At 35.4% G+C, this 60,948-nt stretch overlaps 3 protein-coding genes across 4 annotated transcripts; 2 read left to right on the plus strand and 1 right to left on the minus strand.

Moving 5' to 3' along the window:
* The first annotated feature begins 8,739 nt into the window (after positions 1-8,739).
* Positions 8,740-48,156, plus strand: LOC105214829 (uncharacterized). Its single transcript, XM_054227564.1, has 12 exons — positions 8,740-9,351; positions 24,982-26,058; positions 30,670-30,813; positions 33,981-34,256; positions 36,586-36,846; positions 38,842-39,198; positions 39,333-39,634; positions 39,871-40,009; positions 41,715-41,990; positions 43,471-43,789; positions 44,034-44,269; positions 44,390-48,156. Exons 2-12 carry the CDS (start codon positions 25,159-25,161, stop codon positions 45,485-45,487), a joined length of 4,308 nt encoding a protein of 1,435 aa, XP_054083539.1. The 5' UTR covers positions 8,740-9,351; positions 24,982-25,158; the 3' UTR covers positions 45,488-48,156.
* A 4,183-nt stretch (positions 48,157-52,339) lies between these two features.
* LOC128920293 (putative nuclease HARBI1) lies at positions 52,340-53,889 on the plus strand. Of its 2 annotated transcripts, XM_054227357.1 has the most exons (3): positions 52,340-52,575; positions 52,645-53,018; positions 53,084-53,889. In XM_054227357.1, the coding sequence occupies exons 1-3, from the start codon at positions 52,401-52,403 to the stop codon at positions 53,840-53,842; spliced, it is 1,308 nt and encodes a 435-aa protein (XP_054083332.1). In that variant the 5' UTR covers positions 52,340-52,400; the 3' UTR covers positions 53,843-53,889. The 2 variants fall into 2 exon arrangements, with proteins under 2 accessions (XP_054083332.1, XP_054083333.1); XM_054227358.1 differs by having other exon boundaries at positions 52,340-53,018.
* LOC128920294 (uncharacterized) lies at positions 53,871-55,257 on the minus strand. Its single transcript, XM_054227359.1, has 3 exons — positions 55,042-55,257; positions 54,859-54,981; positions 53,871-54,784 (listed from the first exon to the last, which is right to left on the minus strand). Exons 1-3 carry the CDS (start codon positions 55,072-55,074, stop codon positions 54,032-54,034), a joined length of 909 nt encoding a protein of 302 aa, XP_054083334.1. The 5' UTR covers positions 55,075-55,257; the 3' UTR covers positions 53,871-54,031.
* Between the last annotated feature and the right edge of the window lie 5,691 nt (positions 55,258-60,948).

Here is a 60,948-nt window from a genome sequence, read left to right on the forward strand (position 1 = left end):
GATAAGCAACACAAATCTTTTAATGAGTATTGGTTTCAAATTAATAATTTTTCATTTAAGTAGTACTTGTGGAAGAACTGACACGGACACTATGCAGTCTAGAGGAACGTATAATTCGAAATAATTCACACACTGTATTTCAATTTACGTGTGCGATTAATGTTCGATTTAACACTTCTATCTTGTTGGTTTCGATTTTGGTGAAGTATTTAAATTATCATACAGTTATGTGAAAAATAATAAGACAGCGATATTCATCGTATAAGAAAATCGAAAACTTTAGTTTAAAACTTTAAATATGGTGGCGGAATAGTTATGCTTTGGGGCTCGTTTTCATACAACGGTCTAGGGCCATGCCATAGCTTACAGGGTACTATAAAGGCAACCAATTATGTTGTGATACTCTAAAAATGTATGAGGCAGTATTCTGAAGATAATATAGTACTTAGGCGGATAATTCATTAAGACAACGACCCAAAAATCACAGCTAAGTATATAAAAGAGCAGTTTGAGGTCAACAACTTCAATGAGAGGAAAGTTCCCTATGAATAATGATGAGCTTTGGCAATTATTCAGAATTTTGGAATGCATTTCAGGTTTTAATCTGCCAAAACCTAGTTTACTTCATGCAGAAGCGATATGGATCAAATTTAAACAACCATGGATATTAAAAAAACGTATTGAACTAATTTGAAATTTATATTAACACAATTGCAGAAAATTTAATTTAATTTTTTCATTTAATATTGTATTTTTTCTAGTAAAACTGGAGGTGTCCTTAAAATACAAAGCTTTGCTAAATCTTCTTAAAACTAAAGAAACATTTAATTTGAACATGTTGCCAATAAATTTGCTTCATTAGTTGTCTTTGATTCCCTCAAATTTCTAGATGGACATTGACTTCATCTACTCTAAGGCACTGTCCTTATTATTTTTCACATAACTGCAGTAGATATTGTCAAAGTACAAAGGTCTAGTCGACGTAAAGATTTTATTACTTTTTCAAGCTTAAAACACAACTGCATACCTATTTTGCTTAGAACATGAAATACGAAGATACAAATGTTACGTATACGCAGTGTACATCCAGTGAACGAATAGTAAATAATATTAGTATTAGGAATTCTACTGTAAAAATCTATTAAAATCTAGACCAGTAGTAATGATGACATATTATACAAGTATTGGCATATATTGGACATGAATTTACAGTTATTTTCCATACCAAGTGTGGTGGTAGTAGTATTTGAAAAACCTAATGCATTTAAAAGACAATTTATATTCGGTTAACTAACTTTTAAAAACCTTTAACTTTTTTCAACATGTAAAGCAATTTAATGCAATAATAAAGTATACAATTGAAGAGCAGAGATAAATATAAACATACCCACCCACTTCGGAAATTTATGGTTTGGGCTTAAAAGCCCAGTCTTTGTATCTGAATCTAAAACTACACATGGTTTTTCTATGTATGCATAACAAGCACAGAGGAGTCGTCTAACATAATAGCATTGAATATTTTATGAATAGGCATTTGCATGTTCACATATCAACAGAAAAGACATGTGAAGTAAAGGAAAAGTAGATTGCAGTCAGCAAAATCATTTTCCATTGATTAAAGTTTATACTACAATTTTAATTTAGTATGCAATTATTTTAGGAAAAAAATTATAGAAATTCATAGGAGAGCTTTTAATAAAAATGTTTCGTTTACAATACTAAGAAAGATTAAAACGTTATAAAATTTAAATAGAATCTTAATTCTTAAAACTCTTCATAATTGTTAGCTCCCAACTCCATCTGAATTATTTATTCTGAAAAAGTTGTCTAGACAACCTGCAGTTGCATATCATTTCCACGTTTGCTTTAATTAACTTTATTTCTTTCCTTCTTCTGCACTTTGCTGCATCTTAAATTTCACAGCGACCTAAGCTGCTAGAAAGTATTCAGAAGTGAAGAGAGGAAAATAATTACGCATTTGTTGGAGGACAAACCGCATGGCAGTCAGTCATAAATGCAATTGTTTGGATTACTGTGTAAACATTGCCATATGTACACTTTCCATATGCAAGCCACACAACAAGCATTTGTGGACAGAAATAATGGCACGTACGTTAGTTTAATGATGCATTTGTCAATCAAGCTAAATATTGACATTGGCAGCAAGGGCATTGGCCTTGCAAGTGAGCGTGGTACGGGAACAACTTAGTGAAGCAATTCGCAGAAGTTGTTTATGTGTATTTCCATAGAGAAAATAAATATATTTTCTAATTTACGTAAAAAAGTATGTACATGAGTAGGCACAAATAGCCACGAGAGACATTTGGAGATCAATATTTGCTTACGGATATGTCTTCAGAATGGAAATGTAAAGAAAATATTAAAATTCCTAAAAACTACTACATTGTACACCGTTAGCTCACAAAAGAACACAATTAGACTCGACAACAACCAGCAAAGGCATAAATGCATTTTGCATTAGACACATTTGAGTGTTTTTTTAGATAAATGAATCGGAAAAGAAGCTGATCGAATTTTTTTTTTGTTAAGGGTGGACTTCACATAGGAAATATTAAATGAATTAATAAATTAATATTAAAATTACTTATTCGATTATTATAATGAGTGTGTGTACATTTTTATGAATCTCAATAGTAGTGAGTCCTCTTCAGTTAATCTTTTCTGGGATCAAACATAATACAAAAGCCATAACCTAATGAAGTGCAGTAGATACGAGATATATATTTCAAGAGATCTATAGAAACACTTCAAAGTGAGATAACTTAAGAAAAGTTGAAATCGAAAATATCCTTGGAAGAGGGTTGCCTTCTGTCCATAAATTGTATTTAAATTAAACTAAAATTATTAAAACGTTCAGATGAAAATATTAAAACAAGAGTACTTCCTAACATGTAAGAACGGCTAAGTTCGGGTATAGCCGAATATTTAATACTTATTTATGGTTTAATTTTTATATCTAAGAGATTTACCAATATCAATCAGTCACAAGCACTTAGAAGGATGTTGAGTATCTGACATTAAAAAGTTATAGTCCGATTTCGGTCTACGGGTGACGTCACACTATAAATGCAGTATTTGTGCAAATTCTTGTTCCGTTAACGAACGTATCAGATGGACTTGTGGTATGCAGAAAGAAGGAGTGGTTGCCAATTTTCAATCAATACCATTGGGATGGCAAACATATGTTTGATTGATATAACTTTAGTAGTTTGCGAGATATATACCAAAAAACTTAATAGAGGGCAATGTCACGACCACTTCATTTCATTCAAAACTGCCCCCTTTGTATTAAAATTTGCTTGAATAGCTTTATTGGCTTAGTTATAGCTCATTATAGGTTTTCGGTTATTGGCATTTTGTGGGCGTGGCAGTTCATTAAGATATATCACGTTATAGCTTCCATGGTCGGACGGACGGATAGACAGGCATTCGCATTTCAAATCTACTCGTTTCCCTTATCACTTTGGTATACATAACACTCTATTTAGTTTTAGGAGTTACAAACAACCATTATCTGAACAAAACTACAATATTACAATGGAAGTATAATAATCTCTTAAAATCTACATACAATCTTTAATTGATATTGTTTCTAAAATTGAACAAGTCTTCATATGAAGTTTTGCAAATTTCAAACAGTCGTTTATATCATAATTTTGAGGAATCCAACTGTTAGACTAAAAAATTTTACAAATTGCAGTTTGATAATATTTGTTATGAATCCCCATATTAAAATTTCATAAATGGAAAACTATATAAAATAACTTATGGAAATATTTTAAGAAGCTTTTTTATTAGATAATTCTGAGAAAATATTCCGAATTGGATTTATTGGTATAACATAAAATATGTTTTTGAAATACTTCCACTGCAGTTATAGTATTGCAATCATATTACTACTAGAATAAATAAAGAAAACAATTAATTGCAATATAGCACTAATACATTCCCCTCGCCGTACTAAATTCAATAGTTCATTCACACAAGCTTAATTTCCCATTAACACATTTCATAAAAATTGCACAAAAAAAACATTCATTCAAATCGGTTCAACACTCTAATTCGTTTAACAAAATTATCTGAAACACACTCAATGTGGGAAACAATGTTATCATTAACCCATTAACAGCCCTAACAGCAATTAAATTAACAGAAACAAGTTGCAACAAAACTAAACGACACCTCTTCGCATTCCGCATGACAACTGGATTCTGCAAATCGATGAATCAAATTGCTGTAATTGAAAAACCAAATGAATAAAACTAAAATATCCAGCGGGTATGACGAGAAGCTATACAGAAACCAAGCGAATAATTGCAGAATAGGTTAGCAACAACAAATGTGTTTAGTGTGGCACGTGGATAGCAAGCAACCGCACATCTATATACATATATGAAATAGAAGTAAGTATTTATGTAATTATGTACATCGGAGCAATATTGAAATGCGCAATTATGCAGATTACACCGACGACTGTTGAAAGCACAGCAAACTGCTTGACCATTGATGTCTGATGATGGTGAGTAATTGCATCAGCTTAAGCCACGTTACCAGAGATTTCCATTTCGCAAATATATATGTATGTGCACTTATACACATTGATATCCAGTAAACGCATAAGAATCCCACTCCCCGCCTCCGACTCTCAACAAGTTGTGGCCATCCGACTGTCTGTCTCTTGCAATTTTCCACGTGTTAAAGTTCACTGTGGCAGTTACCTGCGGCAGTCAGTAACACATTTATAACACTAATAACATTAATCACACCATTCTGTAAAGAGTTTATCTTTTATCAGCTGTCAGTGGAGGAGCAGTAAGCTGCCAATTGCCAATGGCCAACTTTACACTGCCAGCAATTTCATCTTCACAATCCAGATGCCGGTTAAGTAGCAGGCAATGTGCGGTGTAGTTTGCTTTCGCTCTCGTTGCGTTACTTATTTGTGTAAGTACGCTCTTTTATATATAAATATGTTAGGGTGTTACTTCGAAGTAAAAAAATTATTTCTGATTTGGTCCGTGACCAGGCTTAGAACTAATTTTTATTTTTTTAAGGAAATATTTTTTTTCAACTGCCTTTCTCCTCTGTGAGCTTTCAAAACACAATCAAAAGATAATTTGGAAAAATAAGTATCACCCTAGTACACACTCTTACTTTTGCCCATCTTCCCTGTGGCTCTTTGCCAATTGCGCCAACTTGCGTATTGCAAACAATTTTAATTGACTTTTCCATTTACTATTTAAATATTTAATGTAGCAAGACGTTGCAGGTTTGGTTTTCTTGTTGTTTTTGCTGTGCCCTCTTACTTTCGTTGTTGCAGAAATAGAAGTTTTAATGTATTTTTGTATAAGTTAGAGTTGAAACGTGAAAATGCATGATTGCACAGAGAGGTATGGTTTTCTGTTATTATTGTTGTTGTGGCAATTGAAATTGTTTGTGCGCGCTATTATTGTCATTGGCCTTGTCGGAAAATAGTTACAACAACAAAGCAAAGTAAAAGTCGAATTCAATAATGGATGGATGGATGCTGAATTGAAGGCACGCAATTACTGATGAGACATTGCCTGAAATCAAAAGTGATAGTACATAATACTGCATGCAAGGAGTTTTCTCATTATTTTAACTTTTCAATAAAATTGATATTTTGTTTTCAAGTATTGATGTAGTAAAGGTAAAACATTTTTTAGATAGGATAGAACATACTCCAAGATCTCAGAGTAAACAAAAATAATTTTGAAACTACAAGTCAATGTTTCAGTAAATTGAAATTCGAAAAATTTCGGCAGTATTGAAAATAAGTTGTTCGTTCGTTCCTAGAAGGAAAGATCTGTGGTTTTATGGAATTCCTAAGATATAATCTAAAATATGTTGGGTACATGGCATAGTCACATACCTACACTGTAACAAATACGAGTTGTGTAGAAAAAATAACCGTTAATTGTTAATAAAATAATAATAAATAAAATAATAATGACCTTAAAAAAGTATTCATTTGTCTCTTTTAAGGGCTTACATGGGTTCAAAAAATCGTTTTTTGTTTTGTTTTTTAGTTTATTAATTTCTCCAACATCTCAAAAATATTATCCTAAATATTCAAGTCGATTCAAATAATAGTTTCGGAGATAAAGCCTTTGGAAGGTGTGCGCTCCAAATTAGGTATTATTGTTACTCAAAATTTTAAACGCGTTTTTCTCAGAACAATGTTTTCAAAGTCGGTTGTCAAATTTTCTCAAAAACTACTCAACCGATCTTGATGAAATTTTGCATTTTGTGATACAATTTACTCGTGCTTGAACGAAGGATTTTATTTTTTTTTCCAATTACAACTATTTAAAAAAAAAATGTCAAGCAAATTTGACCGAAATTTTAATATTTTTTGGAAAAATATCTGCCAAAATTCCAATTTTTACTTTTTTTGTCTTTCCTTCGTTCAACCACGAATTTATGGTCTTACCTAAAACCCTTATTTTTGTTTTTTCATTTTGAATGATCCTGTCAGGAGTTATGCTGACAACGCGGACGCACTTTTTTCCGAGCGGTCACCGGAAATGACGTCACAATGGAGGAATTTTAATTTTTTCCTTTGACAATTTCAGAAATTATTCTTTAAATAAATTTCTATAAGACAGAAGAAAGTTTGAATTAAATAAATTATTTTTTTTACATAGAAAAAAATATTGAAAATAGGCCATTTTTTACGCGAGCATGTACCCTTAATGTTGTCGCCATTAATGCAGACCCCATTCGATATTATGCACGTATACCAGAGCTTCCTCCAATCGTTGAAACACTTCTCAAACTTTTGGATTTTCGGGTTAGCCTTTGGCTCTTTCAGCTGTTCCTCGTTCTTGTTTGTTTTCCTGTGGTTGGGTTTAAAATTAAAAAAAAAAATGTATTGTGTTATTAAATAGTGCAATGTTTAAAATATTATCCAAAAATATCAAATCAATCCAACTAATATTCTAAGAGATATACCAAGTGTAAGTATGGCCACGTCAGTATGAATGTAAAACTTTAAACGCGTTTATCTCAAAACTGAATTTTGTAAGTCGGTGGACATGATTTTTTATCGAAAAGTTATGAAGCGATTTTGTTCAAATTTTGCACACACCTTTGGAATAATATTATCCAGTTAATGACGAAGGATTTTTTCCAACTTTTTTTTCGAGCCAATACCGAATATTTTATATACCGAAAATTTTACCAAAGAAGTAAGTTTTTGGTTAATATTCTGTAAAAAATTAAAATAAAAATTTTTTCTTCTTTTGCTTTTGCTTTTAGATGAACCAATCATGAGTTATGATGTCCACCACAAGACGTTTAGTTTGAACACGTCATGGGAGATGAGGTGCCAACTGCTAGGTTTTTCAGAATTTGCAAATAAAAATTTCCGAAAATACTGTTTAAATATGTATCTTTGATTTGCTAAATTCTTTAAATGAAATATATGATTACATGTATTTAAAAAAAATGTAAAAATACCCTTGTTTTTAGCCTCTGAAACCCACCTAACTCTTTAATTTTGGAAAGTTACACTCGTGTTTTTTACTAGGCCCAACAAATAATTAACCTCAGGTCCCCACGGAAGATAACGTTGCAAAAGTTCACGATCTTGTATTGGCATACCTCGAACAAAGTTGCTACGAAAAATGCGAAACTTTCTGATAGGACTGAATTGCCTGATCGGACTGAATTTTCTGGGATTCGCAAGGTACGATCTATAACGGGTACCTGGAAAGGCCGCAGAACTACACTACTATACCGATTCGATGTCAATTGTAAAAAAATTGCTTGCTTAGAATAGAAAATGTGCTCTTTTCTCTTTTGTTCCATACTTGATGAAATCCCTCGCAGAGCATTTCAGTCCAGGTTATCGCCGCCACGATGGCTTACTTAAAGGACCTCCAAAAAACGTATCTTTCAGAGTGTTAAAAGAAGTAGGAGCATGGCTGGGTCAAGTGTATCGAGCTTACAGGAGACACACACAGATCACAAAGAGTAACTAAAAAACCTTTAAAAACTGCAATAATGTTTTCTTCATTCTGTGAGGCTTAAAGTGTCGTTCATATATATTGATTACATCGATAATCCAAGTACCCATCCATAATAACCTTTTGAAATTCAATAGAAAGAGCACTCAAATCCAATGTTAAAGTCAATGCCATGCTTGACAAATCCTCAAAAACAACAAACAAATCTCATATGCGCCCACTACCAATGACATTAGAAAAATTCTTTTGTAATTTTCCTTCAACATAACTGGAACAGGGTCAATGCAATTCAATAAACATTTTTGATATGAAAATCACAAACATGAAAATATATGTTTGTAGGCACTTTGAGTCTTCAAGTCTGCAACTAACAAGCATTTGGTCACAAAGCAATAACGAAAAACAAAAATCAAATTCGCTTAAATGCCTACAAATTGTTTGTTAGAATGTTAAACGACAACAACATAACTGATTGCAAAACAATGAGCAGTCTGCAAACGATAACGGCAGACTGCTACAATTTATGAATGAAATTGCACTACACAGCGCAACGCATGCGCCGCCGATGAAGCAACACGAACAACGAAAGCAACAGCACAACATCTCGGCAAAGGATGTACGCAACGAACAACGCAACTGTGCAGCATCCATTTGACTTGACTTTTGCACGCATATAAAGCATGGATCTGTGGCGGCGAACTTCAGTTGCGGCGGAGAACTCAACCAGTGTGGCACACTGGCCGAAAAACCCGAAACGGAGCGGTGGTGTTGGTAATAGCAATAAAGAAATATAATAAGTGTAAAATAAAATTAATTAAAATAATTTAAAATTATAAATCAGATTAGCAAAAATAAAATAAAAAATATTTAAATAAAATATTTCAAAAAATTTGAATTTTGAAGTGAAATCATAAAAGTGTTTTTTCGTGAGACGTGTATAATAACGGTTTATTTCGCTTATAATTAAGCTGTTTGTATGTCAACAGACAGACAGCAACATAATATATGTATATATATTATCAATCTCAGCAACAGCAAAACCGACCGTAAAATACGAAAGCCACCATAAAATATCAATTAAATGCGTTTGAGCATATGTGTGTGTGTTTGTGCGTGTTTGCCGTTATGTTTGCAGCATAAATTTCACATGAATACAGTAAGGATAACATTAAAACAGCGTCTTCGTCACAATCAGTGTCAACAACGATGAATCTACAACGATAATAAAAAGACAACGCTTGTACAACAACAACAACAATATATACAAGGAGCGACTTAAAGGTCCCAACAACAACAACAACAGCAATCTGCAGGTGTGCAACTGAGACATTAAAAAGAAAACGTACGTGCTTTGGTGTTAGTTTAAATTTTACAACGGCTAAAGCATTTATGCCATGCCACCTACTCACATACATATAAATATATTGTGCAATATAACTGAGTAGAAAGGTAGAAAATGTATAGTGCTGTTATATGTTTTTGTATATCTAATATTAAATTATTAATCTGAGATCGTGCATTCAAATTATATTATAATAAAGCACAAACACATATGCCTTGTATATTCTATACAGATGTATGTTGAATGGTGCGACATGGCGTATGAGTAACTAAATAAAATATGCACAAGCAAATCTGCTCACAAAACAGTGCAATGTTTTTGTTGTTGTCACGTGATGTCTGTGTTGCCTAAAAATGCTTTAAACTAAATATTTAAAGATTAAAGTTTCAGTGAAATTTTATTAAATGTGTAAATAAATTGAAAGATATTAAATTGTTCAATTAGTGAGTTCGCGCAATGTAGAGGCATATTTACTATACAAATTCCATTTTAATTGCTGTTAGCTTTAAAGCACAAATAATTTACTTCAATTTTGTTAATATAATAGAATTTACTTCTATCTGTGACAAATTCTTATTTGTGATAGATGGCAGAGACTTCATATATTTTTTCTGTTTGAGCAACGCAGGTTCATTGCTGAAAAAAGGATGTCTGAACCTATTTGACATCAGCTTCGATATTAGTATAGCTAAAAGACTATTAAGTCCTGTCGAAAGATATGTTTAATATCTTAAATTAATACTTGAAAATATAGCAAATTACTCGCCGTTGAATAACTAATTTAACCAATACAACTTAGTTCTTCAATTGAATGGCTTCAAAATAATTACTTACGCAGTTATTGAAAACTATTGAAAGTCATTATATTCAACATATGGAGGCAGTTTTGAACAGATTTCATAATATCTAAAATAATCACTATAAAGGGAAATAAATGTTCATCATTAAATCTGGTATATGCAAAATATAGTAGAGCTTTTTAAAATTTTTGGTACGGATGGCAATATTCTAAACAAGACATTATCACTAAACTTTACTAAGTGTCTTTCATATATGCAGCTATATGAGGTCTAGCAAAAATTTATCCATACAATAAATATGGTTTAAATTTTTTTTGTAAATTTAAGGCTTTATTGTATAAAAACGGTTACAAAAATGTTATTCAAAATATTGGCAGTCACTAGCTGCTACTTTTGACCATCTTTATGGCAGCATGCGTATTCCGTGACGAAAGAACTTCTCATCTTTCGAGTCGATCCAAGTATCAATTCAACTTTTGACTTCTTCATAAGAACTGAAGTGCTCGTTAGATCGATCGTGTGGGTTAGCTAGACCGTGTGTATTGATCTCTTGTGATGGTTTCACTTGGCTTTAGCAGCTCATAATATATCACCCCCAGCTGGTCCCACCAAATGCAGAACATGACCTTGGCGCCGTGAATGTTCGGTTTTGCCGTCAACGTGGAGGCATGTCCAGGCTTTCCCCATGACTTTCTTCACTTAGGATTATCATAGTGGACCCATTTTTCGTCGCCAGTTCAGAAGTCAGTTGAGAATAAGTTTGGGATGCAAACAGTTCTCTAGAAATATTTTATTGGGTTAATGTTGACACAAATGTCCAAGATCGATATAAAACTATTTAATCGGCCAGTGCTGGACCCTAGAGACATCTATTGGAAAACGGCGGAAGCAAATATTATATTAACTACATGAATTCTTGTGGAAATTTTGAACCGATTTTAACCAATTTATTTTTTCAGCTCTACAACAAATTATTTTAAATTAAAAAAACTTCCAAAATATGATTGATATATTTCACATATTAACTGGTACATGTGTGTAGTATCCATTGAAAATTTCCGTCAGTTCGTTATACGATAATTCTTCCAACATTGTGCTCATAAAAGTCTCTCTCAATTTTTGTTGAAACCTATGTTGTAACCAAATTTAGAAATAATCCTTTCATTCACTGAATTCTTCCCCTTAAAATATATAATAATCTAAGAAGAATAACATGAAAGTTCTTTGAAGAAAATGCTGAAGGCTCAGCACGTCAACAATTCGCGAAAACAATGATTTCCACGGCATAAAATCATCCTCTATGGTTGTATGGGATTATAATTCTATAATATAAAAATATATGGGGAGGACCATGTGTAGAAGTTCACTTAAGTGAGAAAAGGCAGGAAAGATTATGTATTTTGAATGGCGCTCAAGCAGCTCACGACTTCCATGCTTAAATCAAGCATCGCCTTGGTCGCCAACATACAGACATGCGTTTGGATAGGAGCTAAAGTGATAAGATAGGGTTCGGGACCTACCACATAAAAAAATTTCGCGTAAGCGTTGTCTACGCCAGTAAAGAAGTATGTATGTATGTGATTGGCGTTGCAACCGTTTAGCCGGTTATAGCCGAATCGACGATAGTGCGCCACCTGTCTCTCTCCTTCGCAGTTCGGCGCCAGTTGGAGATCCCAAGTGTAACCAGGTCGCTCTCCACCTGGTCCCTCCAACGGAGTGGAGGCCTTCCCCTTCCTCGGCTTCCTCCGGCGGGTACTGCATCGAACACTTTCAGGGCTGGAGTGTTTTCGTCCATTCGGACAACATGACCTAGCCAGCGTAGCCGCTGTCTTTTTATTCGCTGAACTATGTCAATGTCGTCGTATAACTCGTACAGCTCATCGTTCCATCGTCTGCGGTATTCGCCGTTGCCAATGTTCTGAGGACCATAAATCTTGCGCAAAATTTTCCTCTCGAAAACTCCTAGTGTCGTCTCATCTGATGTTGACATCGTCCAAGCTTCTGCACCGTAAAGCAGGACGGGAATGATAAGCGACTTGTAGAGCTTGATTTTGGTTCGTCGAGAGAGGACTTTACTGTTCAATTGCCTACTCAGTCCAAAGTAGCACCTGTTGGCAAGAGTTATTCTGCGCTGGATTTCGAGGCTGACATTGTTCGTGTTGTTGATGCTGGTTCCCAGGTATACGAAATTATCTACGACCTCGAAGTTATGACTGTCAACAGTGACGTGGGAGCCAAGACGCGAATGCGCCGACTGTTTGTTTGATGACAGGAGATATTTCGTCTTGTCCTCATTCACCTCCAGACCCATTCGCTTCGCCTCCTTATCCATGCGGGAAAAAGCAGAACAAACGGCGCGGTTGTTGCTTCCGATGATATCAATATCATCGGCGTACGCCAGGAGCTGTACACTCTTGTAGAAGATTGTACCTTCTCGGTTTAGCTCTGCAGCTCTTATAATTTTTTCCAGCATCAGGTTAAAGAAGTCGCACGATAGTGAGTCACCCTGTCTGAAACCTCGTTTGGTATCGAACGGCTCGGAGAGGTCCTTCCCAATCATGACGGAGCTTTTGGTGTTGCTCAACGTCAATTTACACAGCCGTATTAGTTTTGCGGGGATACCAAATTCAGACATCGCGGCGTAAAGGCAACTCCTTTTCGTGCTGTCGAAAGCAGCTTTAAAATCGACAAAAAGGTGGTGTGTGTCGATCCTCTTTTCTCGGGTCTTTTCCAAGATTTGGCGCATGGTGAATATCTGGTCAGTTGTCGATTTTCCAGGTCTAAAGCCACACTGATAAGGTCCAATCAGTTTGTTGACAGTGGGCTTTAGTCTTTCACACAATACGCTCGATAGAACCTTGTATGCGATATTTAGGAGGCTGATCCCACGGTAATTGGCGCAGATTGTGGGATCTCCCTTTTTATGGATTGGGCAGAGCACACTGAGATTCCAATCGTCAGGCATGCTTTCTTCCGACCATATTCTGCAAAGAAGCTGATGCATGCACCTTATCAGTTCTTCGCCGCCGTATTTGAATAGTTCTGCCGGTAATCTATCGGCCCCCGCTGCTTTGTTGTTCTTCAAGCGGGTAATTGCTATTCGAATTTCTTCATGGTCGGGTAATGGAACATCTGTTCCATCGTCATCGATTGGGGGATCAGGTTCGCCATCTCCTGGTGTTGTACTCTCACTGCCATTCAGCAGGTCGGAGAAGTGTTCCCTCCATAATCCCAGTATGCCCTGGACATCGGTTACCAGATTACCACCTTGGTCTCTACATGAGGATGCTCCGGTCTTGAAACCTTCGTTAAGTCGCTTCATTTTTTCATAAAATTTTCGAGCATTCCCTCTGTCTGCCAGCTTCTCAAGCTCTTCGTACTCACGCATTTCGGCCTCTTTCTTTTTTTGTCTGCAAATGCGTCTCGCTTCCCTCTTCAGCTCTCGGTATCTATCCCATCCCGCACGTGTTGTGGTCGTTTGCAATGTTGCGAGGTAGGCAGTCTGTTTTCTCTCCGCTGCGAGACGGCACTCCTCATCGTACCAGCTTGTTTTTTGTCGTTGCCGAAAACCAATTGTTTCGGCTGCAGCGGTACGCAGTGAGTTTGAGATGCCGTTCCACAGTTCCCTTATACCGAGATGCTGATGAGTGCTCTCAGAGAGCAGGAGTGCAAGTCGAGTAGAGTATTTCGTGGCTGTCTGTTGCGATTGCAGCTTTTCGACGTCGAACCTTCCTTGTGTTTGTTGACGGGCATTCTTTGCTGCACAGAGGCGGGTGCGTATCTTCGCTGCGACCAGATAATGGTCCGAGTCTATATTTGGTCCTCGGAGCGTACGCACGTCTAAAACACAGGAGACATGTCTTCCGTCTATCACAACGTGATCGATTTGGTTCCGCGTGTTTCGATCAGGAGACAGCCAAGTAGCTTGATGTATTTTCTTATGCTGGAATCTGGTACTACAGACGACCATATTTCGGGCCCCAGCGAAGTCGATCAGCCTCAGGCCGTTTGGCGATGTTTCGTCATGGAGGCTGAATTTTCCGACTGTTGTGCCAAAGACACCTTCTTTACCCACCCTGGCGTTAAAATCACCAAGCACGACTTTTACATCGTGGCGGGGGCAGCGCTCATAGGTGCGTTCTAGGCGCTCATAGAAAGCATCTTTGGTCACATCGTCCTTCTCTTCCGTTGGGGCGTGGGCGCAAATCAGCGATATGTTGAAGAACCTCGCTTTGATGCGGATTGTGGCTAGACGTTCATCCACCGGGGTGAATGCCAGGACTCTGCGACGGAGTCTCTCTCCCACCACAAATCCAACACCAAATTTGCGCTCCTTTATATGGCCGCTGTAGTAGATGTCACAAGGACCCACCTTCTTCCGTCCTTGTCCCGTCCATCGCACTTCTTGGATGGCGGTGATGTCAGCCTTAAGTCGTATGAGGACATCAACCAGCTGGGCAGAGGCACCTTCCCAATTAAGGGTCCGGACATTCCAGGTGCATGCCCTTATATCATTATCCTTAAAACGTTTGCAGGGGTCGTCATCAAAAGGGGGGTGTCTCATCCGAGGCTTTCGTAGATTTTTCATTGGGGGGTGTTTTTATGTAGTGGGTCCCAAACCCTACGCACAACCGCATAAGCGGGCTTCGCCTTCTCACTTTAGCTCGCCTTCAAACGGATGTCTGTTGGCTACCCAGAGGATACTTGGTCTAAAACCGGAAGTCGTGAGCTGCTTGAACCATGTGGAGAAGAATCGTTTCTGGCCACTCCCAAGTGAGTGACAATCAAAAACTTTCCTCACTTGCGTGAACTTCTACACATGATCCCATCCTCCATCCAGAAGTAAATAATAAATATATGGAAGATTATACATTGCAAAAATGATGCTACTCATTTTACTCATAACCAAAATTCCACTCTTCGTTCAGTGTGCATACTAATTAAATATTAACGTTATCCACATGCTATTCTGTCTACGAACAAATAAAAGTATAATGTAAAAAAAAACTTTAAGCAATGCCATTTATACAATCAATCTGAAAAAATACCTTAAAATAAATACCGTGAAATTTAAATACAATAGCAAAAATAAAATAAACTAAATGTTTTACAAAACTGTTTAAAGCAACTGAGAGCTAGTGTATGATATTTATGAATAATAAGAAGTATTATATAAAATATAAATTTTTTTTTATATGAAGTGGTTCGCAATGCTTTTGAAGTATGTAATTAATTTTGGGAGAATATTCGGATATTCTGTAAAAATATTCAAATATGGACAAATTAGGTCCTTATGTAAACCAAATATTAAATAAATGAGAAACGGAAATTTTAAGCGACGATATTTCGGGAAGCCAACTAATTTTTTCATTATTTAAGATGAAATATAATTTGACTTCGAAATTTGTTTCGAACTCTGACTAGTATTGAATATTGGTTAAAATATATAAATAAATTAAGTTGTAAAATACGACGTTTTTACTATGGCTTATAGTTCAGTTCACTGTCGTGTCTGTTTAGTATTGTCTGGCTTTAGTATTTTTGTATAAAACTTTTGTCCTGTTCTACGCATTTACGACCGCAGTCTTAGCAGTTTACTAGTTGTAACTGAATCCCTTCAGTTATATTCAGATATTTAAATTCAAGTTCAAGTGAACCATTGTCTGGATAGCTGTAAGGTCGGACAGCCTGATATCGTGTAGTCAAATTCTCTACATTCCAATTAATCTCTAATAAATAGACAAAAAATATTGTTATAAAACTACACAATTAAAAATATTCGAAGTAAAAAAAATCCGAACCTTCTTCGAAGAGCTATGACTAATGTATGATAATATTAATTCACCTTCGTAAAGTTGGTTTCACAATATGTAGAGTAATAAAAGGCTTAACATTTTTTTAGTTTCATTAATCATTTCGTTTTTCTTGTTTTCTAATTTAAATCCTTTGAAATTTTTCTCAGATTCTCTTTAACTCACAACTTCTCTCCCTCCCTCTCTTTCTCTGATGTTAAATCAAGAAAGTTTCATTTGTTTGTTTGATAAGTGTAGAACATATTGCTAAATACAAAATGTCTTAAACTATCATTAGACTTATTACGTAACTAAATTAATTATTTGTTTGTTTAGTTATACCAAATGTCACACTACAATCAAACTACGACTGTTGCACACATTCCCAATTAAATGGCAATTTTAACTTTTCAACTTTTTTAATTGGAAATTCGGCATTTGGCTGCTGCTACAGTGCTTTAGCTTTTTGAGTAAATCGATGAAAGTCACCAAAGTATCTGAGTAAGTAAATACGAGTTTGACAAACTTTTCGCCAGAAGCACTAACCTAAAGGGCTTTTAAATGTACATTTGTATATTATATATTGTCTTATAAGTGATTGCTTGCTTCGAAACAAGAAACAAAATAGAAATATAATATATATACATATATATGTGACCTACTAAATATAATATTGTCAACTTCTCGTGGACATACTGCAAAAATAAAATAAAATAAGAAATGAATGAAATATAGTGTCTAAAACTTTGCCATTGCATTTAATTGATTAAATTGCACAAATTCAATAAAGGTATAAAAAAATTAAAAAAAAAATTTAGTTAACATTTGAAAAATATTCCTGGAAAATCAACAATGGTCTCTAGAAATTTCTCTTCCATATTATTTCCTCTCGCATTCTTAATTCTACATTTATGTCTACATTTTCGCACCAAAGCCAATATTTTAACAATTTCGAAGTTTCGTGTATTTATTTTCCATACTTAAATATTTAATGCCGCTGTGAAATGTGTAAACAGAGGTGATATTTACTTGCTTAAATATTTATTTTAAAAAAGCGTGGCAACAATAACTCCACTTTATGTGCGAGGGGAGCAAAGTACGAGTTGAAATGTTGCCATGTTAAATGAGTCATCACAAATTTATTTACATTCGATTTATGTGGGAAATGGTTGCCCGTCAAGTAAACATCATGTGAACAACAAGGAGAAAGGGGAGTAATTTTACAAGAGTCACGTCTGCAGTTTATTCACTTTATGATTCAATTGTGTTGTATACAAACAAAAGCAAAAGCATTGCTGTTGGATTTTCAATTTAAAACCTTAATTTAAGGTTAACATTGTGTTGCGTTCATTTGTGGCACACTCAGGTGTAACTCGAAGTTTGTAGAGACCAGCAGTGCCAGTGTACTCATTGTAATTCACTGGAGGTACTTTAGCTCACGAAATTCACTATCAGTTTAGATTACTTTTGTGATCCATTCTAATATTTCCAAATTAAGTTCAGATTTTAAGTACGAATAGAAGATATACGATATAGCGTATCTCTTATGCACTTCCTCCTTTTTGTCTTTTGAATTTCGCGGCTATGTATAAATTGCTACAGAGCTCGTATCTGGCAACAGACATCAGACTTACATCTTCATCATCTACAAAACGGCACAATGCACGATTAGTTTGGATATTGCGTTCAACAGTTATAGACGTGTAAACATGGTGTTCACTAACGCCGAAATTCGTGCTATTTTAAAGTTTTCATCTCGTTACATCGCCCAGAAGATGGGAGTTAGTCCCCAAACCATTTTAAACCATCTGCAGAAGGCTGGATACACAAAAAAGCTTGATGTTTGGGTGCCGCATGATTTGACGCAAAAAAACCTTCTGGACCGAATCAACGCCTGCAATATGCTGCTGAAACGGAACGAACTCGACCCATTTTTGAAGCGGATGGTAACTGGTAACGAAAAATGGATCACATACGACAATAAGAAGCGAAAACGGTCGTGGTTGAAGGCCGATGAATCGTCCCAAACAGTGGCCAAGCCGGGATTGACGGTCAGGAAGATTTTGCTGTGTGTTTGGTGGAATTAGAAGTGAATCATCCACTATGAGCTGCTCCCGTATGGCCAGACGCTTAATTTTACCATCTACTGCGAACAACTGGACCGCTTGCAGCATGCGATCGACCAGAAGCATCCAGAATTCGCCAACAGGAAGGGTGTAGTATTAAACCAGAACAACATCAGACTACACACTTCGTTAATGACTCGTCAGAAGCTACTGGAGCTCGGATGGGGGGTTTTATCGCAACCACCGTATAGCCAGGACACAGCGCCAAGTGATTACCACCTCTTCCTGTCCATGGCGAACGCCCTTGGTGGTGTAAAATTGAACTCAAAAGAGAAAAGTGGCTGTCCGAGTTCTTGGGAAAAGTGGCTGTCCATTTAGAAGGAAACTGATTATCGAACGAAACGGCGCACATATGAACTAAATCCGATCACTGTAACACTTTTTATAAAGCTTTGAAAAAAGAAGAAAAAGGCGGAATGGAGATATATGAAATACGCCTTACCTCTAGTAGATATTTTTCCTCTAATTTACTTTTATAATGTTCAAACCTAGGGAAGACCCAACTGAAAAGTTAATATTTTATATTTTATGATAATTTTTTTTTTAATAAATGCAGAATACTCGGTTTTCCGAGGAGCGAGGAACGACAGCTAATACACTGACGGATGTTGGAAAATTGATCGGAACAGTGTAATATAAGACCTCCGACCCACTTAACCATCGCTTTGTTAGCCAAATACTTTCATATATGTATATATCTTGATATTTATTATAATTAATATTAATAGGATATATTCAGAATACAAAAAGTGGCAAAAGGCAAAACAATTTAAAATTTTATTCATCAAACTGAAAAATGGTTATTATATTATAAAAACCATTTCAATTCTGCATACACTGTCAACAATGTAAATTCTTACCACTCAATAATAAAAGAGATATGTACCTTGAAACGATGATACGTTTCGTTATTGGATATACATAAGTATTGCCGTGTTACATTTGATTACATAAAAGTGAGCGCCGATGCAGAAATGTTTCGAAATGTCAGTATTCATAGAATACTGTCATGTTAAGGCATACGTGAAGATAATAGACCAAAACTTCCGATAGTATTTTATTTTACTTCTAAGCTGCGTTTGTTGTCTCATATTCCATGTTGAGTTGTCACGTAAACTGAATTGGATGGTTTTGTCAAATAATGAACGGGCAATAGCATAATATAGATAACTAAATATCAACACTGAGCGAATAGGTATAATAGTGAGTGATTACCGATATGTATACATCGATGAATTTTTAATCTGATATATCGCTTAATTTCGATGTATCGAATGGTGATGGTTGACATTTCCGATGCCTCAATGTTTTTTGTTGGATTTGTCCAATTGGGAACTTGCTTTAAAATGACAAATGCAAGTAATAAATTGTTTTAGTTCAAAGGCAGACATCTGAATACACAATGATAGACATTTGATAAAACACACTTTTTTAGTTATATTTTTTTTTTAATTTTCAATCTTTTATTAATCTTTTTTTTACAATAGCACGCAGAACTCTTTTTAGAAATCATTTAAAATAAAATTTAGTTAATTTACAAAAAAAATTCTCAATATAATAATTTTGGAAAAATAGCCAAAAATACTCAGACATTTGGTTAAACGCATTTGACTTTTTGTAAAGAAGGAGAGTGAAAATTTATTTTTCTAATGAATATTCAATAGTTTATTAATTAATTACACTTATTTTGATGTTTTTAGTTAGAAAAATCGAATGGGCATACTCTACTAATTTTCTAAGGACCACAGGGACAATTACCATCCAACAAGCTTTATTTCGTACCTTAAACTCAGAACACGTTCTAAATTGCTTTGACTTGAAACCACTGTTTCGTTTGTTTCGACACATGTAAGGCAACATTGTCTTGCTGGAAAATTTACTCTTTTGTATAAATGTAGTTAACACATCGTCCAGCAACTCTGTATCCTTCTTTGAGTTAATTTTTGTAGTAATAAAGTATGGCGACAGCTTATGCTGGTACGCAAAGGCACCCCTTACAATTACAAAACCCCCTCCGAAGCTTCGCGTCATTGTATGAATATCTTTTTTGCCGGTATCCTTCCATGAGAAGCTCAAACTATCAGGACCGTCAAGATAGAATTTCTTCTCGTCTGAAAATATGACGTATTCCCACTCTGTACATACCAACTTCGAATATCTTGTCGGAGCAAATAACGCATATAACATGTATAAAATTACTGCCATCTAAAATTATTTGTAGTCATTCTTATAGTTTTTTTTTATACGGATGATTGCCGTTTCTAATTTACGAAAGCTATCCTAAATGTTTACGAATTTTAACTTGGTACCTTACAGTTGCATTCAGATATTTAAGTTTCATTTAAATTTCATGTGATTCATTGTCCGTATAGCTGTCAGAACGACAATTCTTTAATTTCTTTCGTCATTCCGAATATTTCCATATAAACAGGCAAAAATAACTCAAAAATTTAAATTTAATCTTCCCTTCAGAGTTTAAAAAATGTATATGTATTACTTAAAGTAGAATCGACAAATACCATTCTTTGGCCAAAAAATCTCCGCTGTGACGCTGCAAACTCTTTAGCGCCTCGTTGAAAATAGTTCAACACCAGACGCGAAATGTTGCAAACACGGATGACAATGGATAAACGAAAACCGCATATAGCTTCAAAAAAAACGCTGAAAGTAAAAAATAACAATAACAGTGTCAACAACGTGCTTCAGATGAGTCCGAGTGCTGCAATTATTGCAGAAATAGCAACAGACTTAAAGCAAAATTTAAAAATATACACATTCATATAAAGGGTGTTTGTTTAGGAGTATAGTGATTTTTATTTCAAAGCACATATGAAAATGAAATGGTCCTGATTTTGATATAATTAGTTCAAAAATTGTATTACATTAATTCTGAACAGAATTTCGGTCATATGAATGAATGGAATTAAATTTTAGTAATGATTAACTCATAAATTTTCCAGATTACTGTAAATTATTTGATGTGTTCGAAATACTCAATACTTTTAGCTATTCATGACAGTTGTTTCGGAAATATACTTTGGAAAAATTTCCAAACATTTCGTGTATAAATCATTGTCAACCTATAATAACCATAAATGTCAAACACATGACATTACTTGGACAAGCTGATTTGACAGCTATCTTGCTAGGATTTTGCCTAAAACAACACTCTATACTTATACTTGGTATTGTAAACTCGAAAACATGAAACATCTACAAACAACCGTTCTCGCATCCCAAAAAACCTTCAGCCAACCAACCTGAGCTGAAGCACTCAAGCATACGCTATTATGGAGAAAACACTTTTATAATCGTTAGCGCTTACAAATATGACTACATATTTGGGGAAAGACATACACACTTGCCACGAGATATCTACGTATGGCGCCCGGTGACTCAGCTGTGTGCATTGTTGGATAACGCGAATGTACGAAATTGCGCCAGCAGCTATAGAGCGAACGCTGGTGCAAAAACGACCACAATTGTGGAGCCACTTCACTTTCATGCAAGTGGAAGTGCTATGCATGTCTGTAAGTACGTCGTTGTGTGTTTTGACTTCGAAGGGATAACTGCATTGTTATGGCTACATTGGTGAATCGACATATGAGTGTGGGCAGTCATAGCCAGAGGCGGATGTCGGTCAAATTCTGCTATCACGCTGTGAACACTTCGAAAGTGTTGAAATCGTTGCAAAATTTTTCACCCAATCGATTCCAATAGAAAAATTGTTACAGAATATTCACATTGAAGTTGGGCATGCACCTATGAACCTCTAAGTGGTATATATGTAATGTTGAAGTACTCGAGGTTTTTGATGAGATCAGTATGGTGATTCTTATTTCTATTGAAAAATGTAAACTACTTTTGTGGTATTTTTTTTTTGTAAAATTTATTGAGTGGGCAGAGATCATTATATTCATTATATGGAAACCATTGCGTAATTTTAGTTAGCAGCGCACCCACTAAGTAAATTTCGTTTGATGACAACACCTGATCTTATTGAAATTTTTCACAGCCAACTTCACACTTAAAAGTTTTACTGTTAAGACTTTTTGTATAAAAATTGATATATTTTGGATTCAAAATTTCATTCCGCCAATTTAAATTTTGAGGATGCAGAACATCCTAGAAGGACTCTTGAAGCCGATGGATGATGCAAATCGTCGAATAACAACTCGAGAGACCATTCACAAGCACATGAAACGTCTAGAATTAATTTCGAAGCTTGACGTATGGGTTCCTCATGTTCTATATCGAAGGCCGATAGTCACCAAAACAAGGTTATATTGTATGTAGGATTGCTTAGTTTGAGATTTTGCCCGAGAATTTACTCCGAAGTGTATTGTAATCAGCTGGACAAGACAATCAACAGTGATGCACTCAAACAGAAGAGTTCAGAGAATTGATCAATAGGAAATGTGTAGTGCTTCACCAAGATAAAACGAGATCTCATATATGATGACTTGTCCAAAGGTTTTGCATATTCTCCTGACTTGACACCTTCGGACTATTACTCGTTCCGGTCTCTGCAAACATTTTTTTTTTTGGATGGGAAAACCTTCACCTCAAATCAGTTCGCCAAAAACCTCCTGCTTCATTATAAAGACTATTTGGTAGTCTTACTCCGCCTTCTGATAGGGGAAATTTCATATCACTTCTAATCCGGAGATATCTCATCTTTATGATACAGTTTGAAATTGAACTTGTAGAAATCAAACTACAAACACACCTACTTTCTATATAACAGTTTTTTAAAAGACCATATTATATAAGCTTTTGCGACAGGTAACTTAAAAATCACTTTACCTACATAATACAAAAATAACTAAAACAGTAACGACTCGCAATATATAAAAACAAGTAAAGAAAGGCTAACTTCGAGTGCAACCGAACATTTTATACTCTCGCAATTTATTGCTATAGTTTTATTAAGATATCACACAATTTTACCCATATATCATCATACAGGGTTTATGAGGACTGAGGTAATTCCTGAACCAATTTCACTCTTTTTTACCACCAACATACATTAATCCAAGAATATATGCTCACTTAATTTCACGGAGTAAAGCACACCGTATTTTTGATAAACTTTTAATTAGGTATATGGGAGCTGGGGGAAGTTATAACTCGATGTTCATAATTTTTGGAACAAAGACATACTTTTAGAAGAAAAAAGTCTTCTGAATTACATTAAAATATACATATGAGGGATTTACCGATATTTTCTATGAAAAATTAACTTAGCCACTCAGTTCTTCATGTTAAATATCCGGGGCCTTGAAAAATTATAGCCCGATTTCGGGCAACATATCATATACAGTATTTGTGCAAAGTTTTTTTTCTTCATTTTCAATATCAACCTCCTCACGGTGCCAAGGAATGTGTACCAAGTTTCATTAAGATATTTCAATTTTACTCAAGTTATCGCTTGCACGGACAGACGGACAGACAGATACACAGACGGACGGAAAGACATCCGGATTTCCAATCCACTTGTCATCCTGATCATTTATATATGTACATATATACCCCAATATATAGCTCTTTTATTTCTGGGTGAAACAAACAACCGTTATGTGAACAAAACTATTATACTTTCTTTAGCGACTTTGTTGCGAGAGTATACAAATATATATGAAATCGATAATAACCTTTGCAAAGTCCTCATAAAATGCATATAATATAATGATTTTCGATTTCTTGTTTGCCTTTATTCTTTATACAGTGGAACTTCCATAGCTCGCAGATCTCCATAACTCGAACACTTGAATTGGCAATAGCCTTTAGAAGACCAATTTCATACAAATTTCCTTCCATAAATCGGCCTTTTCGACCAGAGTATAATACAAAATTTAAAATTTCACTATCCAGTCAGAAATTTAAAAGAGTCTTTATATATTGTACAGAGGCAAACAAAAAATATAGTATTACACACATGGATTGCATAAATCATCTAACAAAGACATGGCATATAGACGTCAAGAGCCAATAATAGCTACAAACAAAATTACAAAATACATGTTTTAACGTATGTTCATAAAACTTTTTGCGAAGAAAATAAATAAAACTGGGAATAAATCTACATATATTTTACAGCTCTTTGACAAATTGTGAGTTTTAATGAAAATTCTATAACTCGAAGTCTCTCTAACTCGAAGTTTTTTTGTGGATTATGGTGATTCGAGTTAGAGAAGTTCCACTGTATATCAGTAAATTTCAGAGGTTTCTTAATGAATTTTAATGATATGTTTCATTGAGTATATGAGTGATTCGATTTAGACCTCTCCCTAGTCCTCATATACCCAATACAATTATTTTCGACACCTTATTCGCCTTTACCTCCGATAGTTACGAAAAAAAAATGCCAGAACTTTTTAAACATTTTCAAGCTAACTTAAATTGAGCAAAACAACGAAACTTCTAAGCCGGTTCGCACAAAATTTCAACACATTGTATTCGCTCATTGTGTTGACACCATTCACACGTTTCCTTTGCGTACTTAGTTGTTGCACTTTCGCCAGCAGCGAGTCGCTCATCCGTCAAAGCGGCGGAAAACGGAAATTAATTTGCTGTGCGTCTGGTGCGAAGTCAAGGCTTCGCAAACCTTTTCAATCTCTTTGCATTGTCATAATGGATGCCTTTTCAGGTGTTGTCGACAAATGCCAAAAAGGATAAAGGCCATGCAAAATTACAAAATTTAATGGAAAAAGCCAAGCAAAGATGAAGAAGCAGAGTGGCAATAAAAATGATTTTATATGTATGTATGTATATGCGTATAATAATATTTTATATACCGTCTAATAAATGTATGAAACTGTTATTAATAATTGATGTGAGACATATATACGTATATGCATTAAAATTATTATTTTTTGATATTCCACTCTCTCTCTCTCTACCTCTCCACAGTTACCTCGCATGTCGATGTAAGCCGCTTGTTGCGCCAACTGTGCCGTCAAAGTCGCAATTATTTGTCACGAGTACACACGGTATATGACATCCTGAGAAACGCAAAAGTAAAATTTTAAATGACAAGTATTTGCAAGCAAATCCTAACGCTCACATCACCAGCATATCGCCCGAGTAATGCCAAAGCCACGACAAAAACGTCACTGGCATTGGCTGAAAACGGGCCAATTATACCGTCTCACACTTATTGTGACAACCATATGCATACCACTTTGCGGTGTTGCTTCCGGCACGACGACTGACTACTTAACCACTGAGACACTATATAGCACCCATGAAAACAACAATAACAATAACACCAGAAGTCAACTGCAAACGACAACAAAACCGAAAACTGTAACAAAAGCGCAGGAGCTGTTGGAACTGCAAAATTTACAGACAACCCAAATCAAACTAACCCACACGCAGCAAAACAAACAGAAACTTATCCAACAACCAACACAGCAGAGTCATGAGAGTGCGCCAAGTGAATATGCTGCGGCCTTGGCTACGACAAGAAACCGTCCCAACGTCGAGCTTAATTTGCCTACGCCAGCGTTGGATACAGCACCTACCGCTGCTGCTGTTGTTGCTGGTGGAGGTGGTGATGGTGTGTCGTACGCTACAAAAACAATGGTGGAAAAGCAGAAGCATGTAGCATATGGTCTACAACAAACACCGACCCACGACGTCGCACACGTTAAAGCGCAAAACGTTAGCGACGCCATGCGGCCTGACACCCAGGCTGTGGAGAAGATAAACTTTAGCCGCAGCTCGATGCGAATTTCAGCCAATTGGCCTCAAAACAATTTGAAGGTTAATCAAGTGTTTGAAAGTCAACGTCGCATGACGACGGCAGAAATTAGGCGCAACAGCCGACGTATTGTGTTGCTTGGGCTCTTCGAGCTCTCCAACCGGCAGGGACAACGGCTGGATGGCTGGAGTGAATTGAGTGCGGCCCAAATGGCTGTGGAGCATATCAATAGCAAGAAAATCTTACCCGACTACACACTGGAGCTGCTGACTAACGACACACAGGTGAGTGGATGGCAAGAAGGATTGTAAATGTGAGTTTAAAAGTTTTCCGAATAGTGTGCAATGGAGTATAACTACAATGGTGTAATATTATAAAAGCAAATAGAGTATGACAGGAGGTAGTAAAAAAATTGTCAAAGTTCTAACAAATCGTTAGAGACTTAAAATTAATTTGTTTGATTGTCAAAGTGAATTAATTTAGTTATATCAATTTGTTTACTGGTTTCAATTTTTTCACCCGTACCGCAAAGGAACTGTAAAATGTGGGAAATAATTTCATAATAATCTCGGGTATTAGAACTTCCACAATAATGAAATATTTTACCGGTTTTCAGTTTTTTATAACTTTAATTTATTTAATTTAATATTCCAAACCAAATTGGCATAAGCTAAGAACGGAAAGAAAATGAGTATTGCTATGCATTAAAATTCAGGAAAAGTCCACATATGTATATACATATAAACATTTTAGTATACATCAATACATATAACTTCAGGATAATTGAGATGATATATTAGTTAAAATGCCATATACGATTTCTATGGAGTTCTCTGCTCCAGTAAGCATATTGTCTATACTGAATAGTATGTAATATTTACCTAAAATGGGTATCTAATTTTCTATAATAAGTAGTACAATATTTTCTCTATCGTCGTTTAACTAAAAAGTGTTTCGACCTATTTGGTAACTACTACGTAAAAAAATAGGATATAATTATAAAATGACTGATTCTAAAATTATAATTACAATATAATATCCTACTTAATTCCGTTGACTGTACTAATTATTTTGGCACCAAATTGAAGGTTTTATTTAACATAGTTATAATGTCCTATTTCAGTCAAACTTGTATCGATTTGTTCGAAATTTTGTTGAGATTTAGAACATCATAGAAACTCAAGTTCCCATTGGCAAAAAGCTGGGATCTGGTCATATGGTACAAGCTCATAGTAGATGATTTCCTTCCAATCCCACCAAATATACAGCAAAACCTTCCTGGCCGTCAATCCTGGCTTGGCCACTGTTTGGGACGATTCACCGGCCTTCGACCATGACCGTTTTCGCTTCATATTATCGTATGGTCCAGAAGTTTTTTTTGCGTCAAGTCATGTGGCACCCAAACATCAAGCTTTTTTGAGTATCCAGCCTTCTGCAGATGGTTTAAAATGGTTTGGTGACTAACTCCCATCTCCTAGGCGATGTCACGAGATGCTACATGCCGGTCCAACTCGATATTTTCCATGATTTGATCGGTATTCGTCGTTACAGGTCTTCCGCCAGCTGGCTTATCCATGGTGTGGTTTTCAGCCGCTCTGTATGGTCGAAACCATTCCTCCGCAGTACCAAGTGATAGAGTACCATCCCCCAAAACACCATTAAACTCACGGAACGTTTGTCTAGCGTATTTACCTTTAACGAAGAAAAACTTTAAAACATGGAGTTTCTGCTTTAGTGAACTCCATGTTTACACGTCTATAACTGTTGAACGCAATATCCAAACTAATCATGCATAGCGTCGTTTTGTAGGTTATGTCAAGACCTTTTAAAGATGTATAGTATTCCCAGATACGTGCTCTGTAGTGCTTTATACATAGCCACGAAATTCAAAAGACAAAAATGCGGCGTATTTTCTCATCGCAGGGGTTTATTTTCTGCGCTTGTAACTATGTCAAGCAATATTAAAACTATCAACTGTACTATGTCAGGCAATATTAAAACTATCTTAGGCGTTGTTTGAGGACGACATCTTATCTTTCAAACGCCATATAGCGTAACCCAATCTTTTTACTGGTCGTAATATCTCTTCATTATAATATTATACCTCATAATTATTTCCTAAATGTAGATATCACAAACGCTCTTCTAAATCGATAGTGAAATCGAAGCAATTTAATGAAACTATATCTTATCAATATGAATGTACTTTATATCAGCATTAAACCATATATAAACAACAAATAATTAAGCAGCTGAGTCGGTTTTTCCACATGAAAAGAACTCCGTACTTGAAATATAAATGAAGCGAATGAAGCGAGAATATTTACTTATATCCCTCTTAATACGTAATATATATAGATGTAAACGTATGTTTACGTAATTTTCTTACGGCACATTTGATATTACTCGCTAATGTATTTATACGTAGTCCCTGTATTAAAACTCGTAGGAGCATGAAAATGTACCATACAACTATGTTATACAACTAGGAGCGTCTGACTGAAATCGAACTAGTCAGAAAAATGTCGCTCTACAACTGAAATTTTCAGACTGAAAATCAACAAGTCCTACAAGGATCAGGATTGTAAGAAACTGAACGAAGTACTTAAAATATGATTAAAAACGTTTTCAATGATTTAAAGCCATTAGTTTCACACTTTTTGTTTGCTCTTATTTCACTAAATGGAAGTACTAGTAAGTATGTCTCATAAAAAAAAATAAAAATAATAAAATTTTTGAGCTTGCCTCTGATCAAAGTCTTTCAATTGAAATATCTATGATACCTCTTACTTTATGATAAGGATATTCGCATTACTAGCTAGATTTGACGTTATTATTAGTTACAAGAAAGCTAAAACCACCCCATGTTACTTCAAGGATATGTGCTTGTAAGCACACCTAAACATATGTTACATGAGTGTGTATACTATAAGCCTAGCGACAATTCTGTTAGATCATTTACAACAAACTTTTAATGTGCTAACCAAATTAAACGCTTAATTATGAAAGCGCTTAAATGCACATACAAGTAATTTGAGCAAGAGCGGAGATAAGTGAAGAAACTTCAGCATTGGGAAATATGCGTGAGTACACTGTTGGGCAAATGTATGTCACATTTCGAGGTGCAAGTGAAATTGTTGTATATGTATTTGTAATCAAAGTTGAAGGATGAAAGTGAAAAAGTGAAGAGAAATCTAATAATATTAATACATTTTCAAAATTTCTAATTTGTTGTTTATTTCTATTTTTTGGCGGAAACTTTTTCATCTCGAAAATAATTTGAAATTGTTAATTTATGTATTATTATTAAGTGTCTCATATTCAACTTCCGAAATTCTTTGAATATCTACGTTTTCCGTACCACACAGGTTTTATAATGTACTTCAAGATCCTAGTATTATAAAAATAAAAACTATTTATAATGATTACAGATCATAATGATCAGATTGAACACAGAACAAACCAAGCTGAAATGGCAGTCGTTCAGTATATGTCTTCGTAGAAAAATTAATCCACTCACTTACTTCATAATCGGTTTTAGAATCCCAAAATCCACCTTGTGAAAATATCGATTATTCGATATTGATATAGATTATCTTCAAACAACACTCAGTTTTAGTCAAGTTTGTGTATATATTTTAATCCTGAAGATTCCAAAATCATAGTAACAAATTTTTAATAAATATTCAAGATAGTGTTATTGAAACCCGGAATGTGTTTATTTGAATACTAAAACCTATGGGTGGAGTTATATTTTTGCTCAAATCGTGTTTATGTGCCAGATCGGCACACCCGCAGCATATGAAACATTTATGGAAAGAGATGAACTCTTAAGTAGATTGTAAAGCCAAAATTGAAAAATAATTTCCAAAATGCGTGAAAACTAGATGCTAAAGTATATAAATATATAGTACTTCTAGTATGTCAAAGAATACATGCATACATTCATAGTGTTACTCTTGATTCTTAAGTTGATAGTGTTACTTCTTGATTCCAAAATTGAAAAATAATTTCCAAAATGCGTGAAAACTAGATGCTAAAGTATATAAATATATAGTACTTCTAGTATGTCAAAGAATACATGCATACATTCATAGTGTTACTCTTGATTCTTAAGTTGACAATAAGAACAACAAATAATCTCTTAAAGATTGCATATATTTTGAACAACACTATAGTACATCTATTAGGGGAGGAAAATCTCAGTCAAGCGACTTAAACGCAATTTGTGCGTGCACAATTTTGCATTAATACCCAAATTTGTTGGGAGGTGGAGATATCTATGTTATACTACTTGTATTTGTACACCATAACACCTGTATATGTTGAAATGTCTTACCATACGGCTGCTAGTATATAGCATGTGCTCTAAGGAACTATAAATATACTCACACGTAGCAGTATCTTTACTTATACATGTAAGTGGCTACATATGCTTATATGTGGAAGGACCTAAGCATATCCATACCTAATGAAAGGAAAGCTCGTTTCGACTTTAATGCACAAAACTATATAAAATATTCATGGGGACACAATGTAATCCAGCCTCAGCAGAATTTCTTTAACGAACTTTTGGACGCTTAAAGCGTGGCATGCTGAAAATATCTGCAGTTAAATCTACAAATATTTGTACTTGAGTACTTTTTTACCAAAAATATTTCAAATTTAGTTGCTTAAATGGGAATAATTTTTTTTTTTATAATTTTATTTCACCGAATATATAAAAGTCAACACGAAATTGCAACATTTTCCACTAAACATAAAAAATAAACACTTATCATAATCCGCCTTCTTATGTAACTATATACAAATGTAGTTGTATAAATAATATATTATTATATTATTATATATTTACCTTTGGATTTTCTATCTGAATGCTTAACCGTCTGGCTTAGTGTGATCCCGGTGTTGGAGTTGATAGATTTTTCCATGCCATCTACACACAGCCTGACACACGTATGATTATGCTGTTGGGCTCCGCCTGTTCGGAGGTGACTGAAAGCTTAGCCAAAGTGGTGCCGCACTGGAGTATTGTGCAGGTAAGTAATCTTGAAGCAATATACCTACACTATACATACATGCCATATATTTTTTTTTTTTTTTTTTTTTGTCGGAGGGGCAATCTTCAAAAGATACCGTATTAAATAGTATACGGCATGCACGATTCATCCCATTCGCTTAAGATACACCAGTTTTGGGGTCACGCCCAGCAACTCTAAGTTTTGCAGGACTTGCGAAGAGGGACGCCTACGTACTAAACCCTAAACTCCGTCTTCTATAGCTCTTTATTCTCCCTTGCGGTACCACCGCTAGGTATTTCCTCACAAGGGTAAGCTTTAGCCAATTTGCTCATCTCCAATCCAATTTGGTCTACTGGTCACTCGTCATCCTCCTTTCGCTGCTATGTTGCCACTCATTCTTTCTTAGCTCTGTTAGAGCTCTCGCGGACCATGCTCTTACTTGATTCCATACATTTGGTGATTGGATCATGTGCACCACTATATTTCCTGGTGTGAGGCGTTCCTTTAGTGGTTTCTCCAGTTCCGTTCTTTCACATTCAAAACGAGGACACTCAAAGAATACATGTAATGCGTTTTCGCATCTATTGTCACAGAGGGAGCATTCAGATGCATCGTCATGTCCATACTTTTGTAGGTATTCTCTAAAACCGCCGTGTCCAGTCAGGAACTGCGTCAAGTAGTAGTCTGTTTCACCATGCTGTCTTTCTACCAACTTTTGAATGTTTTTGATAAGCCTATATGTCCATCTACCTTTTGTCGTCTCGTCCCAGCGTTTCTGCCATTCATTTAGGCTCTTTTGCCTTTCGTCATTTCTCTCTTCTGTTGTCAGGCGTCTCTCCGTACTTTTCATTTTGTCAAAAATTCTTTTTTGTTCCATCGCTGCAATGTCTGGTGGCATGATACCAGCTATAACTCCGACCGCCTCGTGTGATACAGTCCGAAACGCACAGGAAACTCTAATTGCACTTAACCTCATTACAGATTTTGCCTTTTCAGCGTATGATTTATGCTGCAGTGCAGGTCCCCATATAGGTGCCGCATACATTAGTACCGACTGACTCACTTTGGCTAAGAGTGCTCGTCTACTCTGGCTCGGTCCACCAATGTTAGCCATTAGTCTGGATAGTGCAGCCGTAATCCTTGCCGCTTTTTCACAAGCCTTGTCAATATGGGTCTTATAGTTTAGTCTCACATCTAACATCACCCCCAGATATTTCAGGGACTGCTGTGTGGTTATATTGTACCCGTCAATATTTAGCGTAGCAGTCTCTAGCTTTTTCCTACTTGTAATTAGCACAGCTTCTGTTTTTTGTCCTGCTAGTTGTAGTTTAGTTTCTGTTAGCCATTCTTTTATTTTAGCCGCGGTCTCATTGCATATATGCTCTATTTGGGTGATTTCTTTTGCCACCACCGTCTCTGCTATGTCATCAGCATATCCGATTATTTGTACCTCCTTTGGTAGGGGGAGGCGCAGCACTCCATCGTAAAGTATATTCCAAAGTAATGGACCTAAGACTGAACCTTGGGGTACTCCACCCGTCACTGCGTAGTTTTGTGGTCCTTCATCAGTATCATATAATAGCATTCTATTGTACAGGTAATTTGACACAATCTTTACTAGATATAACGGCGTTTTTTTTAGTTCGAGAGCTTTTATGATGTGAGGCCAGTAGGCCGAATTGAAGGCATTCTTCACGTCGAACGTTACCACCGCACAGTATTTTTTAGAGCCATACATCCATCTGGTTCCTTCAATGGCTCTGCTTGCGACATCAGTTACTTTCTGGATTGCATCTATTGTCGACCTTCGTCTTCGGAAACCATACTGATTGTCTGCCAAACCCGGTAATTCATTTTCTAGATGTTGCTCCAGTCGAACACATATTATTCGTTCTAATATTTTTCCCATTGTGTCCAGCATGCATAGCGGTCGGTATGAGCTTGGCTCTCCGGCTGGCTTGCTTGGTTTCTGGAGGAGGACCAATCGCTGCTTCTTCCATATTTTTGGGAAAACACCCTCTCGTACACACTGCGAAAACACCTCCGTGAAAGGGGCGGAGTTGTGTTTAATGGCGATCTTTAGAGCTTTGTTTGGAATGCCATCTAATCCAGGTGCCTTGTTGCTGGCGAATCTTTCTGCTGCTTCAACTACGTCTTTTCCGGTGACTATTGGTATTCCTGTTATTTCAGTTCCCTCGTTATGCCATTCATGTGGAGTTTGCGTGGGGAATAGAGTTTGTACTACAGTCTTAAGTAGTTTAGGGCATGTTGGGTTTTGTCCCTTGCGGCTTCTAACTTTTGTCATTACTATCTTATAGGCATCCTCCCATGGGTTTTCTTCTAGTTTTTTGCAGAGCTCTTTAAAGCAGCAGGCTACATGCCATATATGTATGTTAGCAAATGTGTATAAAATATATCATTGCATTATATAGTTTGCTGTTGAGCTCAATTAATCTAAAAACTTATATGATAAATGAAATCGGTACAGAAAAGTTGAATTTTAAGTGTAATAATTCTTGGGAACAGAATAAATGTATGTATGTGACAAGTTAAAATTAGTGAGAAGCCATTCATTATTCAATAAATAGATATTTCTTAAGACAGAGAAATTTGAGAATAAGTGAATGTAATAATTTTTTATTCGATTTCGATATATACTTTTCAAAACACTTCTTTTGGGATATCACAGTCCTTAACAGAGTGGCACAGTCATCAGTCTCATAACATATATTCTAAATATAATTCAAACCCTCAACAATCAATCTATCCTTATTTTCTTATTTTAACATAAAACATTGGATCGATTTAAAATATTATAATACCACTTTGCAAACTTGACCTAATTTTTATAGAAAAGAACTCTCTCTTGATTCATGCAATCTGTCAAATTACAATTTGACACAAAAGCGAACTAACCAACTTGTTGAAAAATTGAAAAAGAAACCACAGAAAACAAATATATAATACATACATATGTACGAATATATCAATTTGAAAAATTGACTGCCCCAAGGCCACAATATGATTGGCATTTTCACATACAAACACATATTTATGAACAGTAACCTCACCGTATTCCCACACACGCACACATGCAGGATGCAAATTACTAAGAAAGAAATATCGGCATATGTATGTATTAAAGTCTAACGTAAAGTCCTTTTGGTCGTTATTTATGCCCACAGGTTTCGTTTGGTTCCACTTCACCAGCGCTGAGCGACCGCAAGGAATTTCCGAACTTTTACCGCACCGTCGCACCAGACTCATCGCACAATCCCGCGCGTATTGCTTTCATACGCTTCTTCGGTTGGGATACCGTAACCACATTTTCCCAAAACGAAGAAGTCCACTCATTGGCTGTCAATGATTTAGTAACCGAACTGGAGGCGGCAAATATCTCCTGTGCGGCAACGATTACATTTGCAGCGACGGATTTCAAGGAGCAACTATTACTGCTAAGAGTAGGTAGATTTATCAACAAACATACGTACATTTATAACTGTATGTACATAAATCAACGGCACAAATTTGTGCCCATACATATACCGTTATATATATTTTATGTGGTATTAATGCTCATAAGCGCATCAACTTTGGTTTTGATTTCTGGGCTTCTTTTGGTTGGATAGGCTTATCTTTATAGTATATGTAAAGGTGTATATTTATATATTATAGCATTTATATTTTAGCACACTCGTGTTCACTGAATGGCTGAAAGCTTTTTCAAATACACTCGAGGATTAAAAGCAATTTGTAATTAGTATTTTTCCAAACGAGCTCATACCTGAATCTTGAAATTATGATCTCAATGGTACGGCATATGAAGAAGATTTTAGAGGAAGAATCAGAACATATTATTCTTTAATTAATTTCTAAATATAATACAATATATGAACCGAACGCTATCGCAAGTTAAGCCAAAATTAATTTAAGGTTTTCATTTTTTTTCAAGGTTTATACACATATGATAATATGGGCTTGCAAATTTCTTTCTAGCACAACAGTTAAGACCAATTAATAGTTTCCGACTGGTTTGTCATAACTTTTTTTATCAGAATAGCCCTTTACACGACCTGTCTCATACAAAGTAATACAGACGAGTCAAATCAAATAACCTAATTGAGCAATTAGTAATGATATATGATCTCAGGTACTATCCTTACGGAAAATTTTAGAACTTAGTTAATTAATATTGAAATTGAGAACCAAGAAGAGATGCACTTTTCACCTCTTTGTTACTTGTTATGAATCCTATGGATCCAAATGAATCTGAAGGTGCTTTACAAATTGTGCGTCCACAAAATATGAAAATTTTTCTTTTTTCTGAACCCGTTAATCCATAAATGGGCCTTTTAGGTGAAGATGATTTGTTGTGTGGAAAGATTATTTATAAAACAGACGCATTTTCTTGTTAAGCGTTGTTAACTTGTTTAAAAATACTGACAGCACTTGAGATGCAACACTACGCCATACCAAAATTGTTCTTGTGCTTCTGTTTATGATGGAGAAATGTTTCTTTCTTTACCGAAAAAATTGTCGTAACCTCTTACTTTCAAAGCAAAACTCAGTTAATACAAATATAGTGTGAAGTTTTTTTTTTAAATCAATACAAAATATTTCTTTTTTCATTACAGAAGGCAATTCTTAACCATTCACAATGGTACAGTTTAGGTTAGGCTAGGAACGAAGGCAGTTCCGTTAATAGGGAAAATATACTTAGAATATTAAGGATGCCATAAAATTCAACCCACTTACTTAAATTTAAGAATCGACAAAGCGCCTAGTTAGTACCAAAAATCTGCAGAGGTTATAAATGTACGTCAATTCGAGAGGATACCCAAAAAAGTGAGATCCAAGGAACTTCTGCCTAGATCTCGTAAAGACGGGTATTCCAAAAAGAAATGTTGGGAAGATTTTACCTCATCCTCTTCCAAGTAGCTTCTTCAGCTCTAGCATCCGGTAAAATTTTTAGTTTGACCATGTGAATCCCGATGGGACAAAGACCAGTTAGAACTCATATGACTAAGGTAAGATTGACTTTGCTGAGGACGAAGAGTTCCCTTGACCGCTTAAGATTTACTTTGGGCCATAAGGATCTAGCGACATATCAGGTGCTAGACCCTTATATGGGGCTATATGTTCAGATAATTCAAAAATTCCAATATTTGACTTTGTCTTCAACAGGTCAAAAGTTCCTTTCGGTATTGAAATAATTGTGGAATAATATAAGCACCACACATTAAAATATTGATTTGAACCTTTATAACCCGTGTGCTGCAAAACTAAGAGCCAACGCGTGGAGTCAAAATTATATCTTCTTTCAATAATTTTGAACTCTGCATATTAGAAAAACTAAATAAGTTTGAGTTAACCTCAAAAGCTTAACTTCCCACGCTCTTGCGCTAATTTCCTTCAATAAAGCAGATCTAATTATTAAACAAGGTCCAACAATAAATTTCTTGACAGCACGGAGCAAATGAACTCATAACAAATGCAAAGGCGCGACATAAAATCGATTGAACTGTCGTAAATGCAAGCAATTCCAACACATAATTGTTCATGCGCCAACTTTCCTCATTCAACTGCATTACTGAAATAAAAAATATACGACTATATAATGTTTATATATGTATATACTTTACTCATTTTCTTTTATATCAATTTTCTTATTCAACTATTTTCACAAAACGCTGACCGCATTTTCGCTAAACGAACGTATCGACAATTGGTGCCCACCCGCCGACAATTGCCAACCGCTTACGAAACGACACATCTTCGACACTCGCAAAGGAAACGGATACGCGCATTATTATCGGCAGCTTCTCCCAGGATTTAGCGCCACAAGTGCTTTGCGAAGCGTTTCGGCTACGCATGTTCGGTGCGGATTATGCCTGGATATTGCACGAGAGCATGGGCGCGCCATGGTGGAACGACATCTCGGCCACGGGCACCCATTGTACGCCGAAGGAACTGCAGGATGCCGTCGAGAATTTGATTATCATTGCCAGTCACAATAGGATTGTGGGGAATAAGACCAGCTACAGTGGATTGGTAAGTCGATGAATAATAATACTACTATTTAATGATATTTAATATGGAAAAAAAAGAACGAATAAAAAGAGATTTCTCGTTTTACAACAGCTGTAAATACGGCTTTAGTACAAGTGGGTGTTGTGGAGATTTGATGGGATGTCATATTGCTGACAAAACTGTATGCATTTGCGTGTCGTGGGATGCCTAGGAAGCATGTGTTTGCTTTTATTTGCTTGCAAATTGTGTTGACTGGTTTGTATGTATGTATGTGTGTGCGTCTGTCTGTACGTCAATTCGTCGATTTATCGGTTTTGCCATGTTGATTTGCCCATTGTTTGTTTGCTTACTTGTTTGTTTGTTTGATTGTTTACTTTATGGCAGATTGGTCAGCGACTTTGTCGGCATGAAAAATGATTTATTTGATTAGACTATTTCGTGGTGGCAAATGGATTTGTGCTAAATGTGAATTGAAATGCGAAATGTATTTATTTAGCAATGAAATAAATTTGATCACAGCAAATAAATTCGCTCAATGAATTTATTTAAATAGTTAGTGAATTGTTGTAAAAATTAAACGTGTTTAAACTCATTGTTTTGGAAATGAAAAATAAACATTCGTTTACACTATTTGTCTGGATACAATCAAGAAAGGATATAATTTACAATTGAAAGACATTAAAGAGCTTTCCAAATAAAAATTTGAGACGAATTCCAGCATTATTTAAAGAAAAAGACATATAAGTTAAACCTTGGTTCGGTCAAAAATATACATTAAATTCTCTCACAAACTGTACAACCACAACCAAACTTCACTATTTTCATACCTAATTTCAAGGAGAATATCCAGATCGACTACTTTTATTTCTGTTGGAATTTTTTATTCCTTTTTCGAAACTGTTTTAAGAGAATATCATTGAATAGTGTATATATAATGAGTCTAATGGTTGAATGATTGGTTGAAATGATATTCGAGCTCCACTTAAGCCCTCGAAGTTGAGCCAATAATAGGCAACTGAGCATTCAAGAACTCACCATATTCCACCATAGCAACCCAATTTCTGTCAAAACACAATCAACATTCCTCTAAAAAAATTTTACGTACTCCAATATTGATCTCGAGCCCTTAACTGACTGACGACTAGGGAATTGATCCACATTTTCGAATCTAAATCTAAATCAACCTAACCTAAATCATATGCTTAACAATGGTATGAGCCCTCTCTCTTTAGCTTGGTATAAGAAAAGGTGCTAAGTCTAGGCAATTAGGCTCCCTCAAATTCCCAAGTGACAAAAGTGATAGATAGGGAATCGGGTCTCTGTTGAACACTTTCCGTTACACCCGTAATCACAGCCTGAAAGTCCAGGTCAGTTAGTTTGAAGTTCTCTATCTGTTTGAACAATTATATTTAGGTTCTATTGAATAACTACAAAATATAACAAAATTGCTATATAAACAGATAGTAAATGAAAGCTTAAACCTCTTTGAAGAAAATACTAAACGTATTTTAGCCTACAAATCTGGCATTTTTTATAGTTATACAGAAACAAATGAGTAAAATTCAATCAAATAAAGTATCTATAGTTTGGTATCAAGCCAGACGCCAGCTGCCAAAGCTGCTTGGAGGAATGCGAAGAGAAATTATCCAAGCATTTCCTTCTTCATTGTCCAGTATTCGCTAGACTAAGGTTAAACACCTGCGTAGGCAAAACTTCGGCGAACCCAACGAAGTGACTGTAATCGACATCAGCCGACTTAAGAACTTTACAATAGAGTCCAAGCGCTTTGTCGAAACACAGGAGTCTTGACGATCCGTCAAGAGTATAGATAGTTTTTAAGAAATTTTTTCATGTGTTTTGGCTTCAAATTAAATTCCATAAAATTAACGATATCATAACTCTAGTTTGAGTAAATGTTACCGTTTCCAATATGATTTAACTTTCAAAATCAATTGCTTGATTTCAACAGTTTTATTCGAAAACTTTCTCTTTCTTTCTTCTCCTTCCTTTCTCTAGAACAATGAGATGTTCCTGACCGAATTGCGTCGAAGAGCAAACGGTCTACTTGATAATGGCAATGTTGATAATGGCAAACGAAAATCGAATGCGGCACGAACTCATAAAACAACTTCATTAAGAGACAAAGCGTTGAACACCAACGACATACCCACCCTAAACGCTGTAGCTGTATCGACTTATGCACCTCAAACTTATGACGCCGTTTGGGCAATCGCTTTAGCGTTACGAGCTGCTGAAGAACGCTGGCATAAGTTGGGCATGCAATCAAAACTCAATCAATTCGATTATGTGCGAGCGGATATGGCACGGGAATTCCTTCAGCAGATGGCGAAATTGGATTTTCTGGGAGTGTCGGTAAGTGAAGTGCACGTTGAGAGTTTTGCTTAAGATTTTTTGACATGGTGTGTAAACAAGCAGAAATTATATTCTTCTGCTGTATTTTTTCATAATTGTATTTCGTTTCACTTTCTTTCCCTTACTGAAAACAGGGTCCCGTTTCCTTTAGTGGGCCGGATCGTATTGGCACCACCGCCTTCTATCAAATACAAAACGGCACACTCGCACTGATTGCCCTCTATTACCCGGCCGCCAGTCGTTTGGACTTTCACTGCCCCCACTGCCGTACGGTGCGCTGGCATAGCGGTCAAGTGCCCATCGCCAGACGTATATTCAAAGTGCGCGTCGCCACCATCGCAACGAGCGCCTTCTATACGATAGCCACGCTATCGGTTGTCGGCATCATATTGGCCATAGCGTTTCTCGCCTTCACATTGCACTTTCGAAAAATGAAGTAAGTATCCAATTGTAAACTTAAACGCTCGGATAGTTTGGCAAACTGCAAGTGCACTGCAAAATGGCAAATATGAGAGTGCAAGTTGAGTTGTCAACTAAGTGCTTGACACAAGCTTATATTTGAACCATTTCGTAGAAAGTGCTACCCACTTCAACAAAGCTCACTAACTTTTCGGTCTTTTTTGTTTTTCTTTTCACTTTTTTTCTACACAAATAAATGCTTCTTTGATAAAGAGCAATTAAGCTCTCCAGCCCTAAACTGAGTAATATTTCTGCAGTTGGTTGCGTTTGTGTGTATGTTGCCGTAATTTTGCTCGGACTGGATTATTCCACGTTACTCACACCGGAGAGTTCCTATTCCAATGTTTGCACGGTAAGTATTGTAGGATAAATGTCTGACAAATTTTATGTATTTCGAAAATTTAACTAAGACATGAAAATTTAAGTACCTACTATTTACCAGAATCTATGAAAATATGTATGTATGTTCCAGCGCCAGTGAGTTGCTTATAGTTTATGCTCCCTTTTCTATTATTATTATTTTGTCGGTTTATTATTACATTCCCTTGATTTCCTAGATAGTGGATGTTAGTATTTTTTTTCATATCTCGTATACTATTATACTAAACCTATATCAACCAAACTCTCTAGAGTTATTTCCTTTAGGCACTTCCTTATACAGCCAGCCATGCCTACCTGTCATACAAAGATTATGTTGAAAACTACTAAAAAAAATTAATGAAGTAAGGAAAAGCACCAGAAATCTTAAATTTCATGGTAAAAATCGTACAGTATTTCTATACAAAATCCAATATCACAGAGACTACTCACAGAGACTACTCGACCAATTCCAACGAAATTCGGTTCGTAACATTTTCGTGGCATCCAATATTAGCTATATTTTGAAAATGGAAGAAATCGGTTTACAACCACGCCTATTTTCCTAAAAAGATATAATATAGGATTTAGGTAGAACGATAATTTATTAATTTTACAAAAACAAAATACTCGTAAAAATAATAACTAACTAACAGAGCTGGTCCGAGTGCCCCGATGATATATGTATACGAAATATCCAAAAAACCAACTTTTTAGATATCAAAAATATATTTCACTTCACAAAAAACAACTTGGATGTAGATATAAAAATGTGATTTCCAATTAGAAATATATTTGAAGAATTTTTTGATATAACTTCGATCTTTCGCTGAGACCTATTTGGTTTCGATCTCCTCACGATCTCGTAAGACGAAATAAGTATTAAGTAGAAATAATTAAACATTATTTTGCAAGTATATATACAACTTAGAATCGACCAAACAGCTCGTTTTCACTGGAACGTCTTTTCTAGTCCATATCTTCCACAAAATCTAGAATGGACAGATTTTTCATTTTATCAGATATATTGCTGAATTACTCAATTTAGGTCTTTACCACGAAAAACAACTAATCTCTCTTGGGTATAGACTTTCCAATTATTAATAACCCCAGTTGGTGCCTGCTTCCGAAATTTTTGATCTTAAAATCCACAAACCGGTAAAGTATCCGACATTTTATATTATTTTAAGGAACTTTTTACTCTTTCAACAGATATTTCTTAATTTATAGAATACCTCGTATTATTTTCAGGACCACTTTTTGTTTCATTTAACTTTTATAAACAATTTGAAAACACACTCGAGGCACAAAACCACAATGCAAATTTATAATTATTACCGAAAATTTAACTTATATCCGGATTTAAATTCTCCAGCCAAATTTGAGAGATTTATTTTCATGTTAATAAATTTTTATGCAAAACTGTGACAACAAGACACACCATCGGCCTAATTTGCATAGTTGAATAACTGAATTCACGGCAATTGTTTGCAAACACCAACACTCACACACACACACATAAATTCACGCCCGCAAAAGTGAAAGTGTCGCAGACAATGTCAAATTTTAATTTGCATAATTTGAGGGACGGTGACAACAAATTTGTGGCAATTCGTTGTTCATACATTTTTACATATTTTTCCACTGACATTCACAAACATTTTATTTAATGCCACTCCTCTCACGCCCACCTTTTGCAGGCACGTGTCTATTTGCTCTGCGCCGGCTTTTCGCTGGCATTCGGTTCGATGTTTGCCAAAACATATCGCGTTCATCGCATTTTCACACGCACCGGCAGCGTATTCAAGGATAAAATGCTGCAGGACGCACAACTTATAATGTTGGTTTGTATACTGTTGGTGGTCGACGCGTTGCTCGTCACCCTCTGGGTGTTCGTCGATCCGATGGAGCGGCATTTACAGAATTTGACGTTGGAAATCAGCAGCATTGACCGTAGCGTCGTCTATCAGCCACAGGTGATTATGTTCAAAGTTGCAGACATATTTTGGGTTTTTACGCAAATACATATTTACACATAGGCACCCATATATATGTATATATTTGTGTGAGTAAACTTGGTATATATATTTATAGTCAAGCGTCTGAGAAATAGCAATTACTAATAGTGTATGTATATATGCTATATTATTCGTGTTATTGGCATGAATGGCTGCTAAGCTTTTGCTAATTGCCTGTAAATTACTCAAGATGTTTCCAATTCTGATATCTAATGCCACATTTGCATTATTAGGTTAGTTTAAGTACAGTTACAGCAATGGTGCTCAGAGCACTGTGGCCCGTTAGGTAGTAAGTAAAGCGAGGGAATAGTTATTAGGGGGCACAAGCAAGAAGTCAACAGGATTTATGATTGAGGTTAACATGTGATTAGAAATGACAAGAAAAGTATTGTGAAAATGTAGGCATTTCAGATAGATCTTCTTGAGAACAATTCATTCTTGAAACATAATATATAAGATGGGTAAAGGTAGAGAACCGTGAAGGAATGGTATAAACTAAATAAAGTAAGATCAATATTCTTCGTTGATAGGCTTACTGAAACTCAACAGATGATCTCAGAACATTAATTTTCAAGTCGCACTTACCAGTACACAAACAAACCTTCACACCAAAGAAAGTTCAAGATCATGCTGCCTAACTTCACGACAATTATTATTATATCATACCTAACGAGTTCAATATCAATCTAGCCAACCTCTTGGCTCCAACTGTAACTGATTTAGTGCAAATACTAATAGTTGAGTTCAGATGAGGTTTTCCCCAAGCAAATATCTTCTGGAATGGAAAGGTTAGGTTAGGTCAAGGGATTTCCACAACTGCAGAGAGTCACACTTAGACAGCTGCGACGGTCCTACGTGTCACTCAAATACGACAAAGGGCTTGGGCTCTAAATCAAAGTCCGGATTATGTAGATTCCAGTCACTTTGCTGGGTTCGGCGACGGTGTGCCCTACCCAGTTGTTTTAACCTTAGTCTGGTCAATGCTGGACAATGAAGGAGGAAGTACTTGGATAATTCCTCTTGGCCTTCCTCCAGCCGCCTTGGGAAATGGCGACAGATTTGATACCCAATCTCACCGCATTTGTTCTTAGTGGAGAGTAAGCCTTCCTCATCGCGGTCCACCGCGATTCAAAAAGACCTCGCTCCCGCTTTTGCAAGTTGGTCCGCTATGCAGTTTCCAGCGATTCCGTGGTGACCGGGTACCCACACAAGTCGGAGCAAGTAGATTCTGAACTAAAAAAAAACATTAGAAATAATCATCTGCATTTCAAGAGCAATTTTGCAAAGAAGACTCTCTCAAACAGTTGCATTTGATGTAGCAAATATCTTAAAGACCAATCATTATTACTTAATTTATTATAATTATTTATTTTATAGCCTACTTTTAGCAAAAAAACATTATAACAAACAATAAAACTCCAACTTTCCATCAAAACAGGTCGAAGTTTGCCGTTCGCAACACACTCAAATTTGGCTGGGCGCCTTGTATGCCTACAAGGGCCTCCTGCTTGTTGTCGGCGTTTATATGGCGTGGGAAACTCGTCACGTGACCATACCAGCGCTCAACGATTCGCAATATATCGGCGTATCTGTGTATTTAGTAGTAATTACCAGCGCTATTGTTGTGGTTTTGGCAAACTTGATTTCAGAACGTGTGACACTAGCGTTCATAACTATAACTTCACTGATACTGGCATCAACAACGGCAACATTGTGTTTGTCATTTATACCAAAACTCTATGATATTTGGGGACGAAGTAAGTATTGAGTAGAAATTTTCAAAAAATTTTAGTTTCGATACAAGATAAACTTAGTTTGTATAGGTTGTGGAACAACTAGTTCCTTCGCTAAGAATCAGGAACGTATTTTTCATTATACCGAACTTATTTTGCGAGCTTAATACTATATTATCATACCAAATTTCTTAGGATTTCCATATTGTTTTTAACATCAAAAAGAACTCCAACTCAAACTCAAGTTATTATTTTTTTTTTTGTGCAGATGTTATAGTCGATCCAGTGATCCACAGCATGGGTTTAAAGATGGAGTGCAACACGCGGCGATTTGTGATAGATGACAGGCGAGAGCTACAATACCGGGTGGAAGTACAAAATCGTGTTTATAAGAAAGAAATAGCCGCGCTAGACCAAGAAATACGAAAGTTGGAGCGTATGCTTGAATTTGGCACGACATCATCAGCTACGTCTTCTTCCTCATTAGTCGCAGGACAACAAAGGGTGAGTTTACAAAAGTCTTATGTAATTCTAAACTTCAATTTTAATATAAACACCCTTTCTAAAATATGAACCTATGATAATATGTGAGCTCTGTCCCATCTCTTATACTTAATCGCACAGCCTGAGTTAACAGTGACCAGCGACACATCTATATTTATGCATCAATCTTCACCAACTTTTCCACCCGTTTTCCCTGCCTTACCACCGAGCAATAACAAATCGCGCGCTCCAAGCATATCAGGCATACTGCCCAATCTTTTACTATCCGTCTTGCCACCAGTGATACCGCGCGCCAGTTGGCCCTCCGCGGAGTATATGCAATTATCGATGCGACGTTCCATTGCGTTCGCCTCGCAGCCACAGTTGGAAGAGCGTAAAAGCGCTGCCACCTGTCTGGCCGAACAAGACCTATACAATCTACGTATTGCCCACCGACAAGCCACGGAAACCAAAACCGGACTAATCAATCGTCTACGTGGGATATTTTCACGTACAGCATCTAGTAACAAAGGTTCCAGTTGCAGCCTGGGGGAGCAAAAGAGTTTACGTGCTGCATTTAAGTCGCATATGGGACTCTTTACGCGTCATGTACCCACCGCACAGGCAGCCTCCTGTAATGCCATCTACAATCAGACAACGCGCAACGATGAAGGTTTGAATGAGTCGAATGGAGCGCCACTCAAAGCTATGAAGCGTTTGTCATTCGCTAAGAGCGGTACACATTTGGATGCCGCTACGCCGGACCCCAATTTTCTGCAAATACCAACGATATCGGCGGAAACACCAGAAGAGCCGACGCATATGGGTTTGATACTGCCACTGGACGATAGCGAATTGGAGCGCATCGGTGTAGCGCGCTATACCAAAGTACACGAGACTAAAGTGAATTTCCAACTGCCCGCAAATCGGCGACCGTCCATACTACAACCACAGCCCTCTATGCGCGAACGAACGCGTTGCTCACCGCGTTTTCCGCATCGCGTGGTGCCTACCAGCAGTCTCGGTGCATTGGAGGAGGCTGACGATCGAAGTAGCATAGCGCTGAAGGAACGTATACCGTTGGGACGTGCGACAGGTGCCGGCTATTGGAAATCTATGGAAGTAACTACCGAATCTAAGTTGTCGCTTAGTGTGACACCGAGCGAAAAAAGCAGTACACCGACATCAGGCGACGTCGAGGATATAATCGAAATTGAAATCACAAAACCAATGGATTAAGTTTAATTTTCAAACTTCGTAAAGTTATATGGTTAAACAGACGCGTGGGAAATTGAGCGCATTCTAAAGTAGTGAACGAAAGAAAACTCCGAACAGTAGTCAATTACCCCTTTAGGGTAAAAGAGTTCTTGAAGTGTTAGTTTATAGTTAATAAATCCCGTAAGGAATTGCAGTTATTTCAAATTTTCTACCTGATACTTTTACACAGACAATCCTTTAACATCTAAATATGTAAATAACTAGGTAAGTAAATTAAAAAATACCATTTTAATGAACTTTGTAAGTAGCAACCCTTTAATGATAAGAAAGTTAAAATAAATTTAAAAACTCAACAGCGCCAGTTAACTGAATATTAGGTAGGAAGAATTTAGTAGTTGCATATTTAGTATAATTATATATCCAAGTACGATAAAAAACTTTAATGAAATAATACCGAATGATGTTGTTGTTTTAACTTACTTTGAAAAGTACAACCCCTACGATTCACTCTACATTTAACTTTTGTTAAAGTCGTATTTCTCTTTGATCGTATTGACTTAAAAATGATCCAAGTGTGGCGAGCCGAGAACATTACTGATATAGATAACATAGCTACCCAGTCTTATTAGTATACATATATTCACAAAGACTCAAGAGAACTAATGAAAAACCGCTTAGTCATCACATGATCAGAGAATATCTCTTTCAAATGTTGGACGCGGATCCGTTGAGTACAAGTTTTGATTGCTCGTCGAGCATTTCGCCGGTAACTGGCGAATGACACGAGTGATGATTTGCTGCAAGGTCTGATTACAAGGGAAAAAGTTTCACCATCTTGGTGACCAATCGATCGGCCTAAAACGTGAAATTATCTCAATAAATTGAATGGATGCGATGTGCGGCCAAGATCACGAGTTTCAATTTCATGACGTAATTACGGTCGCCAATGACGGTTATGTTCGCATTATTTTTGAAGACCAAATCGTTATATTTTCTAGATGAAAGGATGCTCTTGAATCTCTTCAGGTTGCTCTTCGTCCCAAACGCGGCTATTCTGTTCATTTAAATACGCATTGAGCCAGAAATGAGCCTCATTGCTGAACAGAATTTGGCTCGAAAAAGTCAGATCTTCTTGGAATTTTTCTAGAGCACATAGAGCTACGCGATGTCGCTTAGGAACGTCGAGCAATTTCAGTTCATGCACAAGCTGTATTTTGTATGCTACCAATTTAAGATCTCAACGTAGAATGCGCCAAGTCGTCCCAATTGCTGCAAACCGGACGAATCGACTATCCACGGTCTTCGTATACGCTCTCCGCTACGGCTGCCATATTTTCTTCACTGCGTGCGGTACGTAGTCTATTCGGTCGTATATTATCCAATAATAAATGCTGGTTCTCAAGATAAGAGATGGTATTGCGAATAGTATGGTCCGTAGGCCGTAGGACAAGTTGAGCGCAGCGATCGAAACTCATTCTTTACAGAACGTGAATTTTCGTAATAATGTTGACCACTTTGAAAACGACTCACGCGTGATCTTTCAAAAAAATGCTATTGAAAAAAGTACCTCTACTTGTATCACCCTTTATAATTGTATAAATTTTGGATTAAAGTCACTTTTTAAGGTAACAATTGGCCAATTCCACCCAAAACCAAACTTCTCTCTTCTTACAAAATTAGGAAACAACATATCTTTACATACATATACCCAGTTTCATCGAAACATCAAAATTTTTAACCAAGTACCACTTAGAACAGGGAGGCGAAATCGGGAAATCCGATTTATACAAGTCGTTTGTCACCTATTCTTCAAGTCACTTTTTGATTTTTGTTTCAAAATAATATTATTCCACAAAGACTGAGACAGTCATTATAAAAAAACCAATACTAAATTAGATTCCAATACCGATAGTAGACTCATTCCCATGTCACATTCTAAAGAAAAACAACAAATATACGATTTAATTTAAGCCCAAGCGATATCGACAAGAGAACCTGTCACTCTCTCAGAATTAAAAAAAATATCTTTAAATAAATTTATTTATAAAGCAAAATATGATATAGTATATGTATGTATATCCAATATTTTACTAAACTTCAATTTGAAGTGCACTATTACCAATATCATTCGAAGCAATCGAACAAATTCCTAAATGTGATGTAACTCTTTTCGAATCCCTAGGTGTACAAACTGTCCCTCCATATATACGAATATAAGTACATGCAATATACTACTCACGGTTTATTTAGATTAAGTAAGTCTAGATATAGTACTATAGTCGTAGCAAAACATATCTAGGATTGGTAATATCTAGTTTTAAGTAGAACTTTAAATTTGCAATATTTTACACCATTAAGCGCTCATTGTGAGCCAACTACGGTATGAGGAAGCAATATTTAATGAAAAGTAAATAAATAGGTGATTTAACGCTAATAAGAAACAAATACCATTGCTCAAGCGGATTCAATTAGATACATACTAAGTAAGTAACTAGACATTTTATGTAATAACTGGTACACACAGTATAAGAAAAACTGTAGAGAAAAAAGCAAAAATGCGAAATTTCAAAACGAAATATTTTATGGTCTCAATGTACAATATAGGATTACTATATACACCTTTAATGTATACACCACCAACACCTTTATAAAGCAATAAGTTTAGAAATAAAGTAAACCAAGTCACTCAATGTACAAAAGAAAATAAAATTTGTTCTTATTTTGTGGCTGTATAGGTTGTCCTACAGGTGAGGTAAGTAATGAGGTTTCTAAAGGTTGTTTTTTAGACATGTGGTTTTTAAGATGAAATAAAACGCAAAGGAGTTAATGTTATGGTGAAGAATTTAGCTTTATTATAAAGGTAAAGGTTTGCCATTTGGTTTTTAAAACGATTTCGGACAGTGACCTCGAATAATTCCAGCCGAGAGGCCCAATTTTCGACCACATTTTGTAACAATTGGGACCGTATATCAACAATAAGCATTGTTCGCGAGTAAATTATGAAATGATAAATTAAATTGAGTATAAATCTAGGAACAGTTGAACTTTTATCAGAAATTTACTTGGAGTTCTGAGTCTTGTTTTCACTATCTTTATTTGAGCAACGTATCTTTATATAGTGTGGTCAAGTAGAGATACTTTTTTCAATAGCCTTTTTTGTTTTACCCATGTTATTTTTGTTCAGTATTGTTTGTCATTTCATTAGAGCTGCCATTTCATCCAGAAGAACAACGGTTTGGTGTGGTTTGTGGGCCGGTGGAATCATCGGTCCATATTTCTTCTAAAACGATCCCGGTAACAACGTAACCGTCAATGGCGACCGTTATCGTGCCATGATAACCGACTATTCGATGCCTAAAATTGAAGTTCGTGATCTCGGCGACATTTGGTTTCACCAAGACAGTCGATTGGCCACCACGATCGAGTGATATCACAGCGTTAGACTTTTTCCTGTGGGGATATGAAAAGTCTAAAGTCTATGCGGAATCCATTAAATAAATATTTTCTGTGTTTTTTCTTTAAATAAGTAGGGAACCTCGAAATGGATCACCCTTTAATTCGTATTTTATAAAAGTAGATAATTTCCTACAGGGATCGGCGTCAAACCAGCAGTCAGAGGAACCACATGTATTTGACATGTATGGCAAATTACCGTACAAAGGCTGTCATCGAAACAAAAAATGTTTTGAAATGCTCTGCAGGACGGTGCACAAAATTATACAAGGTAAAACAGCTTTGGCGACCGAGACATATTCTAGGGTCAGTATTTATTTAACACATTTTTTTTCGAAATAACTTTGACCCTTGATGTAATTAATACTAATGTTTCCAATAAGATCAATTTCATAATACGAAGTTAAATATTTCGATTTCGATTTTTACTTCGAATCATCAATCAAAGATATATGAATAAAGCTGTATAAAAAAAATTATTTGGTCCATATCTCAACCGAATGTTGTCCAGTGGTATTCAATATCGAGTACTTCGATTAACTTGTAATTTCGAAAATAATTCTGTATCGAGAATTTTTTAATGGGCTCTATTTACTCAGTGTTAAATGTTTCAGAATTAGTCTACTAAAAACACATATATTTTAAGGGTACATATAACGATCGTATTTTTCTCTTAAAAAAGATAAAGATTCAATGCCCTTTCTACTACACTTAAAAGCATACGCTGAAAACAAAAAATAAGTACTACTAAAAGAGCAATCATCATTAGCAAAGTAGAATTTCCTTTAAAATGCAATTTTATTGCGGAAAATCACCGTAAAATGCTCGCTTAATATGATATAAATGAGCCGATAACTACATCAGACTACAATAAAAATTTAATGCCCAAGCTACTGCTAAGGATATACAGCCATACACACACACCTATATGAATATACACATGTATTCATATGTACATATAATCTGTGAGGCAGCCACTTGTAAGAACTGAAGTTTAAAGGCCAATCTAACGCAGAGTAGACGATTGTCACACACACACACACAAACTTACATTGTAAGACAGTCGCAAAGGCATAAATATAAAAGTGTAGGGAAAAGCAACAGGAAATAAAGAAATCGAAAACTGTTAAGAAACTTAATCTTTAACAAATACACGTCATGGACAACGTTGACATAAAGCAACAACAACAACAGCAACACAACACACTATCGGTCTCTTTGGAATTACTCGAAGGGATTTCAGCTTAAACAAAAATTAAAGTTACAAAATTGTCCGTAAAAAGCTAGCTGAGTCCTGCCACAAGCAGTACATCACTTGGAAAACAGAATGTGTTCAGCGACAGACGCAACAAGAACAACAACAACAACTGTAACGGCAATGTAAGTGAAAATAAATGCGAAAGTGAGAGTCAAAGCAACGGAGAAAAACAGGCAACAGTGGCAACAAAATACTCATATACGAAATGACACACTTGGGAAATGTCTGTAAATCACGCCGAAAAGGAGCAACCGTAAAGTAAAATGGGCTTAAAGCACTTACACTTAAACATACAGACACACATACATATATAGTATATATGTAAGTGAGTGCGTGTGAATGTGTGAGTACACTGTATCGGCACGTGAAGGCGAAAACAGTAATTTAGCGCAGAAAGCGGTGTGAAAAGGAGAATCGCGAATGAAATGCGACAATTATTGTATTATATCCTTTGCTGGTCATAAATAATTTCGGTGAACTTTGTACAATACATATAGGGTGTTTTTTGAGATCAAGCAAAATAATGTATAATGACTGGAATGCCCACAAATTTGAAAGTAGCCTTTAGTGTTTCAACAAGGGTTTTTAATCATTACACCGAACTGATTTAACACATTGATAGAAGACCTAGACGGCGAATTGTTAGATCAATTTATGAAACATAAAGCTGATTTGACAGCTTACCCTTTAGAACTCTGTTTACTCAAACAACCACCCTTTAGAGACGAAATTTTTATTCTTGTTCCACAATACGGTATGTATAGATCCAAGTTCGAGATAATATGTATTATTCAAATTTTATACGAAATTCTTCTTACAATGTATCAGGCTTAAGAAAATTGTCAGTTTATATCATGTAGAAAAGAGTCGACTTTGTTTTTCGGTCACTTACTTCTTAAATTAATTCATATAATTTCCATAATATTTGAAAATTAAAACAAGAAAATAACAAGTAAGGAAAATAACTAAGTTCGGGTGCAACCGAACATTTTATACTCTCGCAATATATATATATATTTTCGGTGAAAAATTACCCTTAGGCACTGAGTACTTCATGTTTGATATCAGGGGCCTTGAAAAGTCATGGTCCGATTTTGACAATATTTTCTCAAGTGATGTCACAGCTCAAATACAGTATTTGTGTAAAGTTTTATTTCGCTATCTTTATCTGTTCCTTATGTATACATTATAAAGTGAAAGAATCAGAAGGATTCAAAATTGAGTTATATGGGAAGTAGACGTAGTTGTGAACCGATTTCGCCCATATTCCACCCGTGTCATCAGGGTGTCAAGAAAGTGTTATATACCGAATTTCATTGAAATCGGTCGAATAGTTCTTGAGATATGGTTTTTGACCCATAAGTGGGCGACGCCACGCCCATTTGCCATTTTGTAAAAAAATTCTTATGTAAAATTTGGTGTTTCTGACGTTTCTCGTTAGTGAGTTACCGCACTTTTAGCCATTTTCAACCTATCCGTTGTATGGGAGGTGGGCGTGGTCATTATCCGATTCTTTCATTTTTAGACTGTATAAGGAAACGGCTAGAAGAAACGATTGCAGAAAGTTTGGTTTATATAGCTTTATTGGTTTGCAAGATATATACAAAAAACCTATTTGGGGACGGGGTCACTCCCACTTTTCCAAAAAAATTACATTCAAATGTGCCCCTCTCTAATGCGATCCTATGTTCCAAGTTTTATTTTCATAACTTTATTTATGGCTTAGTTATAGATCTTTATGTGTTTTTGGTTATCGCCATTTTCGAACTTAACCTTCTTATGGTGATAAGGAATACGTGTTCCAAGTTTCATTAAGATATCTCAATTTTTACTCAAGTTACAGCTTGCACGGACGGACGGACAGACAGACATCCGGATTTGAACTTTACTCCCTGATCACTTTGGTATATACATATAACCCTATATCTAAGTTTAGTTTTAGGACTTACAAACAACCGTTATGTGGACAAAACTATAATACTCTCTTTAGCAACTTTTGTTGCGAGAGTATAAAAATATATTTTTCTGGGTTGTACATATAAGTCTGTTACAATTTACCTCACAAGCTCAATTCTTTCAACAATTTACAGAACAAAGTATTACTATTGACATGTTTACATGACAGAAAAAAAATCTAATAATCGTACATAATTAACAAGGGTATTCGTTTAAACGTGTAATGTTACCCATCGCATAAATTTATGCAAATACGCAGTGTGTTACATGAACGCACTTCAAATTCTTTGTGTAAATGCCACTTATTTATGTATTAAACAGCTGTTTGGGTGTCAAAATATTAAAATGCCGAAAGTTAGCGAAAAAGCAAAATTTATTCAACTTTGCGAAAAATCACTAGTATTTGATTTGTTAATGTTGGAGCTGTTTGGAAAACATGACGGTAATTGTTTTGCGTCAATGCTACATTTTTTAAAGGCGCATATATACATAAATATATAAATGATTTCAGAAATCCAACGCAAAAAGGAAGATGAAATTATGGAAGACTTTAGCTTTGCATTGGCAGCTGCTGCATATTTTAGATATGGATCTACATTTGTTCATCATTCTGTCCCAAAATCACCCAACTTTTTAATAGATGTATTACCGCATTTGGATGAAAACAGGTTTCGAGAAATTGTGCGAGTCAGCAAAACCACATTTGATTTTATCATTGATCTGATAAAGGATGACGAAGTGTTCAATGGTCCACGTTCATGTAAACAGTTTCCTATCCAAATTCAATTGGCTGTAGTAATGTACCGACTGGGTTCATGTGGAGAAGGAGCAACAATTACTAAAATTGCTAGTTTGTTTGGTATTAGCGATGGTGGAGTAATACAGGTGAGCTATTTACATATGTATCGGTTAAAATTTGTGTTTCAGCTGTATTTTAAATTTCTCAATAGGTCATGACCAACAGGGTATTTGATGCAATTATTAAAAGGAAAACTCAGTTTCTGTTTTGGCCGGACCCTGTAGAGCGTAGAGCTTTAGTTGTTCAAACACTCAGTGAGCTACCACATTGTGTTGGCTACGTAGATGGAACGGAGATAAAATTGGCGGAAAAACCCACTGTAGATTGCGAAGCATATTTTTCTCGCAAGCATATATATTCACTTAAGGCTCAATGTGTGTGTGACCACAAACTAGTAATTCGTCATATGGTATTGGGGTATCCCGGTAGTGTTCACGACGCTAGGATATACAACAATTGCGAGCTATCCACAAACGCCACTGAAATGCTAACAGGATCAGAGTGGTTAGCTGCAGACAGTGCATATAAATTAACTTCGACCCTTATTACTCCTTTTAGAATAAACGCAACGGAAGGCACCTTGAATCAACGAATTCTGTTCAACAGAACGTTCAGCCAGTACCGAATAAGAATTGAGCATTGCTTTGGTTTATTGAAAGAACGTTTTAATAGCTTGAAAGAACTCAAAATTCAAATAAAGAGTGATAATTCGGTAAAGTTTGCATGCCGGTGGATATTAGTTTGTGCGATATTGCACAATATTATATTAAAAGAAAACGACGGTGGTTTTGATGTTGACGAAGAAAGCATTAGTGAAAACAGTGAAGTCGACGAGCCTGGGGATCAAAACTTACCAACAGTTGAAGGTGCATCTAAGCGCCTTTCATTGTTATCACTAATGGAAACTTAAAAATAAAGTATTGAAACTCATGTTTACATATCTTTAAAATCCATTAATATATGCTTTTATTTACAGAAAAATAAAAAGTGCTTCTGTGCCTATTAACATTTAGTTACATTCAAATATACATGTATTTTGCTATGAGATCTTTTAAATTTGCGAAAAAAGTACCATGTGAAATCTCTTAAAGTTTCACATTTATTTTGATTTTAACTTTAACTCTATTTCAAACATTTTAATGCGTTCTTCACTAGCAAGTTTCAGTTTTTCAATTTCCAGTTTGGTTTCTTTTTCTGATTCAGTTTCAATTCTTTTCATTTCTAATTGATTATTCAGTTCAATTCTTTTCAACTCGACCTCATTCTTTTCTTTTTCTTTTTCTAATTCTATTTTCTTAACTTCTAATTCCAACCTTTTCTCCTGAATAAAAATCAATTTATTGAACGGGGCTTCACTCTTTCTTTTTGGTTTTTTTGTTGAACTTCTAAAGTCCAACGAACTTTGTGGTGTAGAAGTTGCCGCGGCGGCGGCACTGCAATCGCTACTTATACTTATAGGTAATATTGGGTCAACTAAATCCTCACAATCGAGCGCACACAAGTCGTAGGAATCGATGGTATCGTTTAACGAACTATCAGCACAAGGGGAATCAGCCAGTACTTCAATGCTGTCAGTGCTTTCAAAAATTACTCCGGGATTTACATTTTTGCGTTGCCCGAAGATAACTTCCAGTAAGTCAAAGTTGGGACAAATTTTGTTGACATGCGCTGATACGCTTGACTCGTCACCATTAGCGAGTAGTCCAGACCCAGTTTTGTTTTTCCAGGCTGCCGCGGCAACGTACAACGCTTTGAGATACCTCATTTTGCTTTTCATAGCTACGCAAACGACAGATTGAAGTGCCGGTGTATTTTGCTGCAATTTTTCGTAAAACCTTTGGGAGGTCGGTTTCTGGAAGATATGCGTAAATTCGTGTTAAAACAAACATATGTACCTAAACATTTTCACTTTTCTAAAACCCTTACCTCAAAAGATTCTGGACTATCTTTAATTGCGTCGGATACTGCTTGCAACAGCTGCAGGGACTGCGACTCTGTCCAGCGATGGGACGGTTTCAGCCGTAGACGCTTTTGCTTTAACTTTTTATCCTGAAATATAAAACAATTGCAACAATTAAATAAAATTTATGTTCCGAGTTTCATTCTTACCTTTTCCATTTTAATTTTCACAATAATATTCATCAGCTGGTCGTTTGGTAGGGTTGCTTTTGCAATATCGTAAATTTACAAGTGTTCTTTACACACTGACATTGGTGCGTAATGTGTTTAAATGAATTTCCATATAAGTTGCTGCCAGATTTTTACGCATTCGTAAATATACACGGTTTAAGAGGTTTACGGGGCTTTTACACGTTTAAACGAATACCCTTAACGTTTTGTATTCGTCCAACTCAAATAGTGAGAAAAAGTGAGAGCGTATAATAAGACCTTTTCCAATGGAAATGGTTTTCTTGCTTAATTAGCAATAACACATTCATTACCAAAGGTTAATATTGTTCAATTAGGTGAGCTATTGGTTTACAATACTCATATAAACTCAAAGGTACCACGTTGTGCTTCTTCTTCTTCTTGACGGGCATAGACACCGCTTACGCGGTTATAGGCGAGTCCACAACTGCGCGCCACACATCTGTCCTTTTGGCAGTTTGGCTCCAATTGGTAATACCAAGTGAAGCCAGGTCCTTCTCCACCTGGTCCTTCTATAGAATTGGAGGTAACCCTCTTCCTCGGCTTCCACCAGCGGGTACTGCACTTTCAGAGCTGTAGCACTTTCGTCCATTCAAACAACATGACCTAGCCGCCGTCTTTTTATTCGCTGAACTATGTCTACGTCGTCGAATAACACATACAGCCCATCATTCCGTCGTATGCGGTATCAACATAAAGTAGAACTTTACTTTTCATTATTTTTTTCTCCAGCATCACGATCCTAACGGAGCTTTTGGTGTTGATCAACGTCAGCTTACACAGCTTTGTGCTTCGCTTTATCAAAGCACATAATAATTGACTAATATAACGAATCACAATCAATAATTATATATCATGTTTTATTTGACAAATATCTAATTACATCAAACGAGGAGTGTAAAGTAATATTCCCATCAAGAATTAAATCTGGGAATAGTCACACATTTTTACTTTGTGTTTGTGCTACAGCTAACGCCTTGTCGAAATATTTCATCCCATTCTTGCAGTTTCTTTATTATGACGATTACCAATATGTCAAATAAAATTACTGGCGTTCATATCAACACTTAATTTCAATTGCAAATTATGGCACTTAGCAACACAGTAATAGGGTGAAGGAAGTATTTGTCAATCAACTTGATGTAAAATGTAACCATAATTGAGATTATCCTAACCAATCAAGTTGGAATTTTGTCATCATAAATGGTAGTCACACAATTTAATCGATTCATTCAATATAGGGGAATGGGTTTCATCGACTCTGTATAATTATCTATTTCGCATTTGACAAGTGTAAACCAGTAAATAACAAAAATAATAGAGTTGTAATAAATACTTATAATAGAGAAGAGCTCTCTCCGGCCATATTTATGCCATCAAAATTTCACAAGTATGAAAAAATCGAACGGTAAATATGGTTTTCAAAAATAAAAATTAATTTGTTCTCAGCGTGTTTTATTTAATATAATTGATATTTTTTAGATGTGTGGTCTTTATGGTGCAACCCACACCAGATTAGTCAAAAGCGACTTTGACTACTAAGACACAAAACTCCACCAAGCGAACATGCGTTTTTTGTCTCGTCCTCTTCGATGTGGGTTGTCGCATATGAAGCAATGGGATGTTGTCGTATCAGTCAAGAAAAGACCTCTTGACAAATCCGGCGTTGGTTGAGTTTAATGAGACTTTTTCAGAGTTTTTGACCATCTGTCTGAGCAGACTTACTCCGGAACAAAGTTTATTTCTGACATATGACCAAAATTTATAGAAAAAGTGATAGAAAATTGGGTCTCTTGTCTAGACATTTTTCAAGCATAATGGTAAAAGCTTATCATTATAATAAAGTCGGAAAATAAAATTTTGTTGAAATATTTGATCTTAGGTAATGAATATGTCCCTGTTTATTTAGGAAACTATATTAGCCAAAAGGTACGATATATCATAGCTCGTTTTAAACTCAGCCGATAGCAAAACTCATGATATACATCAAAACCATTTCATATTTTTTATAAACCTTGATTTATCTTATATTTAAATAGGTTTTATATCAAGTTATCAGTCAAAACTTGTTGGAAAGTTGCCATGCTAAAGAGAATCTAATACATAATATACATACACATTATTAACATTTTCTGTACCATATAGCGTATATAATTCTTTCATAGCAATACAAATTAGAAATGTGATAGGCTTGTCTCCCATGTCACTTAGTATACATCAACTATCATAAGCATGGTAATTATTATTGGTAATATAATCACGTAATTACAACTTAAGTTATTTAAGCTCAAACAATCATCACTTAATTGACTGCCGATTATATAATATTTGTAATATATGTGAATAGTCGTTATGAGCTAACATATATTGGTAAAATTACTAAATTACCTAAGCTATTGAGCCAACGCAAATATGAACGAAATACTTTTCCGAACCAGTGCATAGCGGGTGCCGCAAGCGTGTAGGCCAAAACAAATATGGCAATTAATTGACAAATTTCAATTCGTTCCCATTTATTTCGATGTAAATAATACGCAATATAAATGTATATGACATAGAAATGGGAGTTTCATATCAATATAAAGGGTGTTTTTTAGAGAAAAATTATTAAAATTAAAATTTTATTAACTTCAGCTGGCAAATTTCTTTATAAAGTAATTTGTTTTTGTATGTAAGTGAGTCTAAAGTCTTCTTTTCAAGAGTTCTCACACTTGAAATAATGAAATATTAGCAATTTTGGGTACGGGACGAGTATTTTGGAAATAGTTTTAAACGTTTTTATTCGATGTAAGACTTTGGTCAAAGCATAACGTACATAAATGTCAAACTCATATGTTTATTTTGACAACTGTCTCTCTGGAAATACTATCCCTCTAAACAGACACTCTATACCATATAGTTTCTGTACAAAACCAATTGCAGCGCAAACACAGGAAATGCTCTTGCAATCTTACCGAAAAAACGTGAAAAATGGAAATGTATTTCAAACTGTGCGCATATAGGTGAGCCAACTATGAACATCGTTTAAATTTTTTGAAAATAAATAGTTTTGTTAATATAAAAATTCGTATCAAAGCAAAAGCAATTAAAGAATCACGCTGTTTCTTATTGTTTGATAAATATTATTATTATTATTCTGTAATGTAAAATAACAATTAAATACAATATTTACATTGATATGCAGGACAAAAAATGTAAATCAAATTCTATAAATGAATGAAAATTATTAAATCATCAATTTGCATAGTCTAATATTAATAAACGTAAGCTGTCAAACACCTGTTTCGTTAATTTCCCAAACTCAATACAAGCCTTAATTTAGTCCTCATCCATATACACTCGCTTATTGTAAACTCTTTAGCATTTTTTTCATTTCATGTTGAATGTTAACTGAGTGACAGGAAATTAAAACGTTGCTGTAAACATATTTGCTGCGTTCTGTAATGATAAAGCCGCACGTGGCGTATGAGCAACATTTTTTTCGTATTTATTTAAATAAGTTTTTATTAAACAAAATTCAATTATGTGCTTCATAGGCTGTTAAACTGTATAGAGTATAATTGCAAATCTTGTTTGTGTAATTAATTTTACGTAAATGTTTTCAATCAAATTTATGTAGAATTCAATGTCTGTGGGAAGTCTCTTGTTTTTGACAACACTTTATGGCGACTTTCGCTCAAAATAGTATATGGCTTAGTATATATATAGTGAAATATGAAAGTTAAGCATTTTTGCCATAACCTTTACTGCACAATATCAGTCCATAGTGTGAACTATTATAGATCACCAGACATTAATGGATTTTTCTAGAAAAAAAATTTTTTGAGCAAAGTTTTTACTTTTCACTTGAAATGCCTGAAACTTCTGATAATTTATGATATATTACGATTGTATTACATAAAAATCCAGCTATGATTGCCACTTACCATTTAAAATAATATATATAAATAAATTTAAATATTATATAAACTAAAAAAAAACACTTATATTTCTATTTTTAACCCCATTTCCCTGTGGAGAAAAATTTAAAAATTCTTGTGAAAAATTAACAAACTACAATCTTTGCCTGGTATCTAAAGTAATATACATTTATATATGTAAGCAAGTTTGTCAAATATTTCCAGACTGTCTATAGTGTAATTTTGTGGTTTCAATTTTATTGCTACGTTTGTGGTTAGCACCATGAGACTGCATAACTATGTGCATCTATTCCATGAGCTTTACTTGCATATTTTTGTGCTACCAAAACGAAATGTAAACGGAAGTCAAAAATAAAATACAACAAAATATTGACATTTACGAAAACCACCAATATTTTAAATATATAGACAAATTGGAATTCCATGTACTTTTTGTTAGTTTATTTAGCAAAAAGGCGAGAATTTATTTTTAGTTTTTGATGTTAAATAGTTTTCGTAAAATAGACGAAGAAGTATTTATTAAAACGAAAAAATAGCACCGTTTACCGCCATCGAATTTATGATATATTTGCGTTTAATTAATATTAATATTTTTTTATTGTTCAGCACAAAATTTTCAAACAAAATTAAGTTGCCACCTGTTTGTAATTTTTAATGAAATTAAAAACAAGAAAAAACGTTAACTTCGGCTGTACCGAAGCTAATATACCCTTCACAGGTGCATTTCTTTTAATAACTATGTGTTTAAGTAAAAAAAAAGAAAACATTTTACCAATTCTTTTTAGCCGAGTTGTTTGCTAGAAACATTAAGGTTATATAGGTAACCGATCTGAACAATTTCTTCGAAGATTATATTATTACCTTAAGCAGTAATCCTGTTCAGGGTATAAAAATACCGGAAACTAAGAAAACAAAAAAAAGCCTTGATTCAAATATTTTTTCTGAAGGGTTGCCATCCCTAAAGTTGAACTTTCTAACAACACCTGCTTGAAGCTTTTAATTAAAAAATTTGAAATTTAAAAATATACATGCTAGAAACTGAGGAAATTTAAAAAAATCTGTTTTTAAAATATTTTTTGAGAAGGGTCGTCACTTGTTTAATAAATTGAATAACATTACATTAATTATTTTTTTTCAATATGGCATGGATTTATAGCTATAAAAAGTTCATTCTGAGTTGCCACCTGTTTAAAACGATAGTTACATTTGTCATAGGTGGACCGTTGTCCTCCTAAGGATGGCTTCTTACCGTTTTCCAACTCTACGTTTAATTAAAACAGTTTATTTAAATATTAATTTAAAAGTTGATTTTTAATTAGATAAACAAAAATAATCGTTTACAAAAGACAACTCAACTTATTGAAAGCGTCGCGGCGAGATATGTCTTCTCGAACGTTTTAATACCAGAATTCTCGCTTCACTTCACGCAGGGCAGTATTTTTGGTATTCAGCAACCCTGCTTTCAGAGTAGCTTTCGTGTGGCGTGACACATTTATATCAATTATTTATCAAAGGATCTCAACAATTGAACTAATTTTTAACCTCTTTTATAATACTTTCAACTTCATATTCGCTCCCAAATTGTTATTTCACAACCACTCTAAGATTCATAAGCGTTGCTTATATGCAGTTCTATAAGTTTGAAATCTTCGTATTATACATTGCCTTAGCATTTTCCTTTTTGCATTAAAGTGGCAGTGTGTGGTAATATGGATTAGTTTTGGTAATGAATTCTCTTCCTTTCCTCTTTATACTTTCACAGTGCCAGCAGTTCGCTAATAATTCTTTTATGAGTGGCTCATGTCTGTCCAGTCGGCAATAGCTGGCATTTATAAAGGCGGCAAAGCTTATTTAGAAAGAATTATAATTTAAATTACTAGCAGTGAGATTTCAATGAGCTGCGTATTTTCTTACTTATCAGATTTTGCTTTAACATTTTTATTCGTCT

The sequence above is a fragment of the Zeugodacus cucurbitae genome, chromosome 3 (assembly GCF_028554725.1).
Source record: "Zeugodacus cucurbitae isolate PBARC_wt_2022May chromosome 3, idZeuCucr1.2, whole genome shotgun sequence".
NCBI lineage: Eukaryota > Metazoa > Arthropoda > Insecta > Diptera > Tephritidae > Zeugodacus > Zeugodacus cucurbitae.

What these genes read in the sequence shown, in the direction of transcription:
- LOC105214829 (XM_054227564.1), top strand. Translation starts at nt 25,159, where the DNA reads ATGCCAAAGCCACGACAAAAACGTCACTGGCATTGGCTGAAAACGGGC. An exon ending in TGGATTTTCTGGGAGTGTCG is followed by an intron (nt 39,199 to 39,332) that starts GTAAGTGAAGTG and finishes TACTGAAAACAG; the next exon opens with GGTCCCGTTTCCTTTAGTGG. An exon ending in CCTATTCCAATGTTTGCACG is followed by an intron (nt 40,010 to 41,714) that starts GTAAGTATTGTA and finishes CACCTTTTGCAG; the next exon opens with GCACGTGTCTATTTGCTCTG.
- LOC128920293 (XM_054227357.1), top strand. Translation starts at nt 52,401, where the DNA reads ATGAACGCACTTCAAATTCTTTGTGTAAATGCCACTTATTTATGTATT. An exon ending in GCTGTTTGGAAAACATGACG is followed by an intron (nt 52,576 to 52,644) that starts GTAATTGTTTTG and finishes AAATGATTTCAG; the next exon opens with AAATCCAACGCAAAAAGGAA. An exon ending in GCGATGGTGGAGTAATACAG is followed by an intron (nt 53,019 to 53,083) that starts GTGAGCTATTTA and finishes ATTTCTCAATAG; the next exon opens with GTCATGACCAACAGGGTATT.
- LOC128920294 (XM_054227359.1), bottom strand. Translation starts at nt 55,074, where the DNA reads ATGAATATTATTGTGAAAATTAAAATGGAAAAG. An exon ending in TGAAAATTAAAATGGAAAAG is followed by an intron (nt 54,982 to 55,041) that starts GTAAGAATGAAA and finishes TTTATATTTCAG; the next exon opens with GATAAAAAGTTAAAGCAAAA. An exon ending in ATAGTCCAGAATCTTTTGAG is followed by an intron (nt 54,785 to 54,858) that starts GTAAGGGTTTTA and finishes CATATCTTCCAG; the next exon opens with AAACCGACCTCCCAAAGGTT.